General features: G+C 36.7%; 1 protein-coding gene across 1 annotated transcript; it reads left to right on the top strand.

Annotated features, from left to right (window-relative positions):
* The first annotated feature begins 23752 nt into the window (after positions 1-23752).
* On the top strand, positions 23753-64213 carry TMEM244 (transmembrane protein 244). Its single transcript, XM_059401570.1, has 7 exons — positions 23753-23864; positions 41473-41561; positions 53552-53677; positions 57268-57324; positions 58856-58958; positions 62473-62598; positions 64155-64213. The coding sequence occupies exons 1-7, from the start codon at positions 23753-23755 to the stop codon at positions 64211-64213; spliced, it is 672 nt and encodes a 223-aa protein (XP_059257553.1).
* Positions 64214-72089: the final 7876 nt, after the last annotated feature.

Genomic DNA, 72089 nt, shown 5'->3' with positions numbered 1-72089 from the left:
GCTGTTATCTCCCTTTAGCTGAACTTAACTGGAAGCCTTTGGTCAAGGGATGCTATGTGGTTTAGCTTTCCAGGGCACAAAACATGGTGGGAAAAGGTGGAGAGTGGGTCCAGAAAGGCAGGCAGTAGATATCCAGCATATTCTAAATGGTTCTAACAAAGAGACTTTTAATGAGACCACTTATGGAAATTTTAGCAAGGTTAGGAAATAGAAGAGATGGTAACAAGAGTTGGAAGTAGTGTTACTGGAGCTCAGTGAGAACTGTAGTGTCATGGTGGGGTAAAGGGGACTGTCATCTTAGGAAAATTCAGTCCTTGTCAGAGATGTGGCCCTGAAACAACCAGGAAATAGAGAAGGAATACTCTGGACCTAACTATTCTCCAGTCTCACGCCAGTACCCACTAATGACAAGACCCAACCAGAAACTAACCAGAGGGACCACCATGTAGAAGTCCCTGGTAGTCAGCTTCCCAAGACCCAGAACAATGCCAGGAAGGGTGGACAATGCATCTGAGGGAGAACATCTAGCACCACACCCTAATAATTTAAATTATTTCCTCCATTGTTTTGTTTATCTCTTTTTTCCTTTGGAAATTATTCATTCACTTGTATTGAACAAATATTCACTGAGTACCTATCATGTGCAGCCACTCTTCTTAGCTCTAGAATTAGAACTTGAAAAAGACAAACAGGTCTTAGACTTTTGGGAGTTTATTATACAGTGAATGAAAGAAAGAAAATGAACACACAATAAAACAATATATGATAATTTTAGATGGTGACATGTGCTATGAAGGCAACATGATGCATTGGGAAGGAAATGATACTTTAGATGGGGGGAAGGCATGTCTTGGAGAAGGGTCATTTGAAGTGAGACTAGATGTTAAGAAAATTCATGTAAGGAGACACAGAGGGAAAAAAACCTTCCAGGCAGAGCAAAGAGCACATGCAAAGACTGAGAGTGGGGGTGGGGAGTGGGGGTGGAATAAGTTTGAAATAGTCAAGGATCAGAGAAAAGGACACTAGTTGGAGCATGAAAGTAGAATTTGCCGTTGTTGAGGTAGATAGGGGCCAGATCAAGGACTGCTGTGTAGGCCTTGGTCGGTAAATACAAAGCAAGGCTATTAAGAGGCTTATTGTATTCTAGGGGCCTGTTCTGATTTAGACCCTAAAAGATCTCTCTGACTGTTCTGTGGAGAATGGATTGGGGGGCGGGGTATGAACAACAAGAATGGAAGCAAGGGAAGGAGTTAGGAGGCTATTACAATCATTCACATAGTGAATAGTAAGTGGAAGTAGTAAAATGTGATTTTATTTGGGTTTATTATGGAGGGACAGACATCAGGACTCACTGATAGACTGGATATAAGAGGTAGAAAAAAGGAAGTGCACTTGAATTATTCCCAAGTTTATGGTTTGAATAAATGAGTGCATGGTTCTACACTTACTGAGCTGGGAGAGGCATCAAGAGCTCCCACTTAGAAGCATCCACACAGACATAAGCACACACTCCAATCTCCCTTGACCTCATATCTCTGTAGCTATGGCTGTCTCTTTTTGCTCCTTCCCATTAAATTTCTTTAAAAATGTTTTCTATATTCACTGTTTCCATTCCCTGTGTCTCCCCTCACTTCATAATGCTTCCACCCATGATGATTGATCAATATTCTTTTTGCTAACATCTTTATGTCACTAATGCAAAGGACACAAATTAATTTTAGGGTTTTAGATGACTGTATGGCTATGATGATTGATCTAAACTCTCAAAAACTGCTACTACACCATGAGGGGTTGGAACAAGCATGTCTGGGATGCAGGAGATCCTGTAGGGGTGCCTCTTAGTACTTCCCTATACTATGATAAAGTCAATGGAAAATTACATCAACTGAATACAGGGAGGACTACTGATGGGTCAGATCCTTTAGGAATAAAGGTCTGAGTCACCCACCAGGCAGGGAACCATGAAATTCTTGCTGAGGGCAAGAAGAGAGAATGGGGACCACAAGAAGATAATTATACATACCAGTTACGACCGCATGACCAGTTGCAAAAACAAAGACTATAATAGTTTTAAGTACTTCTTCCTTGCTTGAATTTTTTCCCTCTACCATCTAAAATAAAATGTGTCAATAGTAATTAACCTTACCTCTCAGTATTAAATTACAAGATATCAAAGAAAGAGTGGGGCTTAGTTAGAAGAGGTATGAATGCCACCCAAAGATAGACAAAGGGCTTTGCATTGACTTCTAGGAAAGAGTCCACATGCCTTTTTGTTGCCTAGGGAATATTTGCATCAGGTTAGGCAGAAGTGGGATTTTGTTACTGTCTATATTTGTAAGAAAAGTATGATCAAATGAGGAATATGTAGATGCCACCTTGGTAAAGAGTAGATTGTGGTAGTTTTATGTACTATAACTTATTTAAGATGAACTACGTTTCTCAGTATTCCCTTTTCTGTTTGGTTCTGATTTAGCATTGTTTGTAAGAGAAACTTGCATAAGATTTGGAAAGTAGATGTGAAGCTACAGCCATTTTGCAACACTCTGAAGGTCAGTGTTGGGTACCAGGCACTGTGGCAATTCACACACACTGTCAGGGCTCTGCTAGCTCACTTGGTGTAGGATAGCACCCAAGCCCATCGCCCCTCCAGCTCCTGCCAGATCTCCTTCAGCTTCTGTTAGTGCACGTGCAGCTCCATGGTGAAGGGGGCACCTTCTCTTGTACGTCTCCCACCACACTCCATTAGTTTCCAGAATTGCATGAGGTCTAACCTCCATAGTAAGTCACTCATAATGGCTCTGCTTCTCTGGCAAGCCCAAAACGGTATGCCATATCTGCCTGGGCATTTAAAAAAAAAAAAAACAAACAAACCAGAAAATATTCAGGACCATACAATGTCATGTGTCTTGTCTCATTAAGTTTAAGGTAGTTCATTGTCCTCCTCCTCTTCCTTCTTTTGTCTTTCATGACACTGGCATTTTTGAATTTGACCTTTTGAAGATCCTGGGTCAATTGTTTTATAAATCCTCAACATAGATAAGTTGTGTCCTCGCAATTAGATTCTGGTTAAGGTTTTTGGCAGCAGTACTGTGGGAGAGGTGATGTTTTCCCCTCAGTGTTGTTCACCTCAGAACACACTTGATTCAGAGTCTCGTTATTGCTGATGTCAAGTTTGATTTCTTCATTAAGGTGATGTCTGCCAGATTTCACCTTTAAAAAGGTAACTTTTTCCTTTGAAATTAATAAAAAACCTACTGGATGACATTATAAAATTGTATACATATCTTGTTCCCTGGTAGTCTTTCACCTAATGATTTTGGCATCCACTGATGATCAATTATTACTATGGAGGTTTAAAAAACAGTGACTTGGAAGTTCATCACTTTTTTTTTTTTTTCTTAAGTTTATTTATTTATTTATTTATTTATTTGAGAGACAGAGTGTGAGAGTGGAGAGTTCAGAGGGAGAGCAGACTCACTGCCAAGCAGGGAGCCCTATGTGGGACTCGATCCTGGGACTCCAGGATCATGACCTGAGCCAAAGGCAGTTGCTTAACCAACTGAGCCACCCAGGCGTCCCACATCACTTTTTTTTTAATTAGGTAGTGTTCTTTTGTAAAGAAGAGCTTTCCATACTTCTCATGCTTCTTTAACATTTTTGCTATTAGCGTGTCATTTGTCATTTTGTGTTCAAAATTGTCGTAACTGTAACCAGAAGGTATTCCTTCCAACAAGCAACTGTGCTCAATAATATTCTATAAATTTGCTGGAGAGAGTGTATACATCTTTTAATATATTTAATTCTAAGTATTTATTTATAATACTTTTAGTATTATAATACTAATAATTTATAGTATTAATACTATACTATAAATAATACTATATATTTATAATACTATAAATAATACTATATTGATAGTATTAATACTATAAATAATACTATATTGATAGTATTAATAATACAATAATAATTTAGTATTATAATAGTATATATTTAATTCTATATTTAATTCTGTTTTGATTATTTAAATTATATCTTTTAATTTCACTTCATATGATTATTGCAGATATGTAGTAGTATACCATATAGTTTTGTATACTTAGGTAATATTCATCAATCTTGTTACATTCTCTTATTAATTTTAATAAATTATAACTAGATTACTTTGGACTTTGTGTTTACTCAACTAGATTGTCTGAAAATATGACAGTGGTATTAGTTCTTTTTAATACTTATATATATATATCTGCATTTTCTCTCTACTTGTACTGGTTAAAATCTCCAATAAAATGTTACATAAAAGTAGTGCTAGCAGGCATTCTCATCTCATTCCCAATTTTAAAGAGAAAGATATTAATATTTCATCATTAGAAATTTTTGCTGTAGGGTTTGGTAGATACCTTCTACTGGATTAATGAATTCCACTTTTATTACTAGCTTGTCAAGTGGTATTTAAAAATATATATATATATATATGAATGCCAAATGTAATTAAACATTTTTAATCAAATGAAATACTCATGTGATTATACTTCAATTTGTTACTTCTGATAAATTGCATTTGTTTATTTCCTAGTGTTAGATAAATATAACTTTAGTGGGTTAAACTTCAATTCTTTATGCTCTATTATCTTTTTAAAGATTTTTCTTACCATATTCATGAGTTGAATTGACCTTTTTCTTTCTGGTAGTGTGCTGATCTGTTTTCTCAATGGATGTTATGTTAGCCTACTAAATGGATTTGGGGGATCTTTTTCATATGTAAAACTATGTGTAAGATGAAAATGATTTATTCTTGAACATTTGATAGAACATACCATAAAAGTCATATGGGTGTGGGATTTTTTGTGTGTATGTGGAAAAGTCTTCACTGATTCAAACTTCTTAGAAGAACTGTTTAAGAGAACTGTTTAAGTTTTCTATTTCTTCTCTAGTCGATTTTAGTAAGATGCATTTTTTTCCTAGTAATTGTCTATTTGTCTAAAATGTTAAATGTATTGGCATAATTTGTTTTAATTTTTTCTTATTAACTTCATAAAACATCTAGTAATGCTTCCCTCTTCATTCCTGATGAAATAATTTCTGAATTCTGCCTCTCTCTCTCTCTCTCTCTCTCTCTCTCTCATGCACACACACACACACACACACACTCACACATTCACATTCAGCAGTACTAGAATTCTGACTATTTAAACTTTTCGAAGAACCAGTTTTTGGTTAAGTTGATTCTCTTCATTATACATTTTCTATTTAATTCATCTCTGTTCTTATCCTTGTTATTTTCATTTTTCTCCCGTTTTGAAATTATTTTGCTTGGATTGTGTCTAACATCTTATAAGAGATACTTAGGTCATTAAATTTTAGCTCGTATTTTGTTAGTATACACACTTAAAGTTATAAATTTTCTTCTAAGAACAAGTTTAATTATATTCTACAAGACTTAGAAGTGACCCATGGGTTGGTAAAAGGATATTTCTTAATTTATAAGCATGGGACTATTTTAGATACACTTTTTAAAAAATGACATCTAGTTTGTATGATCAGAAAATACTAGAAAAATACATTTTTGATTATTTCTATAGTCTTTTGAAATGTGATGAAATATGTTTATGGCTCCATATATGATCAATTTTTGAAAATGGTTCATTTGTGCTTAAAAAGACTGTATATTCAGTAGTATTTGAATTTGTGCCCTAGGTCAATTTTACTAGTCTTATTTTTCAAATCTTATACTCACTCATTTCGTTTTTCCATTATTGAGAGTCTTTCCATTATTGAGAAGTATACTAAAATCATGCCCTATAATTATTGATTTTCTTTTTATTTCATTTAATTATTGTTTTGAAAAACGGAGTCTGATGTTCTTTTATTAGTTGAAGACAAATACAAAATTTTTATATCATCCTGGCAAGTGAAACTTTATAATAAACATGAAGTAATCATCTTTTCTCTAATAATGCACTTTGCTTTAAAGTTTGAAGTGTAAGTACTTTCTTTTTTTGTATCTCTTCATTTTCAAACTTTTGTATATATATATATCTGAGTTATGTTCATTACAAATATCATGCAGTTGTATTTCTTATTTTTCTGACAATCTTTGTCCTTTGGTTCATTCTATCTAGTTTTGTTTAACAGAATTGTTGCTGGTATATCTGGTTTAAATTTAGCATCTTATTTTGTACTTTCTACTTGTCCCACTATTCTGTTTACTTTTTCTTTTTCCCAGTTTGCCTTGGGATTGATTGTGTGAGAGTGTGTGTATCTAAATTACTATGCATTCTTTTTGATTACTTGTTTGGAATTTATTCACTCTTTCCCTCTTCCTTTAGTGGTTGCCTGAGAAATTTTTAAATGTGTACATGAAATCAACAAAAAAGGTAATGATTACTTTTACCTTGCTTTCAGAAAATCCACAATTCCTAGAACATTTTAACTTACTTTACCCCATCTTGATTCACGTATTTTAGCTGTCATTTTTTTTACTTTTATCTTTTAAAAAGTCCATTATTATTATTATCATTATTATTTTACATTGTCACTGTTCATATAGCCTTACACACTTACCTTTATTTACATTCTTCATTCTTTTCAGTACATAGGCCTATTTTCCTTCTGCCTGAAGTGTACCCTTCATAATTTAATTTGGCGAATGTCTCCTGGTAGTAAATTTGCCCAGCATCTGTCTGAAAATGACTCTTTTTGCCTTTGTTCTTAAAATATATTTTCACTGCACTTAGGTTGAAAATCACTTTCTTTCAGCATAGTGAAAATATAATTTTGTATTTTTAACTTCTATTATTACTGTAGGAAAATCAGTCTACCATTTTTCTTTTGAAGGTAACCTAACTATATTGGGTTGAATGGTGGCTCTCAAAATCTCATGTCTATCCAGAACCTCAGAATGTTACCATACTTGGAAATATGGTCTTTGCAGATGTAATAAGTTCAGAATCTCAAGACAAGATTTAGGGTAGATCCTGGATTTAGGGTAGATCCTAAATTGAATATCTTGTCCTTAGAAAAAGAGGGGAGGACACATGGAGACACAGGATGCTGTCTTGTGAAGTAGGAGGCAAAGTTTGGAGTGATGCAGCTGCAGGCCAAGGAATGCAAAGGACTTCCAACAACCACTGGAAGCTGGAAGAGAGGCAGGGAACATATTCTCCTGTGGTGCCCCAGGGGGAATTAACCCTGCCAACACATTGATTTCAGACTTCTGGTCTCCTTAATAGGGGAGACTAAATTTCTGTTGTTTTAAGCCACCCAATTTGTGGCAATTTGTTGGGGCAGCCCTAAGAAAACTAGCATGTATTAATTTTCCTGATTGCTTTAAGAGTTTTTTTTCCTTGTTTTTGGTGCTCTACAGCTTCAGCAGGATATGTCTAACTATGGGCTTCTTTTAATTTATCTGGCTTGGAATTCAATGGGTTCCTTGAACATTCAGGCTTCCCATTTTTTATTGGTTTTGGTTTCCAAGTTCTTTACCCATTTATTGTCTTTTCAGTGTTTTAAAGACATTTAAAAAAATTTTCCAGGAGCTTTGGCTGTTTTGGCTGTTTTTAGTGGGAGAGTTGTATAATTATCCCAGCTTGGCTTTTTTTTTTCAACCAGGAAAAGATATCTGCCTGAGAAATCTTCTAATAACCAAACCAGATCATGTCAATATTCTGCTTAGTATTTTCTGATGGCTATTTACCATCCATAGGATCAAATCCCAAATCTTATCTCTGACCTTGTTGGTCATGGGTGTGTCCAGCTCTTTGTTCTCCTAGAACATTCTCTCTCCACCATGTTGTTACAGAGATGGTTCCCACTGTAGGAAGTAATTTCTCTCCTCTCTGTTGTGATTTTCTTAGCTAAATCTTCATCAGATTTCATTTTTTAGTATGAGGATTCTTGGAGATGCAAGAGGCTTTATCAGAGGAGTTAAGAATAACTGGGAGAGGGGCACCTGGGTGGCTCAGTGGGTTAAGCCTCTGCCTTTGGCTCAGGTTATGATCTCAGGGTCCTGGAACTGAGCCCCACATTGGGCTCTCTGCTCAGCGGGGAGCCTGCTTCCCCCACTCTTCCTGCCTCTCTTCCTGCCTCTCTGCCTACTTGTGATCTCTCTTTTTGTCAAATAAATAAATAAAATCTTAATTAAAAAAAGAATAACTGGTAGAGTTACTATTTCAGGGCAGAAAAGTTTTATCTGTATCTCACACACACCATTTAAATAAGTGATTTCTACCTCATTCAGTGCGGTTCTTTTCAATATGTTTTTATTGAGAACTTCCATATAACAAGTACTGTTAAGGAATTGGGAGTTCAAAAATGATTATGACATCCTTTTACCCCAAGGACTTCACAATTTGGTGGGGAAAACAAATAATAAGAAAATGATTTTAATATCATTTTTTAGATAAAGGTCTGCAGAAAGAGTTATGGATACCCAGAACAGGGGTCCTTAGTCAAGCCTGAGATTTCAGGGAAGGCTTTCTCAGTACCTTTCCACCTGTTTCTGTGTGGTTCAGTGTCCTTAGAATCTAAAGAAAAGTTGTCTCTGATTAAACAGCCTAGCAGCAAAGGTAGTTTTAGAATTAAAGATGGCTTTGTCTTTTGGCAAGACCATGATCATTTATATGACTTAATTTAGCCAAGAGCTTTCTCTTTACACACAATAACTAATGAGTTGTCCATTCTGTCTCAGAAGAGCAACTTGTAAAATAATGATATTAAGTCTATTGACTGGAAAGTGGACTTTGATAAACTTACAAAGCAAAGCCCTCTTCATCTATCTCGGGAAAGAACACTCCTGACAATAGAGCAGTAATCTTCAAACTGGGGCTTGTGTACACCTGGGAGCACCTGGAAAATTTCCAAGGCCTATATAAAATCCCATGATTTTTAAGGAAATCAATTTCCAGATCTTCAACTTTATACATATGCTCCCTTAAAACTGCTAAAAGTTTCTACTGTGCTTTCCCATTTTCTAGTATGCTTTTATAATCCCCCATGACCCACCTCTCCTGAACTGAATTGTACTGTTTTATATTTTCCTTGGTTGAAAAAACTTCAGCAATAAAAAAAAAAAAAAGAGGACAATTTCAAATATCAGTTAGTAGTGTTGAGAAGGTGAATCATTCAAATGATTGGTTAACAAATCCTTCTAAATGAGAGGTTCCCTTTTAATTTTTTTAAAATCAGAATTCAATGAGAACCTGAGTTCTTAACCAATAGATCATTATAAATGAATTTTTGATGATAGATCACTATGGATTTTTGTTAGGTAACTCAAAAGGAGTGCAAAGAATTGAATAACAGGGCCATAACAAATTATTTCCCAGTTCCATCTACTTATTCAGGCAAACTGTTTCTCAGTGCTTACATCTATAACAATGAATACTGGAAATATACATTTTTAATAATAAGTAATATTCATACATAAATAAAGTCTCATTTATCTCATTACAAGATTTATTTCCAGAACTTTGTTAATGTTTATGCATATTTATCAAGGTTTATAATAAATGCTGTTTGACTCAATTATACACTAAAAATCATAATGATAACTCAATCCAGGTGGAATTTTTAGCAAAGCCTCTGTTCATAGCATTTTAAAATATGTTATATACATAAAGTGTTAGAGACTAATACAAGATTTTCAAGAATAAATATGCATCATAAATATATATGTTAAAATTCTCAAGAATTAGAAGTACATTTTAAAAGAGAAAAATGAAAGATTTTCTTACATTTTATGGGTGCCTGGCTGGCTCAGTCAGTAGAGCACGTGATTTTTTTTTTTTTAAGAACTGAATGATTTTGTTTATTTATGTAGTTATTATTATATTATGTACTTATTGTTTAAAGTTTTTATTTAAATTCAAGTTGGTTAACATGTAGTGTAAAATTTGTTTCAAGAGTAGAATTTGGTGACTCTTCACTTACATATAACACCCAGTGTTCATCACAAGTGCCCTCCTTAATACCCATCACCCATTTAGCCCACCCCCCTACCTGCCTCCTTTCCAGCTACCCTCAGTTTGTTCCCTATAGCTAAGAATGTGTTTTAGGGTTTCCTGCTCTCTCTTTTTTTCACCCTTACGTTCCTCTGTTTCATTTCTCAAATTCCACTTATAAGTTAAATTGTATGGTATTTGTCCTTCTCTGCCTGACTTAGTTTGTTTAACCTAATACTCTCTAGCTCTAACCCTGTTGTTGTAAAAATAGTAAGATTTCATTCCTTTTTATGGCTGAGTAATATTCTGTTATATGTTATATATATATATATGTATATTCTATAATAAATGTAGAAAATGTTCTGTTTATTCTGTTATATATATACATCTATGTATATGCATATATAATTCCACTTTTTATATATATAAATATATACATTATATATATATATATATACACATTTTGTTTAGAGACACACACACAGATACACACACACACCACATCTTCCTTACCCATTCATCAGTCGATGGGCATTTCAGCTTTTCCCATAATTTGTCTATTGCTGATAATGCTGCTACAAACATGGGGATGCATGTGTCCCTTCAAGTCCGTGTTCTTGTACCCCTTGTGTAAATAACTGGTAGTGAAATTGTTGAACTGCAAGGTAGTCCTATTTTTAAGTTTTTGAGGAATGTCCATACTGTTTTCCAGAGTGGAGAGCATGTGATTCTTGATCGTGGGGATGTGAATTGGAGCTCCATGTTGGGTGTGTAGTCTACTTTAAAAAAAAAAATGAAGGGGCGCCTGGGTGGCTCAGTGGATTAAAGCCTCTGCCTTCAGCTCCAGTCATGATCCCAGGGTCCTGGGATCAAGCCCCGCATCGGGATCTCTGCTCAGTGGGGAGCCTGCTCCCCCCCCCCCTTCTCTCTGCCTGCCTCTCTGCCTACTTGTGATCTCTGTCAAATAAATAAATAAAATCTTTTTTAAGAAAGAAAAGAAATAAAGTAATTTAAGAAAAATTAAAATTAAATGTCTTACATTTTAAGAAAGAGCTTGTTTATAGTTTTTTACATTTATATGGGTAGATGAAATTTCTTTGATAAAAACTTATATTGAATACAATTAAAGAGCAAAGTAACCGTTTATTTTAAAATGCCAGTGTTCTCAATATATGGATATTCTTTGCATTTAAAAAGACTCATAATATCCAATATAATAAAATGATTTTAAAATATTTAAAAGGATAATGTACATTATGGTGATTACAGTTAATAATGCTGTATGGTACATATTAAAGGTACTAGGAGAGTAGATCTTAGAAGTTCTCATCACAAAGAAAAAAATCGTAACCATGTATGGTCATGGATGTTACCTAGAATTAATTGTGGTGATCATTTCATCATATATACAAATACCAAATCACTACGCCCTACACATGAAACTAATAAAATGCTGTATATCTATCACATATCAATTTTAAAAAACTGAAATAAAACTGAAATAAAAACACAAATAGAATGACAATTTTTAAAACAATAGGAGAAAACATTTGAGGGTAAGGGTGGTCAATAGGTTCAGTCTCTTTTTTATTTGTTGCCTTTTTTTTTTTTTAAGATTTATTTATTTATTTATTTGGCAGACAGAGATCACAAGTAGGCAGAGAGGCAGGCAGAGAGAGAGGAGGAAGCAGGCTCCTTGCTGAGTGGAAAGCCCAGCTTAGGGCTTGATCCCAGGACCCTGGGACCATGACCCAAGCTGAAGGCAGAGGCTTTAACCCACTGAGCCACCCAGGTGCCTCTGTTGCTTTTTTCTTTTCTTTTCTTTTCTTTTCTTTTCTTTTCTTTTCTTTTCTTTTCTTTTCTTTTCTTTTTAGCTTTTATTTTAAGTACAGTATGGTTTACATAATATGCTCAGTCTCTTGAGAGTATTGCTGAATCTCAGTGAAGAAAGTCCAGAACAGTTTAATTCTTGAAGTTACATGCTGAATCTTACATGTATTCACCCTACATCAACTCAAAGATGCCTACTCATTGTCCCCAGGAGGACCTGGTTATGACATGGTATTTTGGGGTTAGTTTGTCAACCACAATCCAGAAGTGTTAAACGTAGAATTTTTTTATTTCATTAAAAAAATAATTTAAATTCAATTACATCATAGTCCCACCCTTATCTGCCAGAGAGAGGTTTCAAGACCCCCAGCAGATGCCTGAAACCACAGATAATACCAAACCCTATAGACACTATGTTTTTTTCTTATACATACCCATCTATGATAAAACAAATTTGTAAAGTCGACAAAGTAAGAGATTAACAATAATAACTAATAATAAAAGAGAACAATCACAACAATATGTTATAATATGTTATGCGAATGTGGTCTTTCTAACTTTCTCTCTTGAAGTACCATCCTGGAGTGTTCTCACCCTTCTTGTGATGATGGGAGATGATAAAATGCCTACGTGAGGACATAGAGTGAGGCAAATGACATAGATATAATGAGGTAGTGTTGGTCATCTGTTGACCTTCTGGGAGTTCATCTGAATGATGTAGGCACTGTGACGCAGCATTAGGCTTCTACTGACCTTCTGACAATTCGTCAGAAGGGAGATACTCTGTGCCTGGACAGCGGTTGACAGGGTGGCTGAAACCACTGGAAGCAAAACTGCAGATAAGGGGCGAAGGAACTACCATAACTCTTCAAGATACATTGTTGGATTTGCCTCCTGACAAAATATAGATTCTAAATATACTGCATCATTTGCTTCAATTTGATTAAAGTCAAAAATAAATATCCTGAAATTGCCTCAAAATTTCTTCTTCCATTGCCATCAACACAGGTCTGTGAGACTTGTGACTCTACTCTGAGTGTTATTAAAATGAAAGTAGATTAGATGAGCTACCAAATAAGGAGCAAGCTTATTCACCATATTAGAAACTGCGTGTAGTTTAAAGTATGTATATTTAATTTGGGAAATTCCTTTTCATTCACAAGTTTTGTTTAGTTACAACTATGAAATGATAACAAAATTAGGAGTCAAATAGTGATTTTCCATGTTAGTCACTGATTTTCAGTGAATAATGTGGCTAATTTTTATAATTTTTTAAAAATTCTGTTTTAATGATATTAATTAAAATGTAATTTCATATTTATTGAATCTAATAATAAAAATTGGAATTCTATTTTTCTATTTTGTATGTCTTTTTAAATTTGTTAATTTCATTATATTTTTTAATAACTCATTTTTATTGTGTTTTCCAAAAATATAAGTCTGTGACTGGGCAAAAGCACACCCAAAAATTAGTCCTTAGTCACAAATGAGTGGATAATCACTGAATTACGAGGTCTTTCTGATTGCCAGTGTCCTCTTCTATAAAGTAAGAAGGTCAATACCTTAGGGGCGCCTGGGTGGCTCAGGTGGTTAAGCAGCTGACTGTTGGTTTCACCTCAGGTCATGATCTCAGGGCCATGGGATGGAATGCCACATCAGACTCTATGCTCAGCACAGAGTCTGCTTGTCTCTCTCCCTCCACCCTTTGCCCCACCCCCTCGCTGCTACCCCTAACCCCTCCAACCCACATGCGATCTCTCTCTCTCTCTAAAATAAATAAAATATTTTTTAGAGTGAATATTTTTTAGAGTGAATATTTATTTAGTTAGTTAGTTTTTATTTTGTTATTTTATTTCTTTTCAGTGTTCCAGCATTCACTGTTTATGCATCACACCCAGTGCTCCATGCAATACGTGCCCTCCATAATATCCACCACCAAGCTCACGCAACCTCCTGCCCCCACCAAGAATGTCAAAATTTTAGAAAGATATTGTATGATTAAATGAAATCATAAGCAAGACATTCCTAGACTATAAGTCATTCAATAAATAAGAGCTCTTATTGCATATACATTTAGACTATTTTAATAAAGATATCAATCCACTATGATGCAATGTACTATTTTATATTCTTTATATGTATTAGCTCATTCAATCTCCCCACAAGACCTATGAGATGAAAAATATTATCAGCTCCATTTTATAGGTGAAGAAACTGAGGCCCAAAGTGATTGTAATAGTCAGTTTTCAGTAGGTAATGCTGTGATTAAAAAAAAAAAAACTAACTTCAAAATTCCATTAGGTTATAACAATGCATACTTATTTTTCAGTCACATTATATTTTGGTACTTGCTTGTCATTTTCTTTAGTTTTTCTTTACGACTCTTCTCAATGCAGATGCTAGGCTAAAGAAGTAGGCAACCCTTAGTAAGTTCTTATCATTTTCTTAGAAGAGGGAACGAGTAAGGGAGGTGATGGAAACCTGTAACAACTCATACAGCTGCTTGCTAGGTATGGTATACATTGTGTCACATTCTACTGGCCAGAGCACACACTTGGTCAAGCCCAAGAGCAATAGGATGAGAAACATAACATCATCCTCTCATCAGAAGAGAAAATTATTATTTGGGAAGAATAATGCAATCTACCACAGTTATGCAACTTGTCAGTAGTTGTGCTACTATTCAAACATGGCAGTCTAGCAAGAGTCTACATTCTTCACCAAAACTTCCTGTCTACCTCATTTCCAAGATGGTTGAATCAAATGGTGAAAGGAAAATCCTCATAGTACTCCTCTCCTACAAGCAACATGGTATAAAATCTGGTAACTACATAGAAACCCTGAAACCAAACAAGAGGCCCTAAGACAAATTCAAGGTCATTCAGGGCTATAGTGTTTCATCATCAATGTATCTTCAACCATAGGGAGATGCGTTACTTGGAAAGCACAGACAAGATAAATAATAAATGTTCACGTGCCAGTTCTACATTAAGGACAAATGTTAGATGTAAAGCTAACTGTCTGCTAGTCTCATTCTCTTAAAAAATTTTTTTTCACTTAATTTTTCACCAAGAATATTTGTTACTATTTGTACCATCATGCTTATGGTTCCAGTGGTGATATTATTAACAATACCTGGAAGATACTGTATTAACTATATATTTTTTCACTGCCTAGAATAATATGCATAAATGATAGTGTATTTATAATTTTCTCTTTTGTATAATTCTATGTGTAGATTGTTTGCCACCTAGTGGCAGTTGTTTTCAACTCAAACATTAATATTCATGACCAATTTTAATTAGTTTGACAATGTGGGTTTGTTTTTTTTTTAAGGAAAGATTCCAAAGTCATAAAATGTTTAAAAGTGTTGACAATCACATTATTCTGCTCTAGCAAACTAAAAAAAAAAAACTTGCAAATTTGGTTCATATTTAATCCTTGACAATGACAGATGAGGCAGTGTATTCAGAAGTCATTTCCTGTTACAAGAAGAATGTAGAGAATGATAAAATGAACATTTCAATTTTTAGCAAATAATACTAAGATGTTCTTTGAATGTGGTGGCTTTCTGTTTTTCATTCAATATTGCTTAGCAAAATATACACACATAGTTGCAACACTCATAGATTTATCATATGCACATTTTGGCCTGTGTGACTTGAAGAATTTCATGGTTGTTCCTATTTGACTATTTAATACAGTCAAAATCTCATAAAATCCTGGGCAGCAGGGTTGGAATAATTCTCACAAAATTGCAAATAAAAGTGAGGTATTAATTTATGTCAATTAGACTTGCAAAAATTAGAATCTGGCCAATGAAAAATTTTGGCAAGAACATGGTATCAGGGGCTCCTGGCTGGCTGAGTCAGAAGAGCATGTGACTCTTGGTCTCTGGGCAGTGAGTTCGAGCCCCATGTTGGGAGGAGAGATGACTAAAAAAATATTTATTTATTTAAATAAAAACTTAAATAAAAGAGAATGTGGTATCATATAAAGCCTCACTCATTACTGGTAGGAATGTAGACAAGTGCAGTCATTCACACCAGCAATATGACAACACTTCAGAATATCTTATCCTATGACCCAGTATATACCTCCTCCTTGGTATGCACTCCAAAATCTCCCATGGGTCCAAGGGGATATACACAATGATCATCACAGTGCTGTTTGTCGAGGTACGAAGCTGGAAGATTTCTAGATGCCTATCACTGGGGAAGTGAATAGACAAAAATGAATGAATTTTCATCATGAACTATGATGCAATAGTTAAAAGTAACAGCTGCATATATTCAGCAACATAGTGAATCTTAAAAACAAACAAACAAACAAACAAAACCATAGTGCAGAGTGTAAAAGTTAAGACAGAAAGAAATTATGCAACATGTATCATTTTGTAAATTAATATAATATATAACAATCTACAATGTACATAAATGTAAAATCCTCTAAATTTGTATCTAGTATATTTATATGCATCAGAATGACTGGATTAAAGAAAAGGAATTGGGGGATGGATACAAAAAGGAATAAGTGGAGGAACAAATTAATAACCAACGTCACCAGAAAGGGCCTTGTGAAGACCCTTGATGATGATGTCCTTTAAACTGAGGACTCAGTGCTGTTGAAGGTCAGCTTAGTCTCTGAACCAAAGACCCAAATAATAATGTTGACCGTGCCAAATTTAAGAATCGAATGTAAAAGTGATTTTTTTTTTTTAAATAAAAAATTTCTCTCCTAAGTAAAGGAGATATTTCTCCCAGCAAGAGTAGAGGACTTACTTTAGCTAGATGATTTTTGTTTGGAGCTTATTGTAAACACACTGAAGTTATTTATATTTTGGGTTCACTGGGCACTGAAATTTTGAATATAGTTATTAAGTGGACAAAGTTTTGAGCTTAAGTGTAATAGTCTGATACAAATACTTGGTGGGGAGTAAGTGGAAAGAGAGTAAAAGCGAACAAAGATAAAAATAGAGATACTTAAAGAGAGAAATAATTTAGGTCATTTCTCAAATTTGGGGAGTTTCCTCTCCCAAGGAACACCAAATGCTGGGCTCATTCCATAGAAAAAGATGGTGCTGTGAGTACCCATCTTTCACTATGCAGACACAGGGAACATGAGCACATGAGAGCCTTAAAGATTTCCCCGAGTAACCAAATGAACCTGTTGACTTCACCTAACTTAGTGCTTCTCTGACTTACTTGACTAGGCTCATCTTTGCATCTATCAAAAAAAAAAAAAAAAAGCCATCAACATCTGTCAAGTTTGCCATCCACAAGCACTTGGGAAAACAGGAGATCAGGCAACTCCTTACCAACATTACTCCATTTTAATTTGTATTTTCTATCTCATCTGAGTTTTTGTAATGCCTGTAACTAATATCAGTTTCTTTAAAAATACCCCCATACACAATGGTAAAAGTAGTACATGCTTACGAAAAATTTTTGAACAATAAAGTAGATTTTATTTCAAAAATGAGATCCTACCATGCAGCCTGAACTGTACCTCACTTTTTCCATTCAGTTAGAGATCTTAGACTGCTCCCCCTTGTCAGTACATTCATATTAGGTATCTTGTGTTTTTTTAAAAAGCCACGGAGTATACCTGAGTGGGGATATACATGAGGCCTGAGAGCAGGTTTTCATACTGGGATGAGGGAGCAGGGAAAACCCAGCCCACACAGCTAGCCTATTAGGCGAGGGACCAAAGCTGCTCTAGGCTAAGGGACTTGTGGATCTGGCTAGTGTGAGGGAGTCAAGAGGCAGTTTCAAATACAAGTAGGGTGAGGGTCAAGCTGTAGAAAAGGAAAGAAAATGAGAAGCCATGACTATTAGGAAAAAATCAGGCAGGAAGAGGACATGTGTGTGGAAGTAAAACAACATTAAATACAATGTTTGACCATGTGCTATATGCCAGGAACTAGGCTAAATATTTTACGTATATTTTTTCTTTAATTCTAACTGCCCCTACACACAAATATTGTGAGATGGGTATTAATATCTCCATTACAGTGATGCAAAAGGCAAAGATTAGACAATTAGACAATTCCAACAAACAGGCAGAGGCCACAAGTCCAGCAAATGGCAGGCAGAGTTGATTGCCCCCTCCATCGGACTGGAAGGACAGGCCCCCACTAATCACCACATAGCTCAAGGCTCAGTGGACACACGAGGCAAAGCAAGGCGATGCAATGAATCTTACCTGGGGGACCAGGCGGCATGGCTTGGGACAAGCTATTCTGGGATATTTTCAGTAGCATGGCGACGGGGGACCTCAATATTAAGAAGGGAAGGATGCCTTCATGCCCTGGCATTTCTACCTGAAGGTGAGGCTTGTTTTCCGATCTCTGTCCTGCTAAAGCCCACCAAAGAAAGCCATGAAACCATGTGGCTTGCAACCCTTTGAAAGTTTACATTCTTCTGGTACCTTCTCTCCACTTCCTGAGCAGTCTTCTCATCCTTTCTCAAAAAGTAATCACTGACCCTCCCCGTGGACACCGTCTTCAGAAAGGACTTTCTATTCTTCACTTCCTCACCATTGCAGTTCTCTTAGGTCACCGACACCACACCCCAACGTGTCTCATCTCATTCCACTGGCAAGTGCCTGGAGCGGAAGTGACTTCACGTCTGCCTGGGTGGTGTTCCCCTTGCCCGGCCCGGCCCGGCGACTGGTGTGAGGATAGAGCTCAGAAATGTTTGCAGAACGGATGCTGAGGCATTTTACTGCCTTCAAGGGGGAAGAGGAGACAGGTGTGCGAGATGTGCTTCCTTGGTTTCCACGGCGATAACACGACTGGGAAGGCAAAGTAAAGAATGGATATAATGCGAAGATGATCTCCAGGAAAGAAGCTGGAAGATGTACAGCTCACTTGACAAAAGTCTTAGCTGTTAGTAGGTCAGGTATGAAGAGTCCAACCATATATATAAGTATATAGATATATGTAAATATATGTGTATATATGTCTAATATAGAATACATGTACATATTATCCTACATATGTAAAATCCATATATAAATATCTATCTAAATTATACTTTATATACCTCTCAGAAAATTACTCCTTTGTGTCGAAAAATCCAGCTATTGCTGGCATACGCAGTTACAGTCATTGACATATCATGGTTTTATTTTATGAAACACTTCATCATAAATTAGTCCTTTCCATATCGAGGGAAGATTTCCAGAACAAGAAGTTCTCACAATAGAGATGTTGGTGAGTCACCCAAATGGGGTGACTCACACTCCTTTGGTTTTATAACCTTTTTAGTAATATGATAATAGTAATGCTTAATTTGTATGTGCCTCTACAGACGTCTGAAGATCACATAGGCAGCGCGGAGCAAATAGAAGCTTTAGAATCGTAATGCCAGCTATGCTCCTCCTGAGGTGTGTGCACTTGGGCAAGCTCTAAACTTTTATCTTTCTATGTGTAAAGTACCTAACTTAAACAGCTATTTTGAGGATGAAAGGGAGTAATCCACCAAAGAACCTAACTCAAACTATGTTCTCAAAAATGTGAAATGTATTTTTATCGTTTTGACTCTTTTCCCAATGATTTTGAAAATGTTAGGCTGTACGCACAATAGGTCTTAACATTCAATTATTTTTTTTTTTCTTTAAAGAGATTTTATTTATTTATTTGACAGAGAGAGAGATCCCAAGTAGGCAGAGAGGCAGGCGAGGGGGGCAGTGGGGGGAGCAGGCTCCCTGTGGAGCAGAGAGCCGGATGTGGGGCTCCATCCTAGCACCCTGGAATCAGGACCTGAGCCGAAGGCAGAGGCTTAACCCACTGAGCTACCCAGGTGCCTCTTAACATTCAATTAAGTTAAAGATAAATTTATATATCTTAGCCTATGCATATTGATTAGCAAAGCAAAGTTAAGTTGCCCACCTAGGTGATATGGGTTAAAGGCAAGATTTGCATTCATGTTCAGTGCTAAGGGTTTGAAATGCTGTCTCTTCTGACATCCATCCTTCCCTGTGAGCCGGGCTCAGGAAAAGATGAGAGCAAGAAGCACAGAACTACGTATCGTGGGAAATGGCTTCTCATGACATCTTTGCAGGGTAGACCATTTTGTGTAGCGAACAGTGAGGCACAGAGATGCTGAGTGAACTTGCCCAAGGTTATAACAAAGCTAAAAAGCATGAGTGGACAAAATTGGAAAGCTAGTATTTTATATTCCAGAAGTCTCTATTGTTTCCTGTTATTGTTGTGACTTGTTTGACTTCCTACGGTTCATATGCTGTAGTGATTTGCAACAATAAAGGGAAGAAGGGAAGGCAGAGTGAAGGCCTGTTGGAGCCAGAATATTCCAATTCAACCAACATTTACTGAGTCCAACTGCTAATGGCAGCTCCAAATGTTTCTTCCATTCCACTCAATCCTTCCCTTACTCTTCTTGCTGATTACTGAAAATCTACCACTGAAATTAAATCTTTGGATTAATGGTTTGTTCCTTGTTAAAATGCAGAGTTGTGGGTTTTTTTTTTTTTCTCCTATCGGTATCAGTTTTTTTTTTCCCACCATTCTAGTAATTTGTGCCTTACAGTGAATGAGCTTGCCAGAGCCTTGCTGCATTTTTATAATGATGAGGAAGAAAATGTCAAGGACAGTAAAAAAAAAAAAAAAGAAAAAAGAGGCTGCATAGATGCTTCGTGCAGGTCACAGGACACCCTGACTTGATTCTCTGCTTAATGAGGCTGATTTAGTTCCTTAAAGCCATTCAGGAAAGGGTGTAGTACACATACGTGGTAGAAGATGGTGCAGTTGCTAAAATCCCATTTTTGAAGAAAATTTAATATCGTTAATTTAAAATAGGAACAAAAATTGTGCTGATTTCTAATTTTGTAACACATGTGCATGTGCATGCTTTTGTGTGAGTTTGCATGCGTTCGTGTGTGTAAATGTGTGTGTGTGTGAGAGAGAGAGAGAAAAGATAGTATTTTGGCCAGTTCCGTCTATGTGTCTGTGTGTATGTGTGTGCGTGTGTGTTCCCATGTGTGTGAGAGAGAAAGACAGAGATAGAGAGATAGGACACCATAGACTGAGATGGTATTTTGGCTGAGTCAGAGGTGAGATATGAGCCTGGCTGGTGGCATTCAACCTACCCCCTGCAGAGGTCCTTTGTGAGCTTGGGGCAAACAAGCCTCTGTCTCTCAGAATCTTCCAGGAGCTGTTGCTGCTGTTTCTTTTATTTCCTGACAAAATAGAAATAGAAGCACTTCAAAGTGTACAGAGGTTGAAAATAAAAGGGCTCTGAGATCATCTACTTCCTGTCTATATCACAGGAGTAAACTTAACATTTCTGGCTGTGGTTTCCTGAAATATTGCGTTCTTGTGTGACCATGTAACCCACCTCCATCATTTTTTTTAAAGATATATGGAATTATGGGGCACCTGGGTGGCTCAGAGGGTTAAACCTCTGCCTTCCGCTCAGGTCATGATCCCAGGGTCCTGGGATTGAGCCCTGCTCTCTCCTCAGCAGGGAGCCTGCTCTCCCCCCCCCCCCGCCCCCTGCCTGCCTCTCTGTTACTTGTGATCTCTCTCTCTGTCAAATAAATAAATAAAATCTTTAAAAAAATATATGGAATTATATTGTTCTGTCTCATTTCATTTGCTACTTCATATACTTTAAACAACCTTCCATATCAGTATTTATTTTATTTTTTAAAAATGGTATAATGTTCTCTACTCTGTAAAGGCCAAGCCCTCCTCCAAGCACTTTGCAAACACTGCCTTGTTTAATCCTCATCACAATGTAAGGGATGGGGATTGTTCTTGTGTCTACTTTGCAGATAAGCAAAGTGAGTCATACAGAGATTACGATACTTGCTATAGAAAATCCGAGCTCTAAGTGGTGGGGCCAGAATTCAAATTCAGGTATGGTTCCAGAGTCTGCACTAAGGCACTAAGCCTCTGGGAACTACTCATAATCACTAAACTAAGCTGCTGCTTGGCATGCATAGTGTATCATGTATCTTGTCATATATATATATTATATATTTATTTTATATATATATATATATATATTCCTTCTTAACCACTGAGCGATATTTCATTGTATGAATGACCACAATCTGTAAATCTAATCTCCTACATATAAGTAGCTAGGCTGTTTACAGATTTTTATTATACAAATTGTTACAAAAATAATTTATCCTCTATCTCTGTGTAAATGTGCAATATAGCCTCAGTGTAAGTGCTTAACAGTGATATTGCAAGATCAAAAGGCAAATCCTTTGAATATTTAATAAATAATGCCAAATTATTTCACAAAAGTTTGCACCAAAGTTTCTCTTGTTAACGGTTTCTGAGAATGCTTATTTGCCTTACATCCTTTTACTTGCCAATTTATCAATAGGGAAGAGAGGAAGCTGAGCTCAGATTCTCACTATTTTAAAAACCGAAAGTGAGACTGGGTATATTTTTGTATGTTTATGGAACAGTAGTATTTTCTATTTTATTTTATGCTTTTTATCCCTTACCAGTTTTTCTAGTGAGTTTGTTTTTTTCTTATTGATTACCATGTGCTTTTTGTTTTTTAAGGTTATTAGCCCTTGTCTGTCATATGTAGTGAATATATATTTCCCTAGATTGGAAGAAGTCAGTTTCAGCTAAGTGAGCATTATGGAATCAGTGGTCTGGAAACTTTTGGCAACGAGGCATCCATATGAGCAGTAAGACATAACGAGGGAATTAGTCATGGTAACCTTAGAGTAAAGAACACAGTTCATGGCGGGAACTCGGTATATACGCAATAATGCAACTTGGTGAATCTTCCTAGAAGGACCATGTCATGAGGTTCATCTCGGGAAAAATTGAGCTTCCAACCAATCAAGTGCATTGTAGGAAGCTCAGCACACTCAACTTTGAAGTAATTTTACTTTTTAAGTAGGCTCCACACCCACCATGGAGCCCAAGGCAGGGCATGAACCTACAATTCTGAGATCCAGACCTGAGCTGAAATCAAGAGTTCGAGGCTTAACTGACTGAGCCACGCAAATGCCCCTCAACTTGGAGGGATTTTTAATAAAAATGACACTTATTCTCAGTGACAGCCCAGAACAGTGGTGAGGCACACACTTGCGGGTTAGTTGGCCTGGAACCAAACTGGAATGTTAATATAATTAACTCTGAGCCAATTATATAGTCTCTGCGTGTCTCAGTTTCTTCATTCGTGGTTGGTGGGAGGAGGGTAGCACCTGCCCCCAAGATGTGAGGATGATGTGATGCTGTGTGTGAACTGCCTACGTGGAGAGCTTGCCCAGAGTGAGTGCTCATCCGCAGCATATCCTGTGTGGAGACCACATACTGAGGAGAACTACACCAAAGCATTAGCAGCAGATGTCTCTCACAGGTGACATAGTGGGAATTTTATTTTCATTTTTAACTCGTCTGCATTTTCATTAACGAATGTATACTTTTGCCATCTGCATAAAATATTACTTTTAAGAACCCATTCCCTCCTTGTTTATAAACCTCAGCCAACTAAGATTCCTCTCATGTTCCTCAGATCTATCAATCATATCTAGCTAGCTAGCTATCCAGCCATGACCTTTTTCCTCAAAGAATTTAAAGTAGCATACAGCAAATATTTAGAGGAAATCAGGAATTATAAATACTGAAGTAAAAACGGATCCAGGAGATAAAGAAAAGAACATGACGTGAAAACACATGTAAGCATATCCTAAAATCCAACAGAGCTGTCATATTTTATTTTGCCTCTGAGCTTCCAGGAAGACAAAGCAAAAAAAGAAATAAAAATCTTGTTTTCTTTAGAAGGGGAAAAAAAAAAAAGATGTCTGAGGGAGAAGAGCTTTCCTCACATGAAGAGCCAGTTGGAGAGAAGGCTGGCAGTACTCTCCGAAATGATGCCTCATAGTAGTATTTCTTGAAATGGCTCTTAGTGAAAAGCAAGGTAATAACATGGGTCAGTAAAATAACATGGCCCTAGCCCCTGACTTTAGGACAGTCAGACATGATTGGAATTAGAATATATAATGAAATGGAGACATTGCTCATTCTTGAAATGAACCCCTTTGTTGCGGGAAGTTCAGAAACGCTTCGCCATCAAAAACGGGGATTGAAAGGTAATTTATGGCTCCCAATCACTTTGCATATTTAGAAAACACTTCAAATTGATGAGGTGCTATCCTCATCAGACTGTTTGATGTTAAAATTTAGTTATTGCTCTGATTTCCCTACATTGTGTGTTTTTACATCTGAAATTTAAAATAATCCCCAAGTTTACTTAGGTATGTTAGAAAGCTACCCCTTTTAACATTTGGATTGAAACAAATAATCATAAATTGCAACCACTTCAATAACTCATCTTAAAAATGAGCATCACAATATTTTGGAGAAAAATCTCTTCTCTAAAAAGTGGGGGCAAGGAGGATTGATTTTTTCCAAGAATGGTTTTGTTTCTTTATCTTATTAATATAAATCTAAGAAAAACTGCAACTCCCTAAACTATCACAAATTTGAGATAGCGATTGATTAATTTTTGCATCTTTGGTATGGTGGATGATAGATGGATACATAGATAGGGAATATAGATAGAGCTCTTTTGCATATATTTTATTGCTTGTCACCCTTTCATGAACTAAAATAACGGAGCATTTTAACATCTTGTATGTTTTACATATTATTCCTTGACATGGAAGACTCTTCCACCATGAAAATACCATAGCCTGTGCAAGGCCATATCTGAATTTATGTTTATTTAATTTTGCTTTTATCACATGAGAACTAAAGTAATTGCATATTTGGTAATAAACTTAGGATACTAATAAAAATTCTTTTTATACAAAAGTCTTGCTTGTTAGTCCGGCTCACCACTGGAAGCAACTGAAGGAGCTCTCCAGGCTAAATCACATTGTCATGAGGTTTTTCTGCCTCTCTAATAACTAAGCTCCCTTAGAGGAGGACCCAAATGGAGACACACAATGATAAATTTCAACACTGTAGTCGATCGCCTCATCTGAATTTTCATTCAACAGAATGACTGATGTGACTCAAAATAACTTTGAAAAACCAAGATAAGAAATTTGAGGCTCTCGTGACATTTGCAACGTATTTTAAGAGCTAACTGAATATAATTAAATCATCAATAAAAACAGCTCTTTTCGTGTTTTTCTGAAAGCAGATCCCAAATGAGAAGATAAAGAGGAAATGAAGGCCTCCGTAAGTAGAAAAAAGTTATTCAGAAAATAAAGATCAAGCCATGAGAATGAAAAAAATCATTACTGCTAGAAAGACATTGAGTTACACTAGTGCGCAAAGAGAAGCAATAAAAAGATTAATCTCCAAAGGATTCCTAAACCGCGTGAATGGAAGGGTCTTAAGTAATAAATTTCTGCCACGTTATGATGCATATGGATTATTGACAGCCAACAGGTAGTGGGTGTTTACCATAGGACAGGCAAGAACTCTATAACTGAATTCTCACGTGAACTGTCAGAGGTAGGAGCTGTTACTTTTCATGTTTTATAGATGAGGACACTGATGCACAGAGAAGTTAGGCAAATTTCCCGAAGTCACGTGATTAGTAAGCGGTAGGCAGATGGGACTTGAACCTGCAATCAGGCTTCATAGTCAAATACCTTATCACCATATAGGCTCAGCTGGCTCATATCTACATTCATTAGTGGTCTTTGCTTATCATAAATATAAGTTGCTACATGACAGTGAAGGAACTGCAGACCAGAAAGGGTAAGGGAATTATCCCAAGTCTTTGAGTTAGTTAGTAGTCAAGCCAAGAACGCTGGTTTCCCCGTCCACTGTGCTCCTCAAACTGTGCTGCCTCCCAGTTATGTGATATATGAAGAAAGCCAGAAAGTTAATTTAGAAAGATAATCTGTGGCAAAATGACCACAGAATAATTAAACATGACCAAAGTGATTTAATCATTTCAATTTACATTTCCTGTGCGAGGGCTTCTGTCCTGCCATGGTGCCACCCCTCCACCCCCAGTTTTCTATTCAGCAGGGCATTTTAAAAAGTCTGAAGATACTGACTTAAGTTTCTTAGACACATATAATTCTGCCATAGTTCTGAGTTATGGCCACGGAGAGGACGCAATTTTAGCTCACTTGTGAATGATGTTATTAGAAGCATGCTATTGTTTGGATCATAGATTAAGAAGGTAGGAATCTTCTGAGCTATTCATCTGACATCTTTTATTAATTTTAAATTAACCTAGAAATTAAACTGAGTTACTTTTATTAGAAAAAAATTGGTTTGATAATTATCTGAATAGTCACTAGTCTATGTTTTATTCTTAGATCATGTCTTGAGTTGCTTGTATAACCTTCAAAAATTCCATAAATCTCTCCCAGTCTTAAGATAAAAATTATGAAGCTTAATTTTATCCTGCTTTTTGCTACTTAGCACTGCCCAATGGTGCTCTTATGTGTAATGTGTTCTCCTAAGATAAAAAGCTTTTGCACAGCAAAGAAAACAGTTGGCAAAAGCAAAAGAAAACTGAGAGAATGGGAGAAGATATCTGCAAATGTCTTATCAGAAAAAGGGCCAGTATCCAAAAAAATCTATAAAAAACTTATTGAACTCAACACCCACAGAACAAATAATTCAATCAGTAAATGGGCAGAAGACATGAACAGACATTTCTCCAAAGAAGACATCCAAATGACCAACAGACTCATGAAAAAATGTTTAACATCACTCAGCATCAGGGAAATACAAATCAAAACTACAATGAGATACCACCTCACACCAGTCAGAATGGCTAAAATTAACAACTTAGGAAAGGACATGTCGGTAAGGATGCAGTGAAAGGGGAACCCTTTTGTACTGTTGGTGAGAATGCAAACTGGTGTAGCCACACTGGAAAACAGTATGGAGGTTCCTCAAAAAGTTGAAAATAGAGCTACCCTGTGACCCAGCAATTGCTCCACTAGGTTACATACCTGGGGCATCTGCACCCGAATGTTTATAGCAGCAACATCCACAATAGCCAAACTATGGAAATAGCCTAGATGTCCATCAACCCATCAAAAGATGAATGGATGAAGCAGATGTGGTACATACACACACACACACAGGAATACTACTCAGCCATCAAAAAATGAAATTTTGCCATTTGCTATGAGTGGATAGAACTAGAGGATATTATGCTAAGCGAAATAAGTCTTAATCGGGGAAAGATAATTATCATATGATCTCATTCATATGCAGAATTTAAGAAACAAAAGCAAGGATCATAGGGGAAGGAAGGGAAAACTAAAACAAGATGAAATCAGAGAAGGAGGCAAACCGTAAGAGACTCTTAATCATAGGAAACAAACTGAAGGTTGCCGGAGGGGAGGGGAGTGGGGGTATGGGGTAACTGAGTGATGGACATTAAGGGGCACACGTGATGTAATGAGCACTGGGTGTTATATACAACTGATGAATCACTAACTCTACCTCTGAAACCAATAATACACTCTAATTAACTGAATTTAAATTTTTAAAAAAGGAGAAAAAGATGGTATGAAATAAGCAGAGAAGACGGACAAAACATGGCTGCACACATTGCCAATTTTAACTGGGCTTTTCCCTCCTTCTCCCAAATTCTAGGCCCCAAGTATTGTCCCTGTAAGACCCACTGAGGCAAGAACTGGGTCTAAAGGTTTGAAAATAGCCTCACCTTGCCTGTACTGCTGGTTATCAGTTTTACAGTCTTTCTAGAGGAACACTCAGTACCCCATGGATGTCTGGAAAATGTGCAAACCCATGGGCCCAGAAATTCCATTTTTAGTGATTGACCATATGCAAAGATTTATTCATAAACACAAAAGAATCCATATCACAGCATCATTTAAAATAGTACAAGAGCAACGGTTCCAGCCACAGTCTTATGTGGTCAATCCAGCAATTAAGGATTTGCTAAGGCGAATGAGACTTCCATACCATGTGTGGTATGGAAACACAGATTAGTTATTGGGACATAGAAATGTTAAGAAGAAGTTTACAGAATTTGAGTTCAGGTACAAACCAGTTATAAAATAAATAACTTGTGGGGATGTTATGTACATTTGTGATGACTATATGTTAATAGTCATGTATTGCAATTTGGAAAGCTGCTAAGATGGTAGATCGTAAGAGTCCTCATCACAAGAAATATTTTTTTGTAGTTGTGTGTGTGATGGATGTTAATTAGACTTATTGTAGTGATCATTTCACAATATGTACAAATATCAACTCCTTATGTTGTACACCTGAAACTAATGTAATACATCAATTATACCTTAGTAAAAGTTACAAAATATAATCTCTATTATTACAAAACAACAACCAAAACCATTACATTAATACTCTGAAATTTAACCAAGATTATATCTGAGGGGTGAAATTTTGCATAGATTTTTACATTCTTCTTTGTGAATATCCAAGTTCCCCTAACTTCCTAAATGAATTTGACACATTTCCTGGTCTTATTTCTTTCTAAGTCCTGACTCTAAGTTACCATTAAATTTGGCTTCTATATCCTCTGCATTCCCACCCCAGCCAGGCACTGTTGCCCTTGCACCTGTCCTAGGCAATGAGGACCCATCCCTCTCTTGCTTGCTCTCAGTGTGACCTGTTTGGTTTGGATTTGGTTTTGGTTTCTGTTGTTTCATCATTCTTCTGTTGGTAAGGCCAAGGGGAAATCCTGAAAGAAGTCTTTTTTTCTTTTCAGTAGTCTCTGAGCATCTTACTCATTGCTGTGAGTTAAGTGATTAATAATTTATTCAAAGCAAAACTTTGGAGCAACTGAAAAATAAGAAAAATCTTTCTCAAATCATTTTTACTAGCACTATATATGTCAGGTACAGTAAGTCATGGGGCTGACCAGGTCCGTGAATGACCATTTACATTAACATTGACTAAGAGACTGGTGAATATAATAATAAAACTTTCTCCAAAATCTCTTTCTTACATAATAAATGTGCTGCCCCAAATGAGCAGGCATGAAGATCAAAGTGATCTTGCAATTGAAAGAAGAGACAAAATCTTCTTGTAAACCAAGTACCTATTTTTAAATTTTCTGATGGGTAAGTTTAAATCTCAAATGTAGTATTAAACATTTAATGTCTTAGAGAAGGGCACTGTCGTGCTTCTTGGAGGAAATTTTGTTTATCTGAATAGCTTCAGTTTTGCGTGGGTTCAGTTTCATGCAATCAGGTTTCACTTCCTGTAATAGATCATTATTTTTTTAGCCCATGATGAAGAAACTATGTGAATTTATACCATAGCAATTAGTTCAAGCTGGCTCAATTTCATTAGTATATCAAGTGTTATCTCACCTGAGGTTTTTATGCAAAACTTCATATTTTCCAGGAATGTCATTGCTATCTTCAAACATAAATATCCTGTGTTGGCACAAAACATTCTATGTAAATTTGTATCTGTTCAACTATGCTCTGCTGAGTTGTTGGATTCAAGAGCCATTATGGTTGAATTTCACAAGAACACCAGGCTAGAAATGTAAATACAGAGCTTACGGACTTGTTTATGGAACACCTGTCTGCAACACGGCAGTCTCAAAGGGTGTGGTTGAATGGTTCCTTTCATGAATTTTGAATATGCCCAACTCTGTAACAGAGTATCTGTTATAAATCCAGGGGTAGTTTGGTCTCATTTATTTCCAGGTACCTTTCAAATGCTTTGGGTTTGGTAAAACTCAAAAGAAACATCCTCCTTCTCCCACCTGTTTGGAGCTATTCAGATATTAAATGGTAACTGAATCCTTCGGTATCTGGGAGTGAAGTCAACAGTCAAGTTCTCAGGGTGGTGTTTTATCATCCCCATTCAATTTCTAAGAAGTTGCAGAACTTATTTCAGGAACCACTGCTGCTGTTTCTCCTCCTCTCCTTCTTCTTTTAAGTTACTGGAAGGGCCCACTAGTGCTCAGCAAAGCAAAACCCAGAGAAATTTGGAAAACTTGGTTTATTTAAACGTGGATTCCATGAGGCTTTGAGTGGTTCTAAATTTGGTAAAACCTGTTCTCTCATTCTTACGGTTAGCTTTTTTTAAGAGTCATCTGGACTTGATTTTCAGAAGGAAGAACCTGAAGTTCAAAATTCAGCCCAGCACTTTGTGGGAATGTGCATGTATGTGTGTGTGTGTGTGTGTGTGTGCATGCCAGTATGTGTGTACATAAAAATATATGTCTCTAAACAAAAAACAAACTATATGTCAAGCCTAGTGATTATTGAAACCTAGTTTTCAGGCTCCCACCCCACACTGACTGTGGGTTTGCATTGGAAGGAATAGTGGAAAATTATCAGGAAATGGATCCAAATGTTCCAAAACTTTTTTTTTTTTTGGATTTTTTTTTTTTTTTAAGGCAGCAATCTATGCAGAGAATCATTCCTTTCTGAAATTTCTTGGTCAAAGCACCAATATCTTTCTTGGCCCAAGTTGCTTTAAAAGAAATCCTTCTTTCATTGCTGCTTTTACAAGACTGTATATATAGCAGTTATTCAATAAATTTGGATGAATGAATGGATTAATAATAATTTTGTCTACAAAGATATTTGGAATTTTCTATGATTAATACAATTTTGTATTCTCATATACAATCATATGTTTTCATTTTAAAAATAAAATCCTACCTTAAATTTTTTATTTTAAAACTTAAAAGTATACACAATAGTTACAAATTATATTACTGATTGCTACAATTGATTATTTTTTCTTAACTTTAGTCATGGAAAAACTTTTTTTTGGTCCTTGGGCATTCTGTAGTCATATTATTTACCCCAAATGTTAGTATTCCATGATATGTGCATTAGCCAGCTTCCAAAATGACCCCATATGATTCTCACCCTTGGTATTCACACCCCAGTAGCTTCTACTCCCCTACTGAATCCAAGCTGACTGGGTGTGACCAATAGAGTACAGAAGTGACAGTGGTGACAGTCGAAGTCGTGAAAGGTGATGTACCTTCCATCCTGATCTCTTGGATTACTCACTCTGGAGGATGAAGCCCTCTTGGAAGTACATTCTCAAGCCCCAGTGAAGACCTTGGACCATCACCTCAACCAAAATTTGACTGTAACTACAAGAGAGTCCTAAGTGAGAACCACTAACCAAAGGTGCCCTTCCTGAATTGCTGACCTAGAACTTGTAAGCATAGTAATTTATTACTTAATAGCATGAATTTTTAGAGTTCTTCATACACAATCACAGTAAGTAAAGTGATATCTAACTGTCAGTGTATTTGGCAAATTTGTAGATTTAACTCTTACCTGTAAGGACAGAAAAGTCTATAGCGATTCTAAGATCAAGTACAAACTGAGATCCTCCAACAGTGTTTTATCAAATTCATCTTCTTAGGAAAGTTTCTCTGTTGAGCATGTTCAGTTCCGGGCCGTTAAGTTTCTTGCCGCCTTTGATATTGCCTAACACTGAAAGCTGCAAAGCAGCCAGTTCCAGGCCCAACTTCTCTACCTTTTAACTGCTTTAGTGGATTTACTTCTTATCCCTGTCTGAAGACAGGTCCCTTTTACAATCAGTCGCTGCTGGTGCCCCCCGGGGTGTGGTGAACCGCATCTAGCGATGAAATGAATAAAGGGATTAGGGAATAATAGGTGAAAAATACATGAGCCCATGAACATTTGCTGCCTACCATGTATCAGGTACCATGTCGAATGTTTTCGGTTTGTGTTCCGTGCCTCCACTCCCACCACCTCCCCCCTTGAGGGCGTGCAGCACGTTTGTTAGTACTTCCTATGCATCTGATCTTCCCAAGAACCCACTGCACTCGGGAAGAAGGTCATCTCAGGGACAAAGGGAGTTTGTTAGCATTTAGAATCTTCCTGACATGATTTTCTTTTTAAGATGTAATCAGCTTTTGGTGTGGGGAAAGAAAATCTGAGAACTACCCATTAACCAATAGCTTCAGCTTCCCCAGGAGACGTAAGCTCCTGCTCTCAAAAAAAGAGCTTCATTCTTGAGAGGAAACTGATGATCACCAAAAAAAAAAAAAAAAAAAAAAAAAAGAGAGAGAGAGAAAATTGCCACAGAGCAGTGACTTCTCCACAAAGATGCAAAATAGGTCGTCAGACGGCTGCTTTAAAGGACACATAGCCTGAGATCTGGAGGAAAAAAAGAAAAATCACAAATGAAAGGAAACACAGGTGGAAGGAACAGATTTTAAAGGCCATGAGGTGGGGGAGAGCTTGGTGTATTGAAGATGAAATGAAGGCCAGTGGGCAGGTAAGAGTCCGCCGGGTGGTACAAGATGAGGTCAGAGAGATAGACCAGCCCAGTCCAGGAGGCCTTTGTGCACTAGAATAAGAAATCAGAACCTTGTGCTAAAAGCGACGAGAAGCCAAAGGAGGATTTTAAACCAGTGATTTGAGTTCTATTTCTAAAGGATCCTTCCTGCTGCTCTGTGAAAACTGGGGTACTGTCTGGGGCCAAAGTCAGAGCAGGGAGTTATTAGGAAATTGGTGCAGTAGGAGAGGGAGGGGCGCTGGCGGTCGGCTGCGGAGTGGTCCCAGGGAGGGGGGGAAGTTGATATATGCAAGCACACTCTTGCTGATGGACTGACCACAGGTGTGGGGATCTCAGAGGTCTGGCCTCCCAGACCTCAGCTCTTCTGGCCCTGGAGATTTTCTGGCCTATCCACCACTGTTGAAATAGTCATTTTAATCATCTACTGGCCTACCCCTTATTATTTCATAAAACGATGCAAATGGAAAAAGTGAAAATGTTGGTATCGGTGACAAAAAGGACGGGTCTCTTGAATGGAGTACCTTAAGACAAAGATGGATATCATTAGGCATTTGGAAAGCAACAAGTTTCAGTGTCCATTGGTTTCTCAATGACATCTAAAGCGGCCAACAGAGTATTCGATGTTCGAGAACAGAAGAAAATGAAAGCTTGTGTCAGATACATCGTTGCATTGTTGAAAATTCTTTCTAAAAGAAAAGGTACACTTTAAAGTAGTTTTTAGAATATCTTTAGTCTGGAAATCTTTGTATCATGTTTAAGTCTATTGGCCAACTTTTGCACATTCTTGATCTTATTTGTGCTTTCAAATGTACATAGTCCTTTAGCAAATACCACATTTTATTGTAGGACTGTACAAATCTGAATGGAACTCAGTATTTAATGTGGACATATTGAGTTCCTGCTATGTTCTGGGAACCTTTCTATGTGCCTTGGTGATAGAAATAAACAAACTAGATCAGACACAGTACTTGCCTTCCTAGGGCTTACAATCTAATGGGTATAAAAATAAGCAACCAGGTAATCACAATGGACAGCGACAAGATCACGGGCAATGTTCAGGGTACCAGAGAAACACACACTTAGAAATAATATCTAAGAAGTTGGGTAACTTGGGGTAGGCCTTGGAAGCCTCCCTGGAGGAGGTGACCTCCAGGCTGAGTCACCCAACTTAAGTTGCAGATGCTCTGGAGTTCATCTGTATGCACTGGCCACTTTGCTAAGGGGACAACCAGCCATTCATGCAGCAGCCACACCTGAGCACAGCATCTTTTCTTTCTCTAACATGGCACATGTAGAAAGTCTGATAAAAAGAGAGAAATTGTGTCTGTTTCTTAAAAGGCCCTGGGGGGAGAAAAAGTCAATTGTGAAGGCCAATGATGAAAGTGAAAATGAAGTAAGCTGATAGGAGAAATTAATGACTTTGAGCCAAAAAAATAGAAATCTCTGATATATTGAAAAGTGGTGTATTAGGGTTCACAATAGCTTAGCTCTGTGAGGCAACTGAGTTTCCCTGTGGGTTCTATGTGGAAACAAGAAAAAGCAAATTGTAAAACTGATTCAGAAAGTCCCAGAAATAGTAAAAATGTGCTCATTTAATGAGAAAAATAAATCATGTGTCTGAAGATGTACATACATGTTCACTTGTGGTTTTATTTTGTTTGCAGGAAAATAGTATATTATGGTGGAATTTATGAATTTGGACATTCATGAAGCGTTCAGGACCTCCTCTCTGGAATCATAAAGGTCCCAATCCCCTTTGAATGGATAGATATTTTCTGTACAGAAAGACTTAAACAAACCTAACATTTGCGTCTTGGGTCTCTCTTAACATCGCCTGAGTAGATGCCCCCATTTTTGCATTGCTGTTGGCCCTTTCAAACTCCCCTTCCATGCATATGATATTGCCCAAGTTAAGAAGCCAGACGGAGGGACTGTTGTCTATTTCAAATATTATTTCCACAAGCAGTGTACTTTACTCAAGTACTTGTGGACATCCCACAAGACCTGCTCTATGAATGAGTCTCCAGCTCATCTTGCATTTCACTTCAAAGTTGCCCTTACTATTAGCTTGTTCATCAGGAAATGAAGTGCTTATGATAGCTGTTATGACTATAGAAACCTTCCTTCCAGGAAGCAAGAGCCCATCTGCAAAGTAAGGAAATCAGGAACCCCCTTACCCTGAGTTAAGAGCAAATCGGGAGTAGGTCTATGTCTCAAGTATCTTTGCATGTGTCTGTGGTATAAGCTTAAATGTTAAGTCTATGGATTAAATACTACCAAGATGCTCATACTTTCCGGTCTCTAGCTCTACAGAAGCACTCACTGTGCCTTGTGTTCCTCTTCTTTACCTCTTTTTTTTTTTTTTTTTTCAGCTAAACAGTGAATATTTGGAAAATGTCTTTATCTACATGGCCACTCTCTAAGCTATTACATGAAAGTAGCTAATGAATAAGATCGTACATGACTGTTATGTTTTTATCTGATCCACCAGAGAAAGACACTGGGGGAAAAAAAACCTTACCCTGAGAACTCTTCTAAGACCCAAAAATATTCAACACAATGAAGACAATAGAACTGAGTTTTTTTAAAAACATACTTTTCCCATAAATCATTTGTAAATGATTTTGTAAATGCTTATAAAGCAACTTGAAGCTTATTGGACTGCTGAAGTGCCAAAGCTTATATAAATCTGGCTGTCTTACCTGATATTAGATGTACCAGAAGGCCTTTACAGCGCTCTCAGCCCAAGGCTGTCAGCGACTGACATGCTGTGTACTTTAAAAAAAAAAAAAAATGCTAATAATACATACAGATAAACACTACCATGTGTTTTTCTTCAAATCATGCTTCAATTACTGTCCTCATCATTGATTTTAATTTCACATAGGTGAGGGAGAAAAATGGCCCGCCAATAGAACCGTTTCAGCAGCATCAGGTGTATTTCCTGGGTATCCGTGGGCAGAGAACATATGCATTTCACACAACTACTTGTCCCCGTTTGACTGAGATTTGCTCTTGAACTCCCTGAGCCTAATCCCTTGGAAAGCGGGTGATTATCTGTAGAACTTGCTCGCCTCTCTACAGACAGTCTTCCATGTCTTCCTTAAATTACAATTAGGTCATTTTTCTTCCTTTTTTTTTTTTTTATGGTAGTGCAATTTATAAAAATGAAAGAATTTGGTACAACTTTGCATCCACCAAAGCACCTCGCATTATTTCCCAAATGTTTTTGGTTGGGTAAAATCTCAAACGCATCTTGCCAAGTGCCCTTTTCTTCATGACTTCAAATCCATGCAAATTCTGGGAAAATTTAATCCGTATGTTTCTGATTCATTCACTCTTACTCATCATATTGTTGTTTTCAAAAAACAATTTTATATCCAAGAAACCCTAGGGGCATTTTTTTTTTTTTTTTTAGTATAATCTGTCTTCAGTCCAATTTTTTCCCAGTTGGAGGATGGAAGTTGTGCATTTTCAAGGACTAAGCATTGAATTTGAACTTCCTCCCACCCCCATTTTAACTTCAAATTATTCCTGTAAGAGGTAAGTTCCAGTCAGAAGACAACATGTAAAATGCCTGCACACTTCTGCCAGCAGCTGCCTTGCCAGGACCGAGGCTGAGTCAGCCTGAGCTTGCTGAACAAAGCCAAGGGCGCCCCTTAATCGCCTTCAGTGCTCTTAGGTCTCAGGCGAACTTCCCTCAGCTGAGTCACCATTTTAAAAAAAATTGCACTTGTGGATCACAATCTGCCATTTTGCAAACAATGCAAGCTGATGCACGTCTGAACTCTTTTGGAACAATGGAGTATCACACTTTGTCATCATTACCTCTGAAATGCACAGGTGGTGGGGGGCTTCTCTATAGTCCCCTGCATCTACTATAATATTGTTTGCTTAGTTCTTTCTACTTCATTTTAGGGTCATCAAATCACATTACAGAGGACTTCAGATTTCTGCAAAAAGACCAAAATACGTAAAGATGCCGAACACATTAACAAGTAAATAACAAATACATGTTTATTCATTGGCTTCTAGTTGAAGCAATCTGGTTGGCATTTTCTCAAGGGAGTTATTTAAATTTTAAATGGAACAACATCTCATTTAGATTTCTGCAAATATGCTAGGGCACAGAAGTAATTTATATGTACACGAAACTCTTCACTGAAGCACCTGGGTACTTGACAATAATTAAAATACAAAGTAGACTTATTAACTTTCCTTTCAAACTTTCTGCCTTTTTGCTTTTTCACAGAGAGGGAGAGGACATTTCTCCAGTAGACTGTCAACCACCTAGAGGTCCTTCTTCCTACCTCCATGAAATGCCTGATTGCAATTTGCTGCCGAATCTCTTTCTGTCGCCTCCTTCAAAAGCTATGCTTGAATCTTCCCTTCTGCACTCCTTGTCTATTTTCAGAACAAGTGTTTTTATTTCTTAAACATTCAGTCCCTTTTATTCCAGCTGCCAGAGACCCAACACTTATTTCACTTTAATGCGTGCAGTATAATTAAGGAAACAGATGATAGAGAGCATAAAAATGATGGAAGGTGCTGTAAATCAGAAATCCCCACAACATAGTTTCACCAATGACTTGGGTGTGGATAATTCCCACATTTGTGCCGTTGGCCCCAGCCCTCCATCATCGCTGGATGTACCTTTGAGTACATGACTGATTGATGGATTTTTAAAGATGTATTTATTTATTTTAGAGCGTGGGAGCCCACACAGCAAGGGGATGCACACAGAGAGAGGGAGAGAATCTCCAGCAGACTCCCCACCTAGTCTCATCTCAGGACTCTGAGATCACGACCTAAGAGTCCGATGTTTAACTCACTGAGCCACCCAGATGTCCCTGAGTATGTGGTTTAAAGTAATGGTTCTCAACATGTGGTACCCAGAAATTCAAGTCCTGGGGCCATCCGAGGGAAACTGAATGGGAAACTCCAAGGGCGACTTCCTGCACCTGTACTTCAATAAGCACTTCAGGTGACTCTGACGCCCCCTGGAGCCTGCCCAGACCCTGAAACATCACCTGTTGACTCCCAATACATTGCTACATTGTTTCTAATTTCATATTTCCTTAATTTCTCCCTCCTTTTTTTAATGTTTAGTTAACAAGCATATAGTACATCATGAGTTTTTGATGTAGTATTCAACAATTCATTAGTTGTGTTTAACACCCAGTGCTCATCCCCACACACGCTCCTTTAATGCCCATCCCCCTGTCACCTCATCCCCCTACCCCCTCACTCCCTCCCCAAACCCTCATTTTGGCTCCTGGAGTTCAGAGTCTCTCATGGTTTGTCTCCCTCTCTGATTCCTTCCCATTCGATTTTCCCTTTCTTCCCCTGTGGTCCGCTGCTATTTCTTATGTTCCACATAGGACTGAAATCATATGATAATTGTCTTTCTCTGCTTGACTTATTTCACTCAGCATTCTTATCAACAGCATCATAACCACCTTGGTTTCTTGTCAAAACCTGGAAGCCATTTTTCCTCTTCTTTGTTTTGCCTTCTTCTTCAGCCCCTCTCACTGGGACAGCCCATTTTGTCACCAACGTGTGTTTAGAAATCGAATCTTCCTCACGTATTGTAGATCTAAACAAACTTAAATCCCAGGCCTTTTCCAATAAACCAACCATTATCCTCTCTGTAAGTCTTTGATTCCACACTGCAATTAGAATAATTTTCCTTCTGTGCTGACTTTATCGACCATGCCGCTGCTCCAGAACAGTGCTATTTTATTTTGAGCCAAAATACAATTCTCTGGCTCATCCTTTGAGGCCTCCAGCAACCAGCATTCCTCGGTGGCCTCGGCCTGTTTCCCTTTGGGGCAAAGACGCTCTCATTGGCTTGCTTTCACTTCCTCTGTATTTTCCACTTTTCTTTTCGGCATGGCCGCCCTCTCCTCCTCTTTGCTCCAGAGCCCCTTCCTACTGAAGATCCAGTTCCCATTCTTTGAGTCAGGACTCTAAGTTTATCATTCAGTATTTATTTTAACTCTGTAATCACTGTATTGAATTTGCCCTAAGTTGTAGGTGTCTTTTCCAGGCATTATTTCAGGTTGATACAATGTATCTTCTCTCCAGATGTTTTCCCTTCATCCTCCCAATGTTCTTCCACTCTTTAATGTCCTGTAGGGCCAGATCTGTGGTCAACCAGCTTAACAGTAGGGAATCGAGAGATAGTGAAACTCATGTGTCCATGTTTACAGTTACTAGTAGCCCTGGCTTAGGTCTATGGGAGGAAATATGGACATAACAACTTGCTCGTGCCAACTGTTTTTGGATTCTGTGCCATAACTGCTTAGAGTTGCTGTCCCTTGTTGTGACTTTACCTTTCAAGACACAGTTTATTACCTAGTAAATCTGAAACAATGAAATCAGTGTGTACTTATGCATGTATCCATATATCTTCTCTTTAACATGGGCCCAAACCTAAAGGCAACTCCATGAAGGCTATAAACAGAAAGAAATTTACCTCAACTTGGGTTGGTATTTCCATGGCTCCCCAAAAGAAAATAGAGCCTATTTGTTCTTAATATGTTTTTATGATTTAGAGATACCCTGTAGAGTACTTTATTTTAATTTCAAGAACACGCTGAACAACAGATGTGGTAGGAGGCCGTGAAAGGGAGAAATGGGTTAGAGAAAATCAGTCAAACTAAAAATATACAACACCAGGCTTCCAAAGCCAAGCTGGCTAAAATAGAAGGAGCAGGAAGCATTAGCGGGAACCAGTTTCATTTAATTCTGGCACTGGGAGCAAAGGAATTGTACTTTTTTTTTTTTTTTTTTTACTTCCTATGGATAATGTGATGGTGTTAAAGCAGCATCTTCAGCTTCATCATATCATTTAAAATTGTATTTGCAATTCTGTCATCAACAGCAGTCTTTGGATTTTTTTTTTCTTTTTGACGATTTTATTTTTAAGTAATCTCTATACCCAGTGTGGGACTTGAACACATGACCCTGAGATCAAGAGTCACATGGTCCACTGATTGAGCCAGACAGGCAACCTTCAGTCTTCAGATTCTTATGATTAAATTGGTACTTGTCTATAATTTGTTATCTATCAACCTTAAATTTAAAATTTCCGAAAACTATACTTTAGCATTCTTAGGGTGGTAGAATATTACTTGACCTGAACTAATTTGGTATCAAAACCTGACATAAACCAACATAAAATCATTTACAGTTTTTGTTTATCCCCTGTGGGGTGAATATTCATACATTGAGCTGTTCAAACAATGTGTTTGAACACAGAAGGAAGTTCCAGACCTCTTGGGCATATGATGTAATGTATTATATGGATTCTATTATCTGTTTAAAATTTTAGATTTTCTGAATTTGGAAACATATCTGGCCCAGAAGATTCAGGATCATGAACCTGAACATATTTTCTACTCTAACTTTATCAGAAAGCAGCTCTCAATTAGGTACCATTGTCTTGAAAATATCTTCTTAACACCTCGACATTTCTGAATGTCTCTACTATGAAGGAAATCGCTAAGTCGGGTTTCAGCAAAGAACTCTGAATACAAGTTACACAAAGGGACATGAAGATTACTTTCAAACATGAAAAAATAACAAGGGTCACAAGTCAGAATACAAGAATGTGAAAAGATTTCCACATTTTATTCCTTACCTTCCACATGGATGTAATGAAATGAATGAATGAGAAGGAATACACACCCATATACTTATAATACATATACGTGGATATATTTTATCCATCTAATGGCAAACTTGGAAAACAGAGTTAGAGCTATTGGGTGTGTGTATGTGTCTCTATATCATACTCTCCGCTTACAAGAGATCATAGTAGTGGTTCAAATAAAAGATATTTGTTGTTTTAGGTGGAACCACACACACATACACACCATCTCCACACAGTATGTTTCATTTGCCACCTACTTCTCCTAGTGTCATTATAGAATATTAGTACGTTTCAATATTTTAATCCAGTGGAGTGGTTATTATTGAAATTCGTGTTGGCTCCTAGTGTACCAGGCCAGCTTTGTGAGAGGATACGTTTGGATAATTCTGAATAATTCTGATGGAATAGCATTGCATACAAAACACTGAAAGTGTTGGAGGCATAGGTCCTTTATTCTGTACTGGACTGTGACTCCCAGGAAGCTCTCTCTGGGCTTTTCGGGAAGAAAAACTTGTGCCCTGTCACAAGCAGGGCAAAGCACAGGACCGGAATAGTCAAACCTTGACTGAGGGTTCCCAATTTGCCAAAATCTGAAAGCAGACCCTGGGAGCTATTACAAACCTACTGGCAGGCAAAAGGGACTTTCTTCTGCAAGAACTCATAATGCAAACAGACGTGCAGGGCACCCATGTACCAAAGGAATTATCCATCCAAGTCCTATTAATACAAGAGCATTGATAATATTAATAATATGTATTATGACAGTCAAATTTATTTTTTTATTTTATTTTTTAAAGATTTTATTTATTTATTTAACAGAGTGAGAGGGACAGCGCGACAGGGAACACAAGCAGGGGGAACAGTAGAGGAAGAGCGAGAAGCAGACTTTCTGCTGAGCAGGGCTCAGTCCCAGGACCCTGGGTTCAGGACCTGAGCGGAAGGCCAACAACTAAGGACTGAGCCACTTAGGCGCCAGGAAAGTCAAATTTAAAAATATTTCCATAAGAAAGGTACCAAACCCTGGGCTTGCTAAGACAATCTTTTCCCTTTTAGCAGAACCCGTGCTCTTCTGAATGGGGGTATGTACTGCAGAATGTGATTGGTTGAGAAGAGGCGAAGAAAGTGTTATCATTGGTAAAGGACCCCAAAACCAATAAATCCCCATCTATAAATTGGAAGCTGGTGCCAGTCAGAAGATGTGGTAATGCAAGTGAAGGATTCGTTCCAGAGCCTCAGGGCACAGAGAGGTAGGGCTCCAGTATCACATGTATCCTGGCAATTCGTGAAAACCCGTCACTGATGGGTACAGGCCTTTATTGTACAGCACGAGGCTCACTCTCTTTCTCAACCCCAAACCAGAACTCATGTATTGCTTTGCCCTGACGTGAAGGGGCGAATGATTTCTTTCCTCCGCAGGCCCAGCGCGCGAGAGAACGGGCCACGCTTCAACACGAATGCCAGCAGCATTCTTTGGAGACTGTCTCGGGACCTCCTAACCGAAAATCCATGTTTCTAATTTAAGTAGGAGACAGTCATTGCTCCTACAGCCAGGGAGTATTTCAAATCCCTTCCTATTTGCAACGCCGTCTAAAAACAATCAACTCATCTTTCAAACTTGACCAAACTACGAATGGAATGAGGACTTGGTCGTCTCCGAAGGGTGCTCGTCCTGGCACTCAGCAGCTTACGTGTGGCTCACAGATGGCTTCTGTCTCATTCCGTGTAATCCAATCATCCTGCACGGCTGTGTCTCACACTTCGTCTCTGGGAGTAATTGAAAAGCTCACAGCGGCAATTGTCTCTTCTTCCAGATGTCATCAGTAGGAAGAGCGTGCCTTTCGCCACCTTTCTGACAAAGGATGCACCCATGGCTCTCCAGACCAGAGTCGCTCCGAGCAAGGTAAAGAGGAATGACTTCTTGGCGTTGGCTTCCCGTAACCGCCTCCCACTGGTGTAAGCAAATACGTTCTATAAATGGTGTCTCTGTCGGGAGGCAACTCGTTTCACTTTTGGCTGGGAGCTAAGGCAGAAAACATTCTGCAGCCCTCCTGGCATCCTGGGGTGATGGTGGCAATCTTGAGACAGCGGTGCCCAAGAAAAGATCCTAAAGCATTCAGATAAGGGGCGTTTAGCAGACCCTGTGTCACTCACAGGCAAACCTTCTAGAATGAACACCTGCACCTCAGTTTCTCGGGTTCTGAACTCATCACAGTTTGTCTTTCCTCTTTTTGTGGGCAGGGGATGGCTTTAATTTTTCCAACCTCTAAAAGATGTGCAAGATTTTAAAGGAGAAGTATTGAAACATTTTAAGCTGGTCGTTTGTTATTTTCTTTTTCCCTTGAGGCTAGTGTTAATAGTTGTGTTCTATTTCAGTATAAAAATACCCCTTTAAAAAAAATCAAAGCACCTAAAACAAGGAAATTTGCAAAGCCTCAAAGCAGCTGTGTAAATTCATACAGGCTTTGGGCCTATAAAGATCTAGCCTTAAGGGAATGACACTCTGGAAAGTCAGATTTTTACTTAAAAATTAAATTATGTTTTATGAATTAGTGCTCCATTCATTTTAGTAAAATATCAGCTCTGTGTGTGTTTCCTCAAGCTTTTTCTGCTCACTGCCATCATCACAACATACATCATCAGTTAGAAATGTTAAGTATGGCAACAGCTAAGAAAAATTTTCTAGGTCAGTGAAAACATTATTTCAGGGAAAATATTTTTAAAAATTTATTTTAAGAGTGTTTTAGACTATTCATAATTTATATAGAATTTGGGAATTAAACAAGCAATAATACTTTTACTGAAGAGAAAAAAATATTAAAAGGTAATACCCTTTTCCTTAAGTAGCTTACATAAAGAATCGGGACTCTATATTTAGTTTGGGCTTAAACACACACACATACACACACACGCTCATATACACACTCTCCTTCCAGTGTAAATATTCAAGTAATTGCAGCAGGTCTTCAATTTTTTAGAATCCCAGAGCTTTTTGTGTCAAATCACAGCTATAGAACATTAAGCCAACATTGAATTCATTCAAAATTGGTGAGTTACTGAAAAGTCGATCTCATGATACATCCCTGTAAGTTATGAGTTAACTTTCTTTAAGTCCTTGTTCATTGTCAGTATCATCATCTCAGGAACTATTCAGATACTCATAAATTAATAGTAATAGCAAAAGTGACCTTTATCCTAAGAGAATTCCAAGACTTAACAAACATTTATTGAGTGTATGCAATGTGCCAGGCATTGGGCTAATTAAATCCCCCCGTCCATATACTTTAAATGAGAGAAAAGCTGACTCAAGGGAAAGAGCCATGGCCAAAGGCCATTTAATTAATTTGTTGTCTAGGGAAACAGCACAGGAACTGGGAAGAAAGCCCAGGTATGAGGACTGCTAAATTGTTGTTGAGAATACAATGTATTGTTGTTCAGAACTCCAGTAGGATACATATTTCATAACTACATTGAACTAAATGCAAAGTTACAACTGTAAAGCAAATGTTGAATTTTAAAATGGCAGAGAAACACTGTTTCTGCATGTGACCGCTGACATGAACTAGAGAATTTCATCCATACAGATACTTTTGAAGGGAACAACTATCAGAAGTCTGGATCAGACACTGTGGTCCTACAAGTGAGAGAGCCGTATTTCATGATTTCTCTGGAATTGGCCCGAAGAACTAAAAAGTAAACTTTCACACGGGGAGTAATAGGGCAAGTTATGATCTGCTGAGTACATACAGTAGCCAATGCTAGGAGTTTTACACATGTTCTGAATACAAAACCTCCATGAAATTTTATATGTATTTTATAGATGAATAAAACAAAACACAGAGTAATTGACCAATGTCATAGACCTGCCAACGAGAAACTGGAAAAGAAACCCTACTGTTTCTGACCCTGGAATCTACCTGTTTTACAAATAGACTATAGATCATACTGAACTGAAATTTCATTATTATTTTTACTTCTTTTCACTCATCATTAATCAAAATATATTTATTGCCCTCTAACCAAGAACTGAACAATAATTTTGAGGCTGAAGAATTAAACACGATTAAATCCATGTCTCTCTCTTTGAAAATCTGGAGAAAGGGGAACCTCTCTAAATTGGAATGCTACAAACAATGTGATTAGACCTATTAAAAATATGCACAATGCTGTGGAAGCAGAAGAAATAAGAAAGGATCGATTCTGTCCGATAGTAAGGGATGGAGTCATGATATGATATATGAACTAGACCTTGAAGAATATACATATATTTGCTCTGTAGAGAAGGGTAAAGCTCTTCTACTTAATGGTAGCATTCTGCTCTGCAAAATCACATAAGGATTTCCGGTTTTCACAGAATAAATAGAGAAAGTTATTATAAAAGAACTAGACCCAGAATTCCCATAGGTGAATTCCATAACTCCAAAGATCATATGCCCCAATGCTACTTAAATTATTTCTGAGTATAGAAAAAAAAAGAAAAGCCACGGATAATTTTATAAAACAAGAATTACTATGTCATCTAAACCTTTTAAAGGTCATACAAATAATAAACTATAGTTCAATCTTACTTAGGAATATAAAAGTAAAAATCTAAATAACATACAATATGAGCAAGTAATATTTATTCCAAAAATGTAAAGGTGGTTCAGTATTAGGTAATCCATTCACATAATTTACCATGTTTGTAAATCTAAGTAGAAAATTATAGAATCATCTTCATAGATGCTGAAATGGCCTTTGACAAAAGTTGACTACCATTACTAATTAAAACACTGAATAAAATAGGAACTGATTATTTCTTCTTTGGTAACAATATGTCTATAACAACATACACACAAACACACACGTTGTAGTCCTAAAACCAGTGTATTTCTTGATGGAGGATGTTAGAAGCATTCACACAGTAAGGCCAAGAATGAGGAGGCAAGGATACTCACTAACTCCACTACTATTTGAAAATAAATTATTATTTTTAATAATAAACTTTATTAGAATGTTTAATTTAAAACATTTTTATTTAAATTCAATTAATTAACATAATGTATTATTGGTTTCAGAGGTAGAGGCCTGTGATTCATCAGTCTTATATAATACAGTGCTCATTACTTCATGTGCTCTCCTTAATGTCCATCCCCCCGTTACCCCATCCCCCCACCCCTCTCCCCTCCAGCAACCCTCAGTTTGTTTCCTATGATGAAGAGTCTCATGATACAGCTGTTCTAGCCAATGCAATCAGGTTGCAATACGCAATGGGACCATAAGAATTGGAGTAGAAGAAGTGAAACTATATTTACAGATGATATTGTAGTGTATTTGGGCAATAGAAGAGGATCACTAAAAGCACTAACATAATAAAAAAAATTGTGTAAATTCTGTAAAGTGATACAGTATTAAAAACACAAACGAGAAGTCTTTATGTACATAAACAATAGCTAGTTGGAGGATACCAAAAGATAAATCTTCTGTTAACACTAGTAACAAAAGCAGGATTTAAGAACAGACTTAACAGGAAGTGTGTTAAAGGTATGTGAAGAAAAATTAAAATGCTTTTGAAAGATACACAAGTAAATTTGAATAAATTGGGGGATCTTGTTTATTTTTGAATAGCAGGAGTGAACATTATAAAGCTATCATTTATTCCCATATTACTAATAAATTTAATATTATCCCAATAAAAATAGCATAAAGTTGTTTTACGGAAATATTCAAGTAGATTTTGAAGCTTATTTGGAAACAAACATAAACATAAAACATAGCTATAGTATCCCTAACAAAGGACCATGGGGGCACCTATATTAAAACATACTACAAAGCTTCTATAATTAAAACAGTGTGATATTGATCTCTGAATAGATAGAAAGACAGAGAAGTCATTGGAAGAGAATAGAAAGCTCACAGATAGACAAAAATACATATAGAAATATAGTTTAAAGGGGTGCCTGGGTGGCTCAGTGGGTTAAAGCCTCTGCCTTGGGCTCAGGTCATGATCCCATGGTCCTGGGATGGAGCCTCGCATCGGGCTCTCTGCTCAGTGGGAACCCTGCTTCCTCCCCTCTCTCTGCCTGCCTCTCTGCCTACTTGTGATCTCTGTCTGTCAAATAAATAAATAGAATCTTTAAAAAAAAAGAAATATAGTTTAAAAAGGTGCTATCTCATTGGAACGTCAAGTTGTGTGACAGAAGACATACAAGGGCAAGGGCATACAAAGAAAATGATGGGGATGTCTGAAAAGAACACAAGAAATATAGGTGCTCAAATTTGGGACAATCTTAGCATCATCAACAAGAAGCATGACATTAGTGTGTTATAACACATGGAAAATAAAGAAACCCTACAAATTACCAAAAAATAGATGAATAAATAATAAATACACAAATTCAAGGTAAGAAGGAAAATCTCTCTATGAAAGAATATACTAATATGTAGAAGAAAAAAAATTTGAGACAATTACCATTTTATAACACCAACATAAATAATTGATTCAGACAAAGTCTATCTATGGGTGCTAAAGTCAGTAAATAGAAAAGTTTGGGGGGAACAGGACATTCACATAATCTCAAGTGTAACCACACAGATTACTTATAAATAACAAAGGATAAAGACTGCAATTAAAATAGATCAGAGCAATATAAGTCAATCAGAGAATCATATGATCTCTCTGATATGAGGAATTTGAGAAGCAGGGCGGGGAGTCCTGGGGGATAGGGAAAGCAAAAATGAAACAAGATAGGATCAGGGAGGAGACATACTGCAAGAGATTCTTAATCTCACAAAACAAGCTAAGGGCTGCTGGGGGGTAAGGGGTAGGGAGAGGGTGGCTGGGTTATGGACATTGGAGAGGGTATGTGCTATGTGTAAGCCTGATGATTCACAGACCTGCACCCCTGGGGAAAATAGTACATTATATGTTAATAAAAATTAAAAAAATAAAATAAATTTTAAAAATAAAATAAAATAGATCAGCAAGCATCACCTTTACCTTGTGATCAAACTGACCATCACCCATGATGAGACAAAATAATACTATGTGTCTCCTCATGAAATACAGTGGGAAATATACAAGATTACCAATTAGAATTCTTCCCCAGAGATTCTTTTTTTTTTCTTTTATTATGTTCAGTTAGCCACTGAGTAATACATCATTAGTTTTTGATGTACTGTTCAACGTTTCATTAGTATCATGAGGAAATCATCAGACAAATCTCGTGTATGGCACTAAAGAGATATGACAATTGAACTTAACGTGAAAATTTAATTGATTCTAGATTTTGAGGACAATTGAGGAAATTTTAATATGAACTCTGTGTAAATAATATTGTGTATCCATGTAAAATTTCTTGTGTATAATAATAATTTTGTAATTATATAGGAACTGTCCTTGCTTTTCTTGAGAGTTTGGGGAAAAAAATACCTGAGGTCACTGAAAATTTTGTTTTCACTTTCGGTCCTTGAGAAATAAATATGTTACAATTTCACATTACCTTTTCAGAGTATCCCTACTCAACATTTTTGCAAAGGCTGTAGTTAAATTTTAAACCACTTAAGGGGGCAAAAATGTGAATATTAATAAAAAGACTTATTTTGAAAAATGTGTATTTCATGTAAAATACTTCGGTATAATGCAGTGTGAGAGATGTGTGTGTAGATTAACGCCAATCTGCATTCTATTAGCTGTTGATTAGCATCTGAAATATCCTTATCAGGAATCCACACTTGAAGCTCTTCTCAGGCAGCAGAAAAGTTATTAATGAAACCCATACCAGAGACTTTTTCAATGAGTATAAGAAAGAACTTATTTTTTTACTGATGAAATGAGCATTGTTCAAAGTATGTAAAATTGAATACGTGTCATTACCCTTATGTGAACAAGATATCAGAATCTGGGAAGCTCGGCCACCTAAATACCATCACAGGAGCACCCCAGATCTAGATCCCATATTCTTGTTCTGTCCCTGCCCTCACCCTCCCACCACCTCCACAAGCACTATCCCTTCCCTCAACACACACACACACTTCATGAAGAAATTTGTCGACTGATTTGGTCCACATGACTGATCCTGACTTTGGGATATCATTGCGATAGCCTCCAAGTAAATCTGACAAACACGAAGTATTTATCAAAAGTGCTGATAGAGAGTGGGAACTCCCTAAATTTTCAAAAGCAGGTTATATAAATACCCTGAGGTTTATTGGCTAATACATCTTTGTATATTTGGCACAATTTTAAGAATGAATGACTTGCTATGATTGTAGCATACAATGTAGAATCCTGGTCTTTTATTTTTCATTAGAAATTTATAAAATGTAGAAAAGGAAGAAGGAAATATCCATGATTTCAGCATCTAAAGACAAACACTCTTAAGATGTTTATAGTTCCTATCAGATTTGCAGGTTTTAGAAACTGAGTGGAGGGTATGGTAGGGAAATGTAAAAGCCTCCACTCACTTTTAATCTCTGGAAGCTATAGATGTTGACAAAAAGAACCTGACAGCTCCGAGTAGCAATTTAACTGAGATTTGTTTGAATAATAGATTATGGGTGATTTTCACTTTTTTTGTGCTTCATGTTTTTATGTATTCCAAAATTTCCACAATGACCATTAGGTTCAAAGTCAGATTTGTTTATATTTTTATCTTTTGCACTGAATACTTTGGGGACTGAATTAATGAATGTGTATTATTTTAATAATAGCTGGGATTTAGAAAACCAAAAAGGCAACTGAGGTCCTAGAGTATTTGCGATCCTTTTGAACTTCAGAGATTAGAGAAGTATTGAAGACCCAAACTGACTGAAAACTGTTAACCAATACCTGGAAACCGTTAACCAGTACCTGGAAACAAAAGAATTTGTTTCCTCTTCCCCCACCCCCAGAACTACCCCAATCCTCATAACCAACTTTATGGTACTAGTTTTAATAGAGAGCCTACATCTGAACTTGGTTGCCCCATGTTTATCTTATTCATAGTTTATAACAGGAAATAAGCCAGCAGCCTTCTCCTTCTGAGAAGTTTTTGGGTGTACTGACCCTTCCCTCAACCCAATTTGTAGGATGCTTTTTACATAGGTCACCATGTTTTGTGCACGGTGAAATCTCTAATGGGACATCCCTGGTGCTTTAGAGAAGTTCAGCTGACTCAAAAACGGCCACCCATGGTGAAGTCATTGGTGGGATAGCCCCCGTTCATTTAGCTCTATCCAACTCAGGTGCCATATATCAGATAGTGATTGTTATATCAAATCGAGTTCTTTTTTTGTATGTTTGCCCACAAGAGAGAAGTAGTTAACTGGGAGAAGAGTTGAAAGAAGAAATAAAGAGAGAAACAAAGACTGGAAGAGGTTCGTCCTGACAGGGAAAATCGGTGCAGTCATGTTAAGTCTCCAGCCCCACAGTGTACCTAACTACTGAGTTCCTGTGGCTCCTGAATGGTGGGTAGCGAAGTGCAGCTGAACAGCTGTTGAGACAGTTCCCTTAATTGATTCCGACACCATTTCCATTATCACCATTAAGAGAGTGAGCTTTTCTGATCCCTTCAACTAGAGGAGTCTAATGAACATATAGAAATTTGAAATATGACTTAGAGTACCAATGCTACAGATAATATTTTTAGAGTTTTCAGCAGCTAGCTGCCCTAGCTGTAGATACGATGACTAGACTGATGGTCTCTAGTTCTTCTAATGGGAATGGGGATACTCTCTCCCCACTAGGATTTGAAGTGCACTTAGTTAGACTTGCAATTATCCTTTAAGATTACAGATTCTTTTTTTTTTTAAGATTTTATTTATTTATTTGACAGACAAAGACCACAAGTAGGCAGAGAGGCAAACAGAGAGAGAGGAGGAAGCAGGCTCCCCGCCGAGCAGAGAGCCCAATGTGGGGCTCGATCCCAGGACCCTGGGATCAAAACCTGAGTGGAAGGCAGAGGCTCTAACCCACTGAGCCACCCAGGCGCCCCAAGATTAGAGATTCTTAACCTGGGATCCATGCATGGACTTCAGAGGTTCTGTGAGAACATTGACATTGCACACCACATCTTGTGTATTTGTGAGCATATCTATTTTTATGCATAGTCCATAGTTTACATTAGACATTCCACAGAATAATGAGCCCCCAAAGCTTAAAGACACCATTGCCTTATTTTACAGATAAAACATTACTCGGAGTAACTTTCCTGTAATCATATAAGTTGTTACTGCTAGAAACTAGGTCTCCATCTTCCATTAAAAATTTATAAAATACAGAGAAAAGGGTGAGAGATCATCAATGATTTCACCATGTAAAGACAGACACCTTTAAGACTTTTCTATTTCCTACCAGAAATATGTGTTTAGATTCAGAATCACACTTTTGAAAACCACATATCGATATATTGCTTCCCATTAGACTCGTACTAAATTCCACTCACACCAGCAGTCTAGAATAATGTCTATTATATTTACCAGAACAAGTGATTCTTTAAAAAAATATATATCTTGCCGACAGGAGAACAATGGTGTCTTATTGTTGTTTCAGTGCGCATTTCCTTATTATCTGTGAAGTAGAAGATTGTATTGGTTCGTTCCTGTTGGAAATCTCTCTCTCATCCATCTTGCCCATTTTGCTCAGGAATCTGGGTCTCCCAGCTATTCGTCCAATTCCCGTTTAGAAATTCTACCTGAGGAGGAGACCATAGGAGAAACCCACGTTCGTTTATCACCTGGACTTGTCCCTACGGCCTCCGTAGTTGTTTGCCCTGGAATCATCTGAGAGGATCATTAAAATCCAGTTACCTGAGCTCTACTCAGTATCTACAGAATGCTAACAGCAGACATGGAGTGTGAGGAATTTTGTATTTTCACAGGAAAACACTGGGTGTTTCTTAAGAATAATGAAATTTGAAAGCCACTCACATACAGGTCGTGTGAACTGATTTAAATATGAAGAGTGTGGACCGTTGTGATTCTTACTAACAGCTCTGTGTCATTGCGCAGCCAAGGTTATCTCCCTTCTGTGAAATAGTTTTGCCCTCATGACCAGAACCAAAATACTTACTTTCTGACTTGGAGTTAATAAACATGATGCCAAATTGCAACTTTTCCACCGACAGCTTTGCGAACATCACCTTGTTTCTCTGAACCTCTGCTTCTTCATCTGAAAAGAGGTGATTATTATCCTAGGTCAATCTTACCGTTTATTTTGAGGGGTAAGCTAATCTATATATGTATACTTTAAACAGTCATGTAAATATTGGATATATTTACTTGTTCTAATTGTTTGCTGTGTGATAACTTTGGGCATGATGTCAATACTCCATAACTATCTGGTGACTGATTACCATCTTATTGTTCAGCCAAGACTGCTCTTATATGAGGTGTTGTTCCCTGTTGCCTGATCTGTCATAATAGATACTCCTTAACTCATCTGCAGCCTGAAAATCAGCCATGCTTCCCTCAACCCTTAATACTGTAATGAATCAGTCAACTGTGTGCCAGGAACCAGACCAGACTCTGTCATTAGTGAGCATACGGGACACACCCCATTCCTCCAGATAAAATGGGGTATCATAGAACAATTAGACCCCATATCTTTTAGCTAATTCCTTGAAGAAACACCATAAGATATGTGAAAGATATCCCTCTGGGGTGTTATGAAATGACATAACAAGAAATTTTCAAAAGATAATAATGAAGAGAAGGATGAGAGGTAGCTATTGACTCCAGAAGAATGGAACGAATATGAAATTTTCCTATTTTTCCTCTTAAAGATTTTCTTTACTTATTTGAGGCAGAGGGTATGGTGGTGTAGAGAGAATCTGAAGCTGATTCTGCATTGAACACAGAGCCGGATGTGGGGCTCGATCCCACAGGCGCAATATCATGACCTGAGCTGAAACCAAGAGTCTGACACTTAACTGAGTCACCCAGGTGCCCTCAGGTTTTCCTTTTCTGAATTAAGCCCAGAGTTAGAAGGTGGAGAAGGAATAGCAAAGTCTCTTCCAGACCAGGCAGGTTCTTTGAGACCGACAATGAAACAAGCCACTCTATAACATTCACACTGAGTGCTATGCTGGGTAACCTACTGACCATGGGGATCAGGCGGGTAACAATCCAGATGCTACATTGCTATGTGCCACCAAGGCCAGACCTTCACCCACGGACTTTATAGAGCAAAGGGTAGTTATCTAACAAGGAGCCATTTGTGTACCCAAGGGGAGATCCAAACAAGCCTTCCCACATTCTGGTCCGGGCACGTTTTAACCTCCACTCCACAGGGCCTGGAACACATAGCCCTGAGGGAGGTCCCTGGGTAGGCACGAACAAGATGGAGACCCAAAGATGGAGTCAGTATTGTCAGCACTCCTATACCAGTCAAACCAGTTTGGAAACTGGCAGGAGAGTCAAATGAGGTACGCAGCTGGGGCACTCAGGCTCCACGGAAGCTCTGAAACCCAGGAGTCACCACCTGGATCTACTAGTTCTGGTTTGGGCCATTCAGAGACCTCAAACTAAAAGAGTTTTATTCTTTTTTAGTAGGTATAGTCCTTCCTTAATATCAACTCCTTAAAAACATGCTTTGTCTTTAGGGCAATGGCAGGAAAGATGGCATCACAGTATTTTGCATCAAAAAAGATGGCAGTGTAAAGATGACTTTTAGCAGACAGTGTTTTTGAAAGCAAATTATAAAGTATTTACCATATCCTAAATTTGCACATTTTGCAGACTTATGCATATATATTCTATTCTCAAAATAGTTTTGTTATTATGCATAAATAAAACAACATGGGGGCTCTTTAATAAAGTAATTGCATTTATAATGATCTGTGTTTACATATAATAAACCTCCAATCATTGTAACACCCTAAAATATTAACATCATCAGATATTCAGTCAAGTTCAAAGAGCCAAATGTCATATTTTTTTATACTTTATTTGGTTCAGGATCCAAATATGTTATTTGAAGGAATAATAAAGATTTTGGCACTTGCTTAATATCTAGACTTCTATGAACTTTGATTCTTGTATATTAGTTTTTCCTGAAGTACAAAAATAATTGTATCATAAAGTTATATATTCAGTCATTTGGGTAGCATTATCTTTCCTTTGGTAGTTGAATACAATTATTTTTCTGTCTCTATCACTAAATAAATGTATGATGTTGGGCCATTCACTCAACCTAGTCAAGAATTAGTTTCCATCATTTTAAAAAGAAAGTGTTGAAGTAGAATTGCCTATTCAAAATTCTTTTATCAAGAACCTAGCAGGTGAGAGGAAGGACAGTACAGGGCAAAGAAGAGCTTTGACATCCAGCTGCTCTGAGCTGGAGCCCTGCCACAGACAGGCCACTGAGCTAAGTTTAACCTCTCTTGCCTCAGTTTCCAAATCTGTGAAATGCAGATGATAGCTCCACATATCCAGAAAGGTTTTCATGTGTGCACATCATGGTGGGGATGGGGAAGGGTGGAAGAATTGAGAAAATATGGTGATAGGGCTTGAGACATAGTAATCCAACAATAAATAGCAAATAGAGTTACACTATCAACCATTTGGGACGGGGTTGAGGGGATGAGGTTGGAAGGAAAGGCAATAGCAGTGGTTAGAATTGCCTTGTCTAAAAATGTGGCTGTTAGCCACACATGGCTACTGAGCACTTGAAAGGTGGCTAGTCAAAATTGAGTTGTGTTGTCAGAAGTACTCCGAGTTTCTAAATGTAGTATGAACAAAAGCCATAAAACATCTCATTAATAATTTTTAATCTTTAGTATGAGTTGACAGTATAATATGTTGGCTATACTGGCCTAAATAAAATATTAAAGCATCACTCTGTCAATTCCCCCAACCAGAGCTCTCTCTTTGGTAGCTATCTGTTAACTCGTCATTCTTGCCGTTAGATCAGTGGTTCTCAACGTGTGGTCATAGAAACAGAGCACCCAGCATCCCCTGGGAACTTGTCAGAAACACAAATTTCTGGGTCCCATCTCAGACCTACTGAATCAGAAACTCCAGAACTGGGGTCCAGAAATCTGTGTCCTAGCAGGCCTCAAGGTGAGTCTGATACTTATCCATTTAAAAACACTGCTAGGCTGAGTTTCTATGCTTGGGACCACATCCCATTCACTCTGCATTGCCACTCAGTCCAGTGACTATTTGTCAAATGAAAGAATGGATGAATGAATCCTGATGATGTGGGGCCATCAGAGGATATGCAGCAGGAAAATGTCATGGTCTGATTACCTTTTAGAAAGTTACATTTGCAAGCTGCGTAGAGTATAGATTATAGGAAGAAGTGACTAGAGGCAATTGAATTTGCTCATAGGAAAATTATTATTTGAAAATCTAAATATAGTATTCAGGTGGGAAAAAAGTAATTATTTTAAAAATTAGGCCTTGCTTTTCAAAGCATTTCTTTTAAAATAACTTTATAATGTGTAATTTTATTTATGTATAGTGTTTTGTAAATTTGGGGGAAAAGTAGACTCACCTATATGTAAAATTTGTCAATAAATATGTTTTCCCACAAATTATGATTTCATTTTTAAAATAATAGCTACAAATGTCTTATACATATGTATCACAATTGTCTGTTTGGATTACAAAAGTAAAATTTTAAAGCAAGTGAGTATATTTTAAAATATTTAAATTTTGATATTAACATAGAAAGAAAAATAATTTCATGTTTGTATATTAGTATAGAAACTATATATTATTTATCTTATTTTAGATTGAATTAAAATATAGGAACCATCTAGAAATATTTCAGCTAGAGGATATTAATGCTCAAATTAAAAGAAAAACAAATTGATGTTAATATGTAGAATAAAGAGTAAAGCAATCCCAAAGACACATTACCCTTAAGAAGCTTTTAAGGCTGTACAAACACCAGTGTTGTTCCCTACCACACACCCATTTTCCATTGGCAGATTCTTATCCCTACAGTTGGGAATTTGGGCACATTAAATGTGGGTATGGAAGGGGCGTCTGGGTGGCTCAGTGGGTAAAGCCGCTGCCTTCGGCTCAGGTCATGATCTCAGGGTCCTGGAATCAAGCCCTGCATCGGGCTCTCTGCTCAGCGGAGAGCCTGCTTCCTCCTCTCTCTTTCTGCCTACTTGTGATCTCTCTCTCTGTCAAATAAATAAATAAAATCTTAAAAAAAAAAATGTGGGCATGGAAGTTGAACCTTCAACTCAGGTAAAACTTTCACATATTCTCTTGACCTTTAAATAATCTTCTCTACAAATCAATGTTTCCATATTGATTCCACCACCTGGAAGACATCATGAGTGGCCTACCTTGTAGTAGACCCCACTCCCCTTTTTCCTTCCTTGCTAATAATTGCTAATAATTTTTATTATAGCAGTCGGTGCCAAGCCCTGGGAGCAAAGTCCCAATGTTCTAAATCCACCATGGTAGACCCCTTTACTCTTTGTCTGTGATTGTTAAAGATGTGAGCACATGACCCCAAGTCATGGTCAATGAGACATATTGGGACATCTGATGGGGGTTTCTAGGAAAGATTTTTATTCTCTAACAAAAGAAAAAGAGCTATGAGAAGATATCATCCTTTTACTTATTCCTTTAAAAAGGATTGTGTCAGCCATCATGAAATGACAAGGCTATGCAGATCTTAAAGACAGATTGAGGTGTTAAGGGTTCAAATTTGCAACCAGTAATAAGTTCTAGATATTGAGTGCACAGAATAAGAAAATATAGACAACAATATTGTATTATAATCATCAAATTTGCTAACAGACTAGATCTTAATTGTTCCAACCTCAAAAAGATATAATTATGAGACAGGGTGAAGTGCAAACTATCACTAGAATGGCACCCAATTATAGTATATAAATGTATCAAATCAGCATGTGGTACACATTAAATTTACACAATATTATATGTCAAATATATTTCAACTAAAAATAATAAAATAAAATAAAATAAATGGATAAATAAAAGAATAAGGCTAGGAAGAGACAAAGGGTCAAGAGGAAGGGAACCTGGAGTGAGAGATACCAAAGGGCAAAAGGGGGATGAGCTTGATGGGCAAAAGGAGAAGAGACTTGGGAAGACTACAGGCAAAGAGTAGGAGCGGCTAGGGACAACAGGGGTGTGTAGGGGTTGGGGGGCTGGAATCCTGAAGGTGTTAGAACCTGTTAGTCCTGATCTCCTCTGGTTCGCTTAGGCCAGACAATTCACCCATTTTTAAATAGTTGAAAAAAGTAGTTTGTTTTCTGGAGTCCATTGTCTCTCATGGTTCGTCTGATCTGAGGGTTTTAGAGGGGAAGGGGCAATGGGGTGTTAGGTGAGCCTGGTGGTGGGTATTAAGAAGGGCACGTATTACATGGAGCCCTGGGTGTTATAGCAAACCATGGATCATGGAACACTACATCAAAAACTAATGATGTACTATATGGTGACTAACATAACATAATAAAATTTTTTTTAAAAAATAAGAGAAAAAAATATAAGCTCCATAAGGCCAAAAAAAAAAAAAAGGAAGAAGTAAGTTTTGGTAAGTCTGTAAACTTGGTCCATTCAGCCAAATGGTTGTGGAGTGCTCTGTGCTAACTCTCTTCTCTTCTTGCATCTAGTGGAGGGCTCTGTGCCCAGGCCAATTAAAAGATTTGATAAATTTGGTGAATTGGTCATTCAGAGAAAACGAATAATGCTAAAGTGTTTAAGTATTGACCAAACAAGAAGACTTTTGAAAATATAAAAAGAGAAAAGAATACACTGGAATATTTCCATGTGAAATGCTGACATTTTTATTATATTCATAAGAATATATTTCAGAAGATTAATAGTGAGGTTCAGACAATTTCAATTGTTTATTGGCTTTTTAAATGTTTATTCATGTGTACTGCCTATTCATATACTTTGTCCATTTTTCTCTTGGTTTGTGAGTCTTTTTTTTATTTGTATGTGTTTATGTATTGTGGATATCAATCCTTTGCTCCTAATATATATTGCAAATATTTTATCCCATTTTACCTCTTGGCATTTAAGCCTTTAATCCATTTCAAGTTTATTTTGGTGTCTGGTACAAGACTGGAATCTAATGGGGTTTTTCTGTCTAAAAGTTAGACAATTTTCACAACACGGTTTGTTAAGTAATCCATCTGGTCCCCATTAATCTACAATGCTTTCTTCCAAAGTCTCATATGTGGCAGAGGCCATTTTAGGACCATCTATTGTGTTTTAGTCAATAGCTCTGTAAACTCTTGCACACAGGTTCCGTGATTACTGTGTTATTATGTACTTTTTTGTTCATACTTTTCAAAATTTCTCAGCTGTTCTCCTATTTGGACTATTATGATAGCTGTAATTATGATCATTTTGTCAAATTCAATTGTAAATGTTAGCATGTAGGAAGTGTGTTGTGGGAGAAGGAAGGCAAGTGATATGGATTTTTCTACTGCATTAATCCTTGGTGCAAATGTGGACCACGCTAGCCTTTCCAGTCAGAGAAACTTTCCTTGTGGACTTTGAAGTCCTTCCCACCCCATGGGTCTCCAAGCAAAACAAAGCCAGCCAACACCATGGACTGGGCAGCCATGGTCTCTTGTTTGTCAGACTCATTACCAATAACAGTATGAGAAAGCCTAGACTCTTGGAGCTCATGCTTGTGTTCTCTGCAGCTTGTTTTGCAGAATCTTCTTGTGTGTGTGATCCTCTTCTACACCATGTACTACGCAGTTCTGGGCACGTGTGGCATGATGCTCAAGTAAGTTGCCTTCCAACAGAATTAAAAAGCTAAGAGTGAATCTGAAAGGAGATTATATTTGACACCCAATGTGCCTTTATGGAATAGACGGTACAATATTTTAAAAATGGTATGTTTTCACATCTTTTTAAAGGAAAGATAGCAAATGTGTCATCTTCAAAATGATGAAAGCCACAACCATGAAATGATGTGGTTGGATAGGACCAGACAGGACTGCTCCTCTTCTTCGGAAGATAGTGATGGAAAGAAAGTGAAGCTCTTACTCCCTGAGCTGGTATTGAAACAGAGCAGATTTGAATGAGAAGGGGATTTAGAGATAATCTACATCCAATTTAAATATTTTCTGATATGTACTGGAAATACCTCTTGGACCCAAATCAGGAGACCTATCTTCTAGCCCAGGTTCTTACTTTCTGGAAAGATTTTAACTAAACCATAGAGCTTCTCTTAATTGTCTTCATTTGTCAAATGGAAGTAATTGATCAAAAGAGAGTTACTATAAAGACAAAGTAAAATGTGTATTTTCAGTATTGTTTCTATGTAAATGTGAAGCATTTTTTTCAGAGCGTTTTTTTTTGTTTTTTTTTTTTTTTTTGTCTTGCTATGGTTGCATTTTGCCTCTACAAATTTAGGTCGCCAATAAATTGATTGTCTTGAAATACATTATGTAGATTTACAAATAATTTCTCAGAAGTTGAGTGTTTATATAGTTTAATTTTATGGTGCAAGAAAGGAGTTAGGACCCTTTGATTTCAATATGCAGATTAGTAACCAAAAATAATTATACCAAGTTTTGCAATGGGAATAATGTTTTTCAGCATGCTTGCAGGCAAACCCACTGAGAAAGCATCTGTGCTCACATACAGCCTCAGCTCTTCCTGGGACTGGAGACAGTGAAGCCATGCCTGGAGCAGGGAAGAGCTAAGACTCTTCAGGGCTCTCTGAGCCTGATTTCAGGGATTTGTAGTTAACGTGAGTCAGAGGAGAGGAATTTTAAGTTCTTGGGCCTTAAAGCTCCAGGAGGCAGCTAACTGATTGACCAGCTGCACACAACTAAAAACAGGCACCATAGAGGGTGTATATTTATAGACTCAGATTTTACAACCGAAAGAGATCTCAGAGATTAACCTTTTCAATTTACAGAGAAGACATGAAAGTTCAGCTTCTAATGGAACTGACTTGCCCGAATTCCCAGTTTCACAACACCATCAGGTTTAGAACCTGGGTCTGGATGATTTCCCGGGCTGATGCTCTTGCCACAGGATTGGGTTACGTCCTCTTCCTGTGTTTGATGGAAAGGACTTTCAAAATGATAGCTAAGGGCTAACTACCCCCCCCCCCCCCAGGGAACTTCACTAGACAAATAAGACAACAGAGTTAAAAAGATTATTTGGCTGCCAGCTTCTACATGTGCCACAATGTGGCTAAAGCTAATGACTTATCATGTGAAGAGCAATATTCAAAGCCTTAATGTGGGAAGTTATGAACTGCCTCCCCCAGAGAAAACTATTCTCATTTGTAACATCTTCAGGGTATATGAGCTGGATGTCCTGGCACCATTTGATTTCAAAACAAACACCTCATGGCACAACACAAATTATAAAGGTAATTGGTTTTAATTTCCAATCTTTGTCAATTAGCGAGTTAAATGCCTCAAAAAAACAAAATATTTTTTGTTTTGTAAAAATTTACAACATATTAAGCCTTTTTCTCAGCCATCTGTATCTTATATCTGACTTCAAAAATTAATGTGGAAAAATGCCATCCCAAATTTTAAAGTGGCTATTCCTGAAAGATGGGATAGAATGGAATAGTGGAATAAATGAATAGAATTATTATAGGAATTTCTGTTTGGTGATCTTGTATGTATATTTTTTATACATTAAATATTTTTCAAAGAAGACCGATTTAATATATTGATATAGAAAAATTCTCATGAGATATGGCATGGAAAATGAAGATGACGATAGTGTTTGTGTAGTGTAATTATTCATTTTTGTAGAACGGAGTAAAATACATGGTGTCAGTGGTAAGAAATCTGGAGAATTATGCAACAAACTGTTATCTCCCAGCTGGGATGACAGAGGACTTTCATTTTCTGCTTTGTACATTTCTGCTTAGTTTGATTTTTCTTTCCAAAGTAGGGGGGAAATGTTCCAAAGGAAAAGTAATATGTGAGAGTATACTAAGAAAAAATTTATCTCTTTAAAATTCATAATATTGGTTAAAAATAATTATTAATTAATACCTACTGTATTCATAAGTCTTATATGTTAATAATAACAGCTACTTGTATTGAATATATGTCAAACATACTTGTTTGGGGGGATTCATGGGGAGTTCATCCCATCTTTAAAAAAATGAGATTTTAATGTTATTTCCATTATAAAATAATACACATAAATTAATGAAAGCTTATAAAATACCCACAAGTAGAGAGTAGAAAAAGAAGAAATTCAATCACAAACTTACTTTCTAAATAAATTATTCTTAACAGTCTATCAAATTTCTTCCTACTCTTTTTTTTAATAAATTGTGGATTTTATAAACATTACAATTCTTTAGAAAACCACTGGACGTTTTTTTGGAACAAATATGCAAATGTGCAAAAATTGCCTCAAGCCAGAGAAACCAGATTTTTGAATATGACTTGCACAGGAATCTTGGTCAGTTAAAATTACTGAATTCAAATTAAAAAGCTTTAGAACAACCTTCTCAAATGGGTAACCTTGTTTGGTACTATTATCAATTGAATTTTAGATAGACAAGGAATATGTTAGGAAAAAGAGACTTTCATTCTAATGAGACACAAGAGGTCTAACAGTCCATCTTAAGTTTCTCTTTATGTGCTTTCCTATTGAAGATAGAATTAACTTATTTTCTATCAAAACTGTCCACAGTTGATAAGGGAATAGTCACAGTAAAGAGTTAAGTAAGAGCTATATGTGTGTTTTTTGGGAGGGGATTGAAAACTCAACTGTTACTATTTAATTCTTGCCTTTGGGTCAGTCCATGAAAGATAGGAATGACATAGCTTATTGGAAAGCCTGTGTTTTTACATAGTGGAGATTAGTGAAGATCCCAGGATGTCTGGCACAGTTTATATTCTTCTCTCCTCTCACAAAACACTAACATTTGTACAAAGATATCAATAAAGCCTTAGCCCATTAGATCTTTAATTTTGGGCTTGGGGAGATAACTGCCATAACTCTTCAAAGTTGTTACTTTGAGAATTTAGACTTTAATCTCAGAGATAAAGTGTAAGAGTAATCTCAGAGCCTTGGGCATGTAGTTAGGGTCAAGTTTCTTGTCTGTTTCAATGATTTTCATCACCCAGGAGAATAGGTTTAGCAAGGACACTGGAAAGTTTAAGTCTAGTTAAGACATTTTGATTACTAATATCTTTCCTTTGCATGGCAGAAAATAGGCTACAAATTGCTTTCATTTCAAATTAAAATCCTCCCAACAATTTCTTGAGGTAGATAAGAAAGCACTCCACTTCCCAATTATAGAGAAAAAAACAAGACTGACCCAGAGGTTAAAATTGTACTCAAGGTTTTATAACTCCTAAGCTCAAAGGCAAGACTATAACACTGGTATCCTGACTTTAAATTTTGTATTATGTCTTTTAAATCATGCTTTCTTTCATATTATAAACAAAGCATAAGCCTTTTTCATCAATATATGCAAATACAGCTTGTTCAAGACTAAAATCAATGTCTTCAAGCAGCTGTGAGTTAACCTATAAAATCTGTCAATCCTGATAAAACAGGCATCTCCATTTCCCTATAATAATCTGGAGGCTCTGTGAGCCACTGATAGAGGTAGAAGTAGAAACGTGTTGGGAAGAGGTGGTGTCAGTATGAAACAGCAATGGAGTTCCTTCCACAGCTTCAATTTTAGGGAACAGGACATGCTGAACCGAACTTTCTTCCCATATGATAAAAAAGAAGTTGGTATGAATTCTCCCTCCAACTTTTTGAAACCCGGTAAGTAAAATTAAATCAAATTGAGGAGCAGTAACTGTAAGGCTTTTCAAAAGGATGGCACTTGGGACTTGCTCACTTGTTAGTGCCTAGCTCAGCACAAAACAATCACTGGTTTGCTGGTTAATAAAATTATTTATGCACAAAAGGATAGAATATTATTATTTTACCTCTTGCTTTGAAAAATGGAGAGTTTGCATGTCTAGCTTCGTTGATCCTTAAATTATAAGAACATACTAATCATTTGCTGCATTATTATTAAAAAAAGAAAGGTAATTTTTTCAGAAAGGCAAGTCATTGCAAAGGGACCTTGATAGTATGCCACATACATATCTTGCACATGTTTGATGGGTCTCTCCTTTGAAACCACAATAGTCTTAAAGATCCATATCAAAGCCAAGACGTTAAACATTGACCCTTCACATGTTCAAGGCTCTTAGAGATTTGTGGTCCTTACCTGTAAGTTACTAGCTCTTGATACATGTTGTGGAGACCACTCTGAGACAACTGAGTGGATTTAGAAGAGTGTCTCCATCCACACAACTCATTTTTGAGGCTTCCTTTCATCCAGGGTTATTCATTATGTGTCCCAGATGACTATCTGAACATGCCGTTTTGTTATAAAGACACAAAGGAACTCGTTTCCAAGAAAGGCAATAATTGGGACCAAAGAAATGTTAAAAGTCATTGAATTCTTACATTTCTTTTTTCATTTCTGAAAATTCAGAACTGAATTTTTCATTAGTTTTTAATATAGCTTAAATAGAGAGTTGCAAATCCAATTACAGACCAGCATGTATTGGTTACATAGTAACTTTTCTTTATTGTATTTTACCTTTAAATTGATAAGTACAAAAACAATGAATCTTGGAACACTGAAAAAATAAAATTTTTTAAAAATGGTAAATACAGAGAATGTGAAACAAATTATATACTGTAATTTTTCTGTGAGTCAAAGGATTATTAAGGGACAGACTATGTTAAAAAGTTCTTATCCGAATTTGGGGGTTGTTAAGAGATGGGATATTTTGGAAATTCTTACCAAAATTTCTTTGCACAATCTTACTAATTGTGTTTCAGAACTGTTAGTTTCTCTAAGTCCCAAATAATTATATTCCTTATTCTATTTGCAGTTCTTCTAGTCTCAACACAAGTCACCTACTTTGTTTGCGGATTGCTCTTCGTTCTAGTTGTAGAAGAATGGGTCTGGGATTATGCTGTTTCAGTTACTATTCTCCATGTTGTCATCACTTCCGCTGGTAAGCAAAATAAAATAAACAAAGAAAATATGTTAAATCTGATTTTGTACCTAAACTGCTTCACAAGAGTAAAACTTGTTAGCATAGTGTCCTCTGATGGCTTAATCATCAAAACTGATGCTAGTTCTTCCCTCCCTCCCCACCCTTCTCCCCAGCTAAGTTCTATACTTCCTGGGAGAGGTTTTGATTGGCTGCATCTTCCGATTCAAAACTGTACTGAATGTAGATGTTTCCTATTCTTCTCTCATGTTCGACTTGTCATCAGCTTGTACACAGTTTGCCTCCGTTCGGAATACTTTTCTTCCAGAACCTTCCTTGAGGCAGAAATTGACCAAAGACTGGGAACTGGACCCCCAAGGAAACCCATACTGGCAGGCTTGCGAACTTTCCAACAATAGTTATTTTACCCAAGAATACTATGTTCTTAAACAAGGGGTTTTATTTCTTCCTGCGATCTTTGGAGTCAAAGGAAAATGGATTCAAATTCCAATCCTACCTTTTTATGAAGTGTGTAGTCTTAAGGGAAGTCACAGCATCATTCACATTAGTTGCCTCCTCTATGGAGCAGGGAGACCTAGGGACATTTCCATGAGAATGAGAAATTGTCTGACATAGTGTCTAAGCAGATCATAATTACTCAGTAAATGACAGTTTAATCCATTCTTTCATTCATCTATTCAAAACTTACTCTTCTGTCATAACTTTTCTCCCTTCCTATCTTCCATTATTTAAAAAAAAAGGTACTAGTCAAATGATGGGTGGGAATCAACCACAAGCTAAAATTAAATGTTACTTTTATTTATTAGCAACTTAAATTACTCTTTTTTTTTTCAGTACTGTGGTCTACTTATGACTTAATCAGTCTTCAATTTAAGAATACACAATTTCCCAATGAATTATTACATCCTAGCATCACTATTATTAGAGAATTCTCGTACATCAATCTCCTTGTCCCCAGACACACACTCCCCTTTAGTAACTTTCAGAACTACTAAACCCCATATCTCAGTTTCTCTATTTTACTTTGGGACTAAGTTTACATGAAAGACGGCCATGGGATATTTGCAAAAGGGCTCTGAGGCATAGGGTGGCTGAATCTTCAAGGTTGAGACAAGGTATAGGTTCCAGACCCAGAAAAGTTACAAGGTAATTGTCTAACACATGGCACATAGAAAATACTTAATAAATACAGCTAAATAGAGTTCAGAGTGAAGTGGCTCAGAACTCCAGAGAAAGTCAGGTGTTGAGAATTCGGGATGATCTTAGGATTATCTGTTATATAACACTCAAATCAATTCTGTGAGTTGACCCAAGAACCTGACAATTCATAACATCCTAACATCTCCTAGAGGAGGAGTTTCAGGTATCTTATTTAATAAATGACTTTGTAAACTATGATCTAAGTATAGCTTTGGGGTTAGCTGATTTCATGAATGTGAAAAAAAATTTCTCTTTGTCATGTGGATATGATCTGACAAAACAAATATTTCTTCATGTGTAAAAAATAATGCATTTTAAAAAATGAACAACACCTTCTTTTTTTTTTTCTTTTCCAGTTATGTTGGAATTCCCCTTGACATCACATTGGTGGGCTTCTTTAGGTATAGACACGTGATATCCAAATATATTATACACGTATGTGTATATATTATGCTCAGCATAAAATTTATACGTAAAGTGGGAGCATCAAAATATTTTTATGTGAGTCAGGTAATTGGACTAGAAGACTGCTCAAATAAATAAAAATAAAATAAAATAAAATAAAATATATTTTAATTCTACAATTATAGGGAATAAAACACAATATATGTTTGTGGCATATTCTTTTGGTTCTCTTTCAACATGAATAATGTTACTATTTTATGGTAGCACTATTTAATTTCATTTACTTTTTTCTCCCCACAAGTGGAACAACTGAATTCATCAATTATACATCTAGTAACAAAACTAACCAAGTTGAAGTGGACTTTTCTAAAGCTTTTTCTTTAGCTTAAGCTAGGTATTGACCACGGATATTTTTACATTTCCCCTTTTCAGTAAATTTTGCAATAGTTTTTATTTAAGTATTGTCAAGCTTAATGATGAGAAATGGAAAGGCAACATTTCACCACATTGTTTTCCTGAAAGTTATCTGTTTAATATGTCAGTATTATTTATATTACTCATTAGCTCCCTTCACTACAGGTTAATGTTCTACTTCCCTTACATATACATAAGTCTTAGTGTGTACTCTTCTCTAATATTGTTTGGTTCATACAGGAAACACATGTAGAATGTACTGATATTTTATTTTGCATGATGCTTTCCAAAATGCACATTTTTAATGAATCAGAAAGAAGATACCTGAAAGACAGGTTACCAGTATAAGTAGAAATGAAAACAACTTATCCCTTGGATTTTCCTCACAATACCCAAAATTTACTAAGCCCTAGGCAATTCAGTCACCTAGCACATGCCACCTTGATGACAAGGAGAGTTGGTGTTGGCATACTGGAGTGGCCACTACAATTTGCTAAAATAGTTTGGTCACTATTTCGGCTTTAAGATCTAGGGTTAGATTGTACAAAAAAGGGGTTGCCAAATAATGTTTGAGGTAAACTTTGATTTTCTTTGAGTCAAAAAATTTAGATACAAAATAATAGTGACTAGACATATTGGAAATTTTATCTCCTGGTTTCACACTGGATGTACACGTTTGCGTGAGGAAATTGTGCAGTCTTGCCAAGCCTCTGATCCACTAGGGGCTCTTACCCCAGGGACCTTTACCTTTCATGGGAGTTATACTGTTACCACACAAGGAATAACAGATTTATGAAAGCCCTGTTAGGCTGGATGAATATTTTAAAAAAAGAAGAAGCATTGGGCCAATGAAGTCAGAGCTAAAGGTGTTCTCATACAACCAAACAGCCCAGGTAGGTAGACTTCTGTATTCAAAATCTTTTCTACACTAAAAAATATTTTCCAAATTAGAGGAGAGCATATCTTCCTTTTATAATTAGAGAGAAAATACTTTATGAAATATTTTTAAATACAACAACACAAACAAATGGCAGGTCTGAAGAGCTAAAAGAATTGAGAATTGTAAAACTGTTGGCATGTGCTTTGACTCCATTGCCTTTGAATTTCTGAGTTTTAAGAGCTCCTTACTATTAATTTGACAGAACCACGCATCTATTCCCTGAAGGAAGTTTTGAATTTCAACAATTTATCAGCACAGAATATATACCTACTGTCTCTTAGCTGAATCTATAAACTACCCTCTTTCAAATGCTGTGTCAGTTTCAGGAACATTATTTTAGTCATGACAATTGTTCTTATTCATAATCTCACCAATGAATTATTCATTATTGGTAGTTAACCAAAACTCCCCTTTCATTACTTGCAGGATCCAGCTTAATTTCAATGATATGTGGAGGCCAGGCTTTTGCATACTGTTTGTTCAAAGACAACTTTATCTATCCAGATCTGGATGAGTTTTAACAGAACAGCTGAATTAATTTGCCTCAGAATTTCTATATTATTATATACATTGTGTTGGAGTTAAATTGTATTTTTTGTTCACACCTATATTCAAGATTGAATTTATTCTAGATCCTTGATAACTATAAAAAGAAAAAGAGATGTTAATGGAGAGCAGGTATTCATAAGCCAAATGTTGCCATTTCATAAAAGGCAGTGTTTACCAAAGTGCTCTCCATAAAACACTAGTTCTGTAGTATGTTAATAGTACCACGCAAGGTGGTACTAGAAAGTTGCTTGTTTAAGTATATTGTGGACTCCTGGGTTTACGTAAAACAGACATTTATTTTGGGACCTCTCAGAATCTTTAACATACTATTATGAACAGGGCATCTCAGATGTATTTGACCCAGGGACACACTTAGAAAATGCTGATGTATCCTGTGGAAGGTATAACATAGAAGAAAGTGGAGTTAAAATGATTACAAATCTCTATAAGCAGAATTAGATTCTATTACTGTCGCACTGTCTTTGTTTCTCTGGTAGCACATTGCTTGTAAAGTTATTACCTTTTAAAAAATATTCGTGTCTATTTCTTTCCTCAGATTGTGTTCTTATGACAAAGTGCTTCTCAGAATTTAGTATGCATTTGAATCACCTGGAAATCTTGTTACTATGCAGATTTTGGTTTATGCAGAAGGGCTGGGATGGAGCCAAAAATTCTGTATATCTTTTTTTCCTTTTTTTTTTAAGATTTATTTATTTATTTTAGAAAGACAGAGAGAGAGAGAGTGGGAGAGCTTATAGAGGGAGAGACAGAGGAAAAGGGAGAAAATCCTCAAGCTGAGCATGGAGCCTAGTGCAGGGCTGGATCCCAGGATCCTGAGATCATGACCTGAGCCAAAATGAAGAGCTGGGCACTTAACTGACTGAGCCACCCAGGTGCCCCTAAAATTCTGTATATCTAATAATTCCTGGAAAATGCCTGTGCTGTTGGTCCATGGGCCACAGTTGAAGTAAAAGGTCTAAGTGGTTGGACCAGATATTTTTTAAGGTTATATAGCTCTGTACTGCCAGTCCTATGTTTATTCAATAAATGCTTGTTGAATCAGATTAAAACTGAGGCGAGTTACACTTACTTAATTGTTTTAAATATTTACCACTTTTAAATGTAGTTAAAATACCTTTTGATATAGAAGAAGTGCATACCATGTTTACAACTAAAATATAAATATAGGAAAAAGGATAGGGAAATAACATACACCACTTCCCCTCCATCCATATATTTCCACATACTAACATTTTGGGAAACAATTAAAAACTAAATTAAACCAGCTCTGGAATTTTTTCCTAGATGACTCTTTTTACTCTAAAATCTATTTCTCTTGGGTTGCCTAGCTGGTTCATTTGGAGCGCATGTGACTCTTGATCTTGGGGTTGTGGTTGTGAGCTCCACGTTGGGTGTAGGATTACCTAAAAATAAAATCTTTTAACAAAAGATCTATGTCTTCCATAAAGATTTGCATCCAACTAATGAAAAATGTCAAGCTAATTATATATATTCCAGACAACCTTCCAAAAACAACTTTGTGTTGATCAGTTACTGGTTAGATAATTCAAACCAATTCATGCATATGTAAATATGAATATAATGATACTTTCTTCCTTGCTTCTTTCTCATATTTACTTATTTCCACAAAGTTTTGTCTTCCATACATTATTCTCAATCTTCCCATTATTCTCTTCCAAAATATTTAGTCATAGAAGTAACAAAATATGTAGCTCATCTAAATCAAACGATTATAAATTCCTATTATTAATAGAGACTTTCATCTTTAAAGGAAGGCAGCATAGGATAGCTATGAACAGGTCAGCATTATGATCTTTGATTCTTCAATTAAAACCCCACCAACAGCATGCAGAAAAGAGTATCTTCTTATATATATAACAAAACTCAATCCTGCTCTATGAAAAATACAAATATCAAACAGTGAATCACTGATGAGAAAGTCTGACCCTATAGAAACTCACACGTGGAAGAAATTTGCAGAAACATTAAAACTGCCTAAGTAAATTTGATAATTAAAAAAAGATTTGGTTGATAAAGTACTTTTTAATATATTGAGAATTAAGTTACACTAGTAAATTAGAATAACAATCTCTCCAGACTCCGAAGACCATAATATCTTGTCATTCTGTAGTGTAGCTTAATTAGCATGTTTATTTCTAGGATTAGGAATCCATCTGCTCAGGTAATTACTATTGTGTGAATCCTTCTCTTTATTTTTTTTCCTCTTGATCACAAGAATAATCTGTGGTTTTCTTCTCTTACTCATTAAAATGAGTACCATTATCAATTTGATGACACAACAAAAATTAAAAATATAGTTAGAATACATATTTTAGCTTAAATATATTGTATATCAGACACAGCAACTAAATATCCGCTTTAGCTTTTATTGCTTTGAACTGTATATTAATTCAAAGACCAAGAGTCATGCCCACATAACATACTTTTCCAGTGTCCCTCACAGAATCATAAGAAGGTGAAATCCTACCCAGAAATTACTTAAATATTTTTTAAAAGGTAATACTTTTATGTCATGCATAACCTTTCCATAAACATCCTTTACAGTTATTACACCACAGTGGTATAATGTAAATCAATTTGCATATTCTTTTAATAATGTTTTACTTTAAAGAATTATTTTCCAAATGAATGAACAATATCTTTACCTTTGCTGATAAAGATCCCAAAATATACATAAATAAGGACTATTTTCATAGTTCTAGTGTAAAGATTACTCTGATCTACGATTTAATTGGCTTTGTAAAGCCAATGTACCCTAGCAGCTGAATTGATAATTTCAAAAGCTGTTTGCTATCACTCTAAATCTATAGGGACTAACAGCTGGTTAAGCACCTGACTCTTGATTTAAGCTCAGGTCATGAGTTCAGGGTCATGATCTCAGGGTCAGGGTTTCAATGTCATGAGATTGAGCTCCATGTCAGGTTCTGCACTGGCCATGGAGTCTGCTTAAGATTCTCTCTCTCCCTCTGCCCTTTCCCTCCTCTCTTCCTCACCATAAGTAAGTAAGTAAGTAAGTAAATAAATAAATAAATTAATTTATATAAAGAAATACAAACATATATACTATGAGATAGAGAATTTTATGACAAACATCTTAAGGAAAAACAAAGGCATTTCCTAAAGTTGTTGCTCCGTAAACCTTGGAAACCTGAATTGCTAGGTAAATAAATCTGTAACAAGAGCATCATAGATATGGTTGTGGTAAAATCTCAGAAAAGGGTGGAAAGTTTGGTTCATATGAAGATAATGTAATTCTTCTATGGAAATTTTCTACTACATAAAAAAGGCTTCATAAAAGATGTAAAAATGTGAGAATGTTTCACATTTTTAATAGAGGACAATAAAGTTACAAATTTTCCAGGTATTATGGTTTACTTAGCTTAGTGATTTCTTTTAGATTTTCTTTTATCCTATCTAAATATTCTGGTACTTCAGTAACAAGAGGACCAAAGCATCCTTAAAAACACAGTTAATTACGAACTGTGTCTCCTCTTGATGAAGAATATTCACTCTCTCCCATATGACCAATAATTCAAACAGGAAGGAATTGAAAATATTACTCCATAATTACCTTAAATTAAACCTGCACAAAGTATCAGTTTGTTAATCTAGCTGGTATCATAGTTATTTAAAACTGAGCTCATTATCACTTTTTATTCCTGTATATCTCTTATATATTAGCACTCTTAGAAATTATCATTGTAGTATATTATTTATTGTTAAAAATAGGAAAATATAAAAGGTTGAAGGAAGAAAAAAAAGATAATTCATAATATCAATTCAGAATTTGGTGTGTGTGTGTGTATGTGTGTGTAATATAGGTGAATACAAACTTATATAGCCATTTATTTTTTTAAATTTTATTTATTTGAGTTAGAGAGAGAACCTGAGTGGGGTGGGGGAGAGAAGGAGAGGGAGAAGCAGACCCCCTGCCAAGAAGGGAGCCCAACAAAAGGCTAGATCCAAAGACCCAGGGATCCTGAGCTGAGCTGAAGGCAGTCGCTTAACTGACTGAGCCACCCAAGTGCTCCAACAGCCATTTCTTTATTATCAATGCTTAAGTTCTTTTTTTCTTTTTTGATGCTTAAGTTCTATATAATTCTCTCTCACATTGAGTAAATAGGTAGACCTTCACTTGCCTTCACAGTATTTTGTTAAATTGGGTCACTATAAGTGAAATTATTAGGTCATATGGTATAAATGTCTTTAAATTACTGAAAAATATCTCCAAATTGCCTTTCAGAAAGTCTGAACTTATTTATTCTCCCACCAAAAGCCCTATTTTACTAACTCCTCCAACTAACTCCTCCAACACAAAAATTGTCATTTTTATACTTTTAATACATGTCTATTTTCCTCTACTCCTACACAGTCTGTATTTGACTATAGTCCTAATTTTGCTGTACTCCTCCAATTCCAAAATTTTCATTTTTACACTATTTAGTATATGCCTACTAAAATGATATTTTTACAGTGCATATCAATGCTTCATTTATTACAACAAAATTATTTCTATCATTGAGATCTAAATTAAGATAATCAGTAAACCAATTCCAATTTAGAGGAATTTCATTTCATCCTACTTTTGGAGTAGCCTTTAACAACCAATATAGATCAAATGTCTGCTGGGTACAGGACACCAGTTACACAGCTATCTCTCCTTTCCTCTAACCAGACCACAAATATTTTGCTAGGTCTTGGGATTGTCATGCTTGGCACTAGAAGGGATCAAATGAAGCACTGGTAAAGCAACATACTTAGCACTTGTTATGTTTTTAATTGTTGTTGAGTAGATGACAGCCCAAAGAAGAGGAGATTTAAGCTGTTTGATGGCAGGGATATGGCTGGTTCAATGTCCTATAGCCAGCAACTAGAATAGGGTTGGGGACCTATCAGACATATCATGTGCACATAAATATTTGTTAAATGAGAAGAAAAAAACAAGTTCATTTCAAATTAGTTGCATGTTGGAAGACTTTGGGAACATGTTCAACACCGGCACACCTGCGGTGGGATTGATCGATGTCCTGATCCAGCCAAAGTCTTTAGTGTCAAAAGGAAAAGACGTCCACAGATTGCCCTTGGAGAAAGAGGATACCCAGTAGCAAGAGAATAAAATGTTTAAGCTGAACATAATTGGACACATTACACCCTCACCAGACTCATGTTAGAGCAGACTCAGAAAAACATTTTCAGCTCCCAAGGTATTGGTGAGTAATGTGTATTTTATACGAGATTTTGGGAGGAGGTGGTGAAGAGGGCTCTTTGTCACTCACCACAGATGCTTACTCATCCCCTTGTTAGACATCTTGGCTCTTGTCCCTATCTGTTGCCAATGACTAGGTCTCTCTTTTCTTCCTCACCTTATCTCCACAGAGCCTCTCAAAATGCCCGATATACCAGTCAGGTTCTCATCATGGAGAATATATACCAGCAATCAAAATAAAATCCATGTTGTTACTTGGAGAACAATTATCCTTTGTTCTCCTCACATGTTCCTACTGGTTATCACCCTAAACTCTCTAAATGGCTTTGCAAAATCTTCACTTCGTCAGAAGACATTGAATCTCTCCTCATGGATGGCCAAATTTTGCTGCTGGAAAGGAAATGCTGTATGTATGTTTTAGAGTGTTTGTTCCAACAACTTTCTGCAATGACAAAAATTTCCATTTCCATGTTCTATGAACATTTCTAGATCAGTGCTGAGCTGTACAATAGGCACTAGCTACATGGGATTATTGAGCTCTCGAATATACCTACAGAGATCTAGGCACTGGATTTTTTTAAATTTAATTTTAATTATTTTAAATTTAAACTAATGGTGGCTGTACTAGACAATGTAGATCTCTCTCTTTTCCATTGGAGCTATGACTGAAATTTGACTTCTCTCTCTCTTTTTTTTTTTTTTGTCCTTTCATGAGTGTCTAGTATCAGCAACTGT

The sequence above is a fragment of the Mustela nigripes genome, chromosome 5 (genome assembly GCF_022355385.1).
Source record: "Mustela nigripes isolate SB6536 chromosome 5, MUSNIG.SB6536, whole genome shotgun sequence".
Lineage (NCBI taxonomy): Eukaryota > Metazoa > Chordata > Mammalia > Carnivora > Mustelidae > Mustela > Mustela nigripes.
The sequence above is the reverse complement of the archived record's forward strand: the minus strand, read 5'-3'. Positions and strand labels throughout refer to the sequence as shown.

What these genes read in the sequence shown, in the direction of transcription:
- TMEM244 (XM_059401570.1), top strand. Translation starts at nt 23,753, where the DNA reads ATGATTGGAATTAGAATATATAATGAAATGGAGACATTGCTCATTCTT. An exon ending in TCAAAAACGGGGATTGAAAG is followed by an intron (nt 23,865 to 41,472) that starts GTAATTTATGGC and finishes CTCTTCTTCCAG; the next exon opens with ATGTCATCAGTAGGAAGAGC. An exon ending in TGTTGTCATCACTTCCGCTG is followed by an intron (nt 62,599 to 64,154) that starts GTAAGCAAAATA and finishes TTTCTTTTCCAG; the next exon opens with TTATGTTGGAATTCCCCTTG.